The 60,948-nt window shown below is 42.9% G+C and overlaps 1 protein-coding gene across 5 annotated transcripts; it reads left to right on the forward strand.

Moving 5' to 3' along the window:
• Window positions 1–8,433: 8,433 nt before the first annotated feature.
• On the forward strand, window positions 8,434–60,615 carry HERC3 (HECT and RLD domain containing E3 ubiquitin protein ligase 3). 5 transcript variants are annotated; one of them, XM_087962850.1, is made up of 26 exons: window positions 8,434–8,588; window positions 9,143–9,280; window positions 15,588–15,852; window positions 21,077–21,236; window positions 22,193–22,269; window positions 23,705–23,926; window positions 26,581–26,672; window positions 28,476–28,606; window positions 30,224–30,384; window positions 32,547–32,623; window positions 33,447–33,571; window positions 34,953–35,015; window positions 39,124–39,235; window positions 40,057–40,243; window positions 41,997–42,160; window positions 43,325–43,438; window positions 44,932–44,955; window positions 45,042–45,131; window positions 47,454–47,624; window positions 48,563–48,706; window positions 50,161–50,327; window positions 52,559–52,625; window positions 54,223–54,305; window positions 55,875–56,058; window positions 56,168–56,270; window positions 57,894–60,615. In XM_087962850.1, exons 3-26 carry the CDS (start codon window positions 15,627–15,629, stop codon window positions 58,100–58,102), a joined length of 3,153 nt encoding a protein of 1,050 aa, XP_087818976.1. In that variant the 5' UTR covers window positions 8,434–8,588; window positions 9,143–9,280; window positions 15,588–15,626; the 3' UTR covers window positions 58,103–60,615. The 5 variants fall into 5 exon arrangements, with proteins under 5 accessions (XP_087818976.1, XP_087818979.1, XP_087818978.1 ...); XM_087962853.1 differs by having other exon boundaries at window positions 34,956–35,015; XM_087962852.1 differs by lacking the exon at window positions 9,143–9,280 and having other exon boundaries at window positions 8,440–8,588; window positions 34,956–35,015.
• Window positions 60,616–60,948: the final 333 nt, after the last annotated feature.

A 60,948-nucleotide genomic window follows, 5' to 3' on the forward strand; every position in this document is an offset into this window, starting at 1 on the left:
TATAGAATAAACTGTTTAAAGTATTGTTATCTCATAAAGCATGAATGATTAAAAGTATAGTCAAATGATTTATTAATAGCGATATTAGGATATATAAGTTTGGATTGACAATATGAGTTGTTATATAACATAACTGTAATTGAGACTACGAAATGAATGCACAAAACTGATGAACCAACCGACACACTGTACGTACATAAGAGAGTTGATGTTTTAATGTTTTGTTTGTCTTGTTTGTTTGTAGAAAATCAATAAAATTGTTTTCAAAAAAAAAAGTTCTGGATATGGTCATGTGGGCATCTTCAGGTGGTGATGAGGGCTCTGTCCGTTGACCTTGACATATTTTGATAAAGATTTGCAGTTGCGCAGAGAAAAGAAAGCTAAGCAAGGAATAGAAACTTAAGAGCAGGAATTTATACTCCCCCCCCCTCCTCATTTTTACAGGACAAGAATGTAACACCTCCAGCTCTCTTCCCAGACATTACCCCCCCCCCGTTACTTATGGCAGCCAAAAGATGCAAACCAGTAGAAAAGATCTTGAAGGCTGACACCAGGCAAGATAAGGGCTGGAAGACATCCACAGATAACAAAACTACTGGGAAGGACGCCAAACTCAGAGAGGAACCATAAACTAAAGATATTTCCATGCTTTGTTTCCAGTGTTTGCCTGTACGCATGTCCGTCCTCTTATTCAGTTGTCACACGTGCAGCCCATGAAGAAGATCAAAGCCCTCTCCTCCCGAGTAGACCACGTCTTTCCCTTATCCTCTCCTCCCTACATGCCCTAGGATGGGCCTGGGTCCTCTGACTGCCCAGGCGGTCTCTGCCCTTCCCCAGCCTCCTCCACAACCTCCGGAGCCACACTTCCACTCCTGGTTGTTCTTCCTCTGAGTCAGTCTCCACCAGGGGCATGACACTAACTAAACAGCAGGGCGTCATTGTCTTCAAGATGTCAGACCATCCACACACTGTGAAAACAGACTGTATATATCTGCAGTAAAGTACCATGTCCATTTGTCCAAAATAGTATAGGGCAGGGGTGTCAAACTCAAGGCCTGTGGGCCAGATCTGGTTTGTGGGGCCACCCTGGAAACAGCAAAGGCCCGGCCCACGGTACCTCTGCCAGCACAAAGGGACCTCGGAAGGGCTGCATGCGGCCCTCCCAAGCTCCGTTTTTGGCCTCAACAGCCTCCTGCAGCCCTCTGCCAGCGAAAAGGGGCCCTCCCTGAGCTCTGTTTTCGCTGGTGGAGGGCTAGCAATCCAAACCAAAAGTAAAACAAGACAAAAGGAGGGATGTTTCCCCTTTTGCATTTGAGCATCCAAGAAGGGACAGGAAAGGAGAAAAGGGAAAAGGAAAGGACAAAGAAAAAGGAGGAAAGATGGGAAGACAGCAAGGAAGGAAAAATAAGGAAAGGGGAAGGAAGAAGAAAGAAGGAAAGAAAAGGAAGATTTTGGAGGAAGGGTCTGAGGGAAGTCCTGCCTTAGTACTTGGCTACCACAGGTGTCTCCCCCGACATGAGTGAAGTCAAGCTGGCCACAACCCTGATGCGGCCCTCAATGAAATAGTGTTTGCCACCCCTGGTATACGGTCTGCTTGAGAAGAGAGTTGGACTAAAAAGGGCCCTTCCATCTCTTCTATATCAGGGGTGTCAAACACACGTCATCACACTGCTGTCACATGATGAATCTTCGTGACTTTTCCCCCCTTCACTAAACTGGGGGTAGGCCTGGCCAGCGCGTGATGCATCCAGCCTGCAAGCCATGAGTTTGATAGCCCTGTTCTATATACTGCATTTCTAATGTTCTTGTATGAGAGTTCTATCAAAATCAAGCACTTCCGGCATTTGTGCCATTTCTCACCCAAGCAATCATGACCTGCTCCACCATTATGGTTTTGTTGTGCTCCTTTTCATTTCTAAACAAGAAACATTTGCTTCATTTGCTCAATGGGTTTGCCCTTTTAAAAAAAGAACAACAAATGTTAGAGTTACGTTGCTTTGTGTTAAGCCACAGCTGAGATCTGATGCTGCAGCAAGCAGGAATTCAGTTCCTGCTCGCCACAATTTAATATTTCCTTTGCCCGAGGTAGTAGATAATCGAACTGAAAACAAACTGCAAGCCAATGAATGAAAGGTATTGATGCTGGGGAGAAGAAAGGCTTGGCAGAAAGTTACATTCAGTTGTATTTTGTGTTGCTGATAAATGCAACCATCAGCTTTTCCATAATTCCCAGGAAGTTGGCCAAAATCCATACAGAAGTAGACCCAGTTTATTAAAAATCAATGCGCTTCTGCAGTCTGGTGAACTTTTTAAAAGATGAAAGAACATTTGTTTTAATATGTGCGTGTCTGTTTCTCCTCCTCCAGGATCAGCAAGAACATTTTAAAAAGTCAAAACCTACATTGAAGTAATATTTTTATCTCTGCTAATTCAAGTTATCCAATTTCTACTTCTGTAGGTCTAAGTATAGAACTGAATCATCTGGAATATGCTTTAGGTCAACTAGATATACAAAATATAACACTGGTGAGGAAAATCACCAGTGTTTTTTTGCCCTGCTCCTTAACTACCAATTGATAGACAATATCTTTGTATTGTTGAATCAAAGCAAAGATCTATGAAGTCATTAGATGAGCAGCAGCTACTAAAGTGATCTCTTTGTGACCTAACTGACTTCACCCTTTTCCACTTGATGGGATCAGAGTGAACTACAGACCCCTCTGAGGGTGGTAGCTGGCCTGAATGTAGGAGACCATTTGGCTTTGAAGACCCATGTCACCTGGAGAGTTGCCAATATGTGGTAATACAGTAATGCATCCTTCGTGTTCAGGTATGCGATGAACAGATTTTTAAATAGAAGAAAGGTAAAGTAACTTCAATAAGTGGTTTGTAATGTATTTGCTCTTATTTTGGCTCCCTGCTTCCCAGGTCAGGGAACAAGCCTATAATGAAAATGAAATAATAACTAGAGCTGTGCAGTGTTTCAAGTCCATGGATGCTTTAGAGTAGGAGTCCCCAAACTTGGCAACTTTAAGATTTGTGGACTTCAACTCCCAGAATTCTCCAGCTAGCATTACATAGCTGCCTGGAGAATTCTGGGAGTTGAAGTCCACAAGTCTTAAAGTTGCCAAGTTTGGAGACCTCTGCTTTAGAATGTGTCTTTTGTCATAGTCCATGGCTGCTACAAACTTAGAAGCAATTTTCTGAAATAGAATGCCTAGGTAATTTAACTGGCTTCTATCTGAATAGCAGGCAAAGGCAACTATCATGGAACATGTGCATGACCATGGAAACGGGAGAAGAGATGCCGCTTTGGAAACACATAAGAGAGACAGGAGCTCCCAATGGCTTACTGGTCAGAGAAAGAAACTTAGGAAGGACTCCTTCTAATGCAGGCGTGTCAAACTCAAGGCCCATGGGCCAAATCCGGCCTGCAGGATCAGGCCCACGGGGCCGGCCTGGAAACAGCAAAGGACCGGCCCACAGTGCCTCTGCCAGCGAAAACGGAGCTCCGTTTTTGCTGCCAGAGGGTTAGCAAAAGAAACTAAAAACAAAACAAAAGGAGAAATGTTTCCCATTTTGCATTTGAGCAAAAGGACAGGGAGAATGGGAAAGGAAAGAAAAAGAAGTGAAGAGGGAAGGAAAAAGAAAAGGAAGGAAGGAAGATTATAATGAGAGTGAGGGAGGGTCTGAGGGAAGTCCTGCCTTAGCACTTGGCCACCACAGATGCCCCCGACACGAATGATGTTGAGCTAGCCACGCCCGCCACGGCCCACACCCCTTCCCTCCCCGAGGTCAAACACAACCCTGATGCGGCCTTCAATGAAATCGAGTTTGACATCCCTGTTCTAATAGAAGAGTGTTTAAAAGCAGCAGTGACCACTTTGTACTTTCACACTTGCAAGATTCTATTAATGTAGCTTTACACTAAAGTAGAATTAGCTCTCATCTAGTCATGTTTCCTGCCTGGTTTACCTCAGGGGGTTTACACAGTAGTGGCCAATTTTTGAAGTAATTGTAGCGGACAAGGTTTAATTCTGCACTCAGAGGTCCCCCATTACCGGGCCTTGAGCCATTTGGAACCAGGCCACAGAAGTGGTAGATTGAGCAGGCGTGTGAGCAGTGTGCATGCCCGCTGCTTGTGCAAATGGAGCTGTGCGCACGTGTATGCTTGCCTGTTACTTCTGCAGAACCATCCCCTCTCTCTCCCCCCCGCCCCCACTGGTCCACAAAGCCAGAAAGGTTGGGGAACTCTGTTCTACACAACTACAAACATGTACATTTAAACAGGAAATGGTTCTTTCTATCCTCCTTCAGTCATTCATTATACATATTACAGCTTCATTTGCTTACCTCAAAATCACTTTACAATCAGTGCACTGATAACGTTATCTAGTTGGATAATGAAACGTCTGCAAGAAAACAAGCTCAAAGAGCACCAAAGACCCCTCATTCCAAACATGAGGTACACATATTCTTTATTGGTACTTTATTGTCCAGGGGCTGAAAGTGACCACTGGACTGATAGTTGCATTACTTCAATTTTTGGTGAGGCTACTTTAAGTGATACAGGTCATGTCAGTCAAAAGAAATAAAGAGTTACAAACTTCAAGAACAGCTGGGAAGGAAGTGATCATCTGCTCCTCCAATAATTCTTTCATTCTCCATAAAATCATAGGGTTGTCTATGTTGGCATTCTGCTGCATACCTTCATGTAATTTTACACACCACCAAATATATTGTTGTAACAGCTGCCAGTGATAGGTTCTTTGCCTTGGGGCACCGTTACAAACCCTGGAATTCTGACCTTCCCTTGGAACATTTATGCCTGAACATCATCAATAGACTTTGTGATGCACTTGTCTTCTCCCAGTCAGAATCTTTTCAGATTGGTTTGATGCTCAATGTTAAAATAGCTTCTCAGTGTTCCCAAATAATAATCACATATTCCAAATGCATTTCCTGAATTACAATCATTATCACCGTCATCTGATTACATGATTCTCAATGCCGCACAGAGCAGTGTGTGGCAGCAGCCAAAAAAGCTATGAACAATCCTTGGCTGTATAAACGGAGGCATAGAATCAAAATCTCATGAATTATTAGTACCACTTTATAAATCCTTAGTAAAACCACACTTGGAATACTGCATCCAGTTTTGGTTGCCCCATTACAACAAAAAGATGTTGAGACTTTGGAAAAAAATGCGAAGAAGAGCAACTAGGATGATTAAGGACCTGCAGGCTAAAACATATGAAGAATGGTTGCAGGAATTGGTTATGGCCAGTTTAGAGAAAAGGACTAAGGGTGACATGATAGCCATATTCCAGTATTTATGGGGCTGCCATAAAGAAGAGGGGCTCAACTTATTTTCCAAAGCAAAAAGCAAAATGGATGGAAATTAATCAAAGAGAGAAGCAACCTGGAATTAAGGAGAAACTTCCTAATAGTGAGGATGATTAACCAGTGGAACAGCTTGCCACTAGAAGTTGTGGGTGCTTCATCACTGGAGGATTTTAAGAAGAGACTGGACAGCCACTTGTCTGAAGTGGTATAGGGTCTCCTGCTTGAGCAGGGTGCTCGACTAGAAGACCTCCAAGGTCCCTTCCAGCTCTATTCTGATTGATTGATTGATTGGTGACATATCCAGTGCTTCGGACAGAGGTACCGAACTCTCAACTTTAAGACTTGTGGACTTCAATTCCCTGAATTCAACATGGCTGCATGGGGATTTCTGGAATTTGAGATCCACAAGCCTTAAAGTTGCCAAATTTGGACACCCCTGCTCTAGGAGTTTTAGGCAACAGAACATAAAATTAATCTGTGTTCAAATACTAACCCACTTGTGATGTCGGAAGCTTTCACAAGCTGGTCTTTTCTCCTTCTTTTCTTGGTGCCCTGCAGAATGGCCTCTGTTTCTAATCTAGCTAAAGTCTACCAGAGTTTATAATTTATAATTTGCCCAGTTCTGACCGTCAGAACTGAAGAAGCTTCTTGGCTGAGAAGCGAAATGTCTTCAAGAGAAAACAAAGTCTAGTTGCCTTTTAAAAAAGCACCTCTGGGACAAGCAAATACTGGGGGAGTTTCTGCAGCAAAGGTCTCCAGCTCCCTATTCAGAATTGGGCTGCATGAATGGCTGGCCTGAGTGTGCATGCAGAGTGTGGGTGCAGCTCAACTTGCACGAGCGATGGGGCTGGCGTGCGTGCGGGGCTTCTCCATTAACTTACTTTGCCCCCATTAACTTTGCTTGTTCGGAGTTCACCAAAGGTGATCACATAATAACCCCAGGACACCGCAGCTGTCATAAATATGAGTCAGTTGCCAAACACCTGGATTTTGATCCCATGACGGTTGCAACGGTTGTGTGAAAAACGGTCATGTCATTTTTTTTTTGTGCCATTGTAACTTCAAAAGGTCACTAAAAGAACTGTTGTAAATCAAGGACTACATGTAATGGAAATTGTTATGCTTCTGGGTGCTAATGCATGCAAATATTCCAGGTAATTCCAGTATGTAAATATTTTCATCTGTTTTTATTTATAGGGGACAATCCAACTTTTTGAACATTATCCCAGATCACTAAAGATAGAGTCTCTTTGGACTTCAGCTTTCCTTCATATATTCTCCTAGAAGATTTCTAAAGGCTATGCTCTTCAGTCCCCTCTCATGGAATAAGGTGAGTCTTGTACTTTTCTAGGCCGTGGCTTTGAATTCAGCTTCAACTGCAATAATACACGGGCAAACAATAGATACAAACTCAAAGCAAACCGCTCCAAACCCAATTGCAGAAAATACGACTTCAGCAACAGAGTGGTCAATGCCTGGAACTCCCTTCCTGACTCTGTTGTTACATCTTCAAAACTTCATTTATTATGTATATACTTACACCTGTTTATATTTATATGTTTATATGTTATGTTCATACTTATACTTGTTTTCTCATACATGCTTGACAAACAAAATAAATAAATAAAATAATCATTACAGGCAATTCATCTGAATGTCAACTTTGAACCAGCTGCCTTTAACTGAATGTAGATCCAAGATTTATGCACGGCTGAATTTAAATCAGACATTTCTTCCAGGTAGCTGGAAGAATCTAACAAAGTAAACTCAAAACGGCAGTGATTTTTTTAAAAACTGATCTTTTTAAACTTTTCTCAATAACAAAATATAAAAAGAACAGCAATAACATTAACTTCCATTGCAATGTACCAAGTTAAAAATCTGAAGAGAATAAAGCTATTTTTCCCTCCTGTCAACAATACAATGAGGGAGGCATTACATCCAACAGTACTGATCACTTATACAGCTAGTCCTTGGTTTACAACCACAATTCAGCCCAGAATTTATGTTGCTAAGTGAGACATTTGTTAAGTGAGTTTTGCCCCATTTTATGGCTTTTCTTGCCACATTTGTTCAGTGAATCACTGCAGGGGTTAAATTATTAACACGTCTGTTAAAGTGAATCTGGCTTCCCACACCGACTGTGCTTGTCCGGTGGCAAAAGACAATCACGTGACCAGGGGACACTGCGACCATCATAAATGTGAATCAGTTGTAAATCAAGTCACCATGGGGATGCTGCAACGGTCATAAGTGTGACCAACGATCATAACTCACTTTTTTCAGTGCCGTTGTTAACTTCGAACAGTCACAATATGAACTGCTGTAAGTCGAGGACTTTAAAATAGAATGAACGAGCTGAAAGGGACCTTGGAGGTCTTCTAGTCCAGCCCCCTTCTCAAGCAGGAGAACCAATACTATTTCAGATAAGGATATACCAGGCGGGCGTCCAGTCTCTTCTTAAAAACCTCCAGTGATGAATCACCCACAACTTCTGGAGGCAAGTTGTTCTGCTGATTAATTGTTCTCACTGTCAGGAAATTTCTCCTTAGTTCTAAGTTGCTTCTCCCCTTGATTAGTCTCCATCCATGGTTTCTTGTCCTGCCCTCAGGTGCTTTGGAGAACAATTCGACCCCCTCTTCTTTGTGGCAGCCCCTCAAAGACTGGAATACAGCCATCACGTCACCCCAGGACAGCCTGTATTTAGATTTTTGTCCTGAGTGGATGTGACTCAGGGTTTCTCCCAAGGGGGATGATCCCCACCTGAGCGATCCTAACGACAGCTTGCACGCCTCTCGCCTTGCTAGGCTTCATTGGACAGCAGAGCCGGCGCTGCCCTTCCTAGATAGATAGATAGATAGATAGATAGATAGATAGATAGATAGATAGATAGATAGATAGATAGATAGATAGATAGATAGATAGATAGATAGTGTGTGTGTGTGTGTGTGTGTGTGTGTGTGTGTGTGTGTGTACACGTCCCTCCTCCGTTCGCCCTCCCCCAAAATTTGGCTCGTAGCCACGCCTCTCCTCTACGTCATCCCCTAGCCAGGTTTCCCATTGGCCCAGGAGGAAGGTCTACCCATTGGGACACTCCGGTCGTCTGTCTGGCGTTCGCGGGAGGCGGGAGGAGCAAGGAAAGCTTCCTTGTTTGGGGCGGCGTGGGGGGAGGGCGACGCTCCCGGCCGGATCTCCCAGGCGGGGTGGGGGTGGGGGCTGCGGCGACTGGAGCCGGTGACCAGGTGCTTTCCTTCTTTCCACCTTGGCTGGGGCTTGGGGCGCCAACGGGGAGGGGGCTGGACTGGACTCCTGACTGGTCCAGCTTTTGGGTGGTCGCGGGTCCGGCGGGCTTCCTTCAGGTAATCGATCCTAAAGGAGCGCTAGCTGGGATCGATTACCCCTCCCCTCCTCCCTCTTCATCCGGACTCCACCTGCATGCATGCAAGAATGCATGCGTGTGTCTCTTGATCCGGGCCTCGCTGGGTCGCCACCCCCAACTTTAGCATGGGGCGGATGGGAGGGAGTAAAAAGCAGATCCCGTTCATCTCAGAAGCAAAACCGTGGATTTACCCGGTTCTTTCCTTTCTAAGCCTGCCCGTCCCCCAGGTCCCACGGTTCCTGCCCATCCTAGGTGAGACCTGGCATGCGTCTTGGAGATCCAGTCCTGGGGTTCTGTAGTAGATCCAGCTCTCCGGAGCACAGCAAGGCAAGAAACTTTCTATGGAGATTCGCAGCCCTCCAGGTCACGGTTGTTCCCAGAGGTGCTTTGTCGAAAGGATCTTTGTTTTTTTCCTAGAAGAAGGTTTGGCTTCTCATCCGGGAAGCTTCTTCAGCAATTGCTTTCCCAGAATATATTCTCCCTACAAGTTTCCAAGAAACTGAGAACTGAAACTGAAGAAGCTTCTTTGGGTGAAAAGCGAAAAGGTCTTCAAAGGTAAAACAAAGTCCTGTTCCCTTTTTGAAAAAAAAAAAAAAACACCTTTGGGAGAGATAAGAAAGGCTGCTCTATTTTAAGTTTGAAGGTGGCTTTCATGGGGATTTGCCTCCAGAAATTGTGGGTGCTTCATCTCCGGAGGTTTTTAAAGAAGAGACTGGACAGCCATTTGTCTGAAATGACACACGGCCTGTTATTCTGTTAAAGTTATGTCTGTATGATCTCCATTTATACACGTATAAACATTGTGCTTATTATTGGGTTTGAATAGGGGTGTCCCCATTTTTATTCCTTGCTATAGGATGGGGAGAATGGAGCCCAACCAAGGTAGATTTTTTATAAAAAAAATATCTAACATTTCTGAGTGACTTGATGGCCAAATAGCTCCTCTCTGTTTTATAATTTGAAAATTTCTGCACACAATCCAGTGCAGGGCGTCCATTCCCTTCGGTGGTCCTTGTGCAGGAACATCTCAATTCTGAGGGATCCCCTACAGAGGAACTTGTAGAAGATATTTTGGAAAAAGCAATTGCTTTGTTTGGATGGTTTATTTACTTCTTAAATACATTGCAGTTATTAGCTGACTGTCTAAGAGCTGGGGTAATGGAGGAGCATTGAGTGAGAAGAGTGGGTGTTGTATTGATGTATGGAATTTTTCTATGGCTTCCAGACCTGCCAAATAGCTAGGCATGTGCCACATGGTCTAGGTAGGAAAGTAGAAACACACAAAGGGTTTCTAAAGAAATCCTAAAGAGCTGTGCAACAGAATTGGACTCTGCCCTGTTCCTGGGTTTCTTTTCTTGGGTTTGCACCTAGCAGAAATGGTAGTGCTGGAGAAGCTGTTGAAAGTTATTCCCCTGTTCACCTAGCCTCCCATCTTTTCTTTTTCCCAGTCATCCAGGCTGACTGGGAGAACCTGGGAAGGGTTTTCTTGTCTGCTTCTCAACAGCCAATTTCCAGGAGTTGGTAATGATGACCTCTGTGACGCATACTTTTCAGCGTGCAGATCATATCTCCGATGCAAAGCTAGGATGGGCAGGATGGTATTGTGTCCAGCTTCTTTCAGGAATGGACAACAGAAAGTTTAAATCCACCTTAGAGCTTTCTGTGAAAGCAAAAAAAGAGCAGAGAGGTGAACACACACACACGCACACGCACAAACAGAGGCATGCCTCTTTCATGCATGGGAGCTTGCTTTTGTGAGTTTGAGTATATAGTATATATTTTTACATATTGGTAATGGTGGCATATACAGACCTGGCCACTGATTTCTCTCTTGGTGAATGGGAGGCAGCCAAGGAGTTAGTAGCAGAATGCAGTACAATAAAGAACCCTTGGCTTTATGTTATGCAAACCTTATTGCTTTTAGTGCCCTGTTCTCCCACACTCTTTATTGCCATGACAGTAATGTTTGCCGTAATAATTATCCTTGGGGTGCTTCCTGGTGGAGAGCTGCTAATTTTATCAGTTGTGCAGCTGTTTCTTTTCCCTTTTGTAAGGGAATTTCTGGTGATAAGGGGGAAAAAATGTTGAAACAGTTGGCCGAAAAATATGTTCCACTGGAAGATAATATAATCTGGAGTTTTTGTAAAATTCCCCCAGGTGTGGCGATCGTAAATATAAAAAATTACCTGAAAAAAAATCACTTGGCTGGTAAATGTATATGCTCCATAAACGTACCTGATCTGTCCATGCTCCAAATGTATGGATTTTAATCCCCACAATTCACAATCCATGCTTTCAGGGGTTTACAACATGCATGTCTGGCTCAGGAAGGCTGCCATAAATCACAATGCTGAGTGAGGCTCATGCAATCACCAAACTTTGTCCAGTACAAATGAAAATAACAGATTCTAAGCCTTTCTCTGTCAGCCTGCCAATCGGTTGTTTTGCCTGAATCTGAGAAGGAAGTGTGCTAGAGATACATATCTTGCAATGGCCTGTGATGAAACCTCACTTGTTAATTGTAGACCTGTAATTGTATATGTCTGTGTGCAAATAGCCTTTTTCCCGGATGGCGTCAGCACAATAGGATCCGTGATAGGGTTAGGGATAGGCTGATGGAAGGACCTTCCTTTTCACATTATTTTCATTTATAGACAATGATGTGGATTTCCATTGTGGTCTGTTCAAACAATGTTGCAGGATCCAATCTGGGCTAGTCACCAAGACCAGATATTTAGTTCTTCCGAGCAGTGGCAGGATTCAATTTTTTTTACTACTGGTTCTCTGGGCGTGGCTTGGTGGGCATTGCAGGGGAAGGTTACTACAGAATCCCCATTCCCTCCCCCACCCCACTAACCTGCTTTCCAGCTCCGTTCTCCTGTACAGGGCAACAAAAGAAGACCCAGCCAATCAGCTGGGACTCAATGGGAGGCAGAGATGTGGGCGGGGCCAGTCAGAGGTGGGGTTTTCCAGTTCTCCGAACTATTCAAAATTTCTCCAGTTCTCCAGAACTGGTCAGAACCTGCTGAATACCACCTCTGTTCCGAGCTTTCAGACTTGTGGTGGAGTCCATACTCAGGGAAATTTTCACCGGCAGAGTGTTCGGGCCACCACAGGTACCCCTGACAGGAGTGAAGTTGAGCTGGTCATGCCTCCCCCGCCCCCCCGAGGTCAAACACAATTTTGCTGCGGCCCTCAATGAAACTGAGTTTGACACTCCTCCTATAAGAGTAATAGAAGCTTTTTTAGTCAACTGTTTAAGGCAAACTTTCCATGGGACAAAGGTTTTTCCTGCAGCCTGGAGGGGGCGTGGTTTCACATGCTGCTTGGATCCCAGAGATGGAGGTTTGCTTGTTTACGTGGCCCAGTTTCTGGCATGCTGCGACCCGGTGCCAGTCGATGGGCTAGGGGTTGGGAACCCCTACTTTAAGGTACATACTGCTCTGATTTTTTTCCTCCCTCGTAAAGCAGAGCCTGGCGCAGACTGGTTATTTTATGCTGTCAGAAGACTGCCGGCACTGTTTTTCCCAGCCTCTGTTTGGGAGCATAAAATTCTCAGCCGGCTTCAGTTTGGAATAAACTGTACTCAAGAGATCTCAGAATGGATCTTTTAGCACTGAACACACAATCCCTACCTATACACAAGTGTCTTTTCTTCACTCCCTTACCATTTCATTTCCGCCCCCCTGTAGGAACGGTTTCATGTGAATTGAGCTATTAGTTAAGCTGCTGTTGATACCTAATTCTGTCTGATTCTAATATTACTGGATGCTTTCTATTGAAAGATTCCATTGTCCTAAAATACGAGGATGAGCTGTGCTTTTCCTTGCACAGTTTCTGGTGGCATGAGCAAGCAATAAATTACCAGCAATGTCTAGAGAAACACATTTGTTCTGGCATTAATGTCCAACCAACAACAATGCTGAGACTTAGTTGCTCTGATGGTTGCTTTGCCAGCTGGCAAGAACTGGGGTTAGCAATGTTTTCCCTTTACAACTTTGCAACGCTTCACATTTGGTTAGAAAGAAGTGTTTGGATTCAGTTGGGAAGAGACCAGGTGATAGCATATTTTCCACTAAAAAAAAAAAATGATTAAAAGGCATAAGCTTTCCTGAGCTGCAGCTCACATCCTCAGATGCACGGCTAGACTGGTATAGGATTTAATTTGGGATGAATCAGGAGGGAGGAAGGAGGGTTTTCAGAATGTGAGGGAGAATGAATGTAGCACTCATCTGAAACTCATGAAAACAGCTACATCTAGAAAATACCTACCGATACTTGTAAACAAATGTTTTATCTGCTATCCTGCTTTCCAAGACCTTCATTGAAACTCATGAACACAGCTACATCTTGAAGATGCCTGCTTGTAGTGAAGTGCTCTATTTGCTATTCTGTTTTCCAAAACCCTAATTGAAACTCACGAAAACAGCTACATCTTGAAAATGCCTATTTGTAGACAAGTTCTTGATTTGTTATCTTGCTTTCCAAAACCCTCATTGAAATTCATGAACACAGCTACTGGTATGCCTGGAAAATACATATTTGTAGATAAGTACTTTTTTTGTTACCTGCCTTCCAAAACCCTAATTGAAACTCATGAAAACAACTATATCTTGAAAATGCCTACTTGTAGACAAGTGCTCTATTTGCTCTCCTGTTTTCCAGAGCCCTCACTGAAATTCATGAACACAGCTATGTCTGGAAAATACATATTTATAAATAAGTACTTTATTTGCTACATGTTTTCCAAAATCCTAATTGAAACTGATGAAAACAGCTATATCTTGAAAGCGATACTTGTAAGACAAGTGTTCTATTTGCTCTCCTGTTTTCCAGAGCCTTCATTAAAACTCTGAAAACAGCTACACCTGGAAAATAATACTTGCTCTGTTTGCTACCCTGTGTTTTCCTGGTTGAATTTGATGCATTGTGCTTTGTTTTGACCTGTAGGTTTTAATTTTCTGAAGAGAGAAGGGGAGGAGTACTCTAGCAATATGATTGTACTGTGTGCTCTTGCATCATCTTACATGATTTATTCTTTCCTGCATGGGGTAATTAAGCATGGCTTGAGGATAAACAGCAGCAAATCTGTTTTCCTTGAGGGTAGGGATGAAGGAGCAGAAGAATTCCACTCTTCTTTGCTTTAGTTAATATAGTTTATAATTCAGCAGATTTGGCTGTTTCCACTGATAATGTGGGGAAGGGAATAAGAGAAAAATTGTAGTTAGGCAGTAATGACCAACAGAGTAGAAGCTGCCCTTTCAAAAGGGACGACCTGAGATTTCAACACAACTTTTGTTGCTGCTCTTTCTCAAGAATCGGAACAAGAAATAAAATCTCTACTTTTCATTTGTGTCCCACAATGGGCAAGTAATCTGCCAAAGAGACTTCTGGATAAAGAACTTAATAGGAGCCATGGTGGTGCAGAGGTTAGAATGCAGTATTGCAGGCTAATTCAGTCGACTGCCAGCAGTTTGATACTTACTGGCTCAAGGTTGACTTACTCAGCCTTCCGAGGTTGGTAAAATGAGGACCTAGATTGTTGGGGGCAATATCCTGATTCTGTAAACCGCCTAGAAAGGTCTATAAAGCACTGTGAAGTGGTATATAAGTCTAAGTGCTCTTGCTTGCTCTTGCTATTTGTGCCACTTTATTGAAGGAGATTGAACAGCAACTAGTAGTAGCATGAAAAATGTGATCTGGGAAATTCATTTTTATCTGCTACACATAATAGGACTATTGTATCTGGGTTGAAAAAATCTGGACAACCACTAGGTGACCGCAAACAGTTATTTATACAATTTTGTTACTGCCACCTAGTGGCTTCCTAAGATTTTCCAACTCATATTTTAACCATAAAATCAATGCCACTCCAGCTGGGAAGAAGAGTGGACAGAGAGAAGCAGTTTGAGCCATGGGAAGAGGTAGGCTATAACAGTAGGAGTGACAACTATAAGAAAAGGGGAGGAAGGTTCAAAAGAGATGAGGGGTGGGGTGGTTTGAGTGGCACGTGGCAGCGGTGGACTTTGCTGAGCCAAATATATCTGCCACTGCAGAAAATGTTTGGCTGCATGGTTGAACATTGGTAGCAAATGGAGAAGTGCTGCAGAGGCTGCAAAGAATCTTTTTCTGGAGGCACATTGGTTTTGCAAGCTGTCCACTCATGTAAAAAGTTGAAAAAGTTACTCTTGGATTCTTGAAACCTGAATCAAAATCCCATGCTGGCAGGAATCATTGGAAATTGAATCCTGGAGGTCACTGAGCTTGAGAAAACTGCCTACAATGCATCACTCCCCATGTCAAAATGCTTATTTCGATCAATTAATAGGCCAGCTTATTTTGTGAGAAAAAGGCATGCAGTTTTAAGCTTTTGGATATCTGATTAATGAAACTGAGGCTACCAAACGGAACTGTGATTCCTGCCAGGTTGTCTGCGACTTATGACTGCAGTTGAGTTCACAATTTATGTTGCAGTTTTGCCCCATCCTATGACCTTCCTTGCCACAGTTCTTAGGTGAATCACTGTAGTTGTTGAGTTAGTCACATGGTTGTTAAGTGAATCTGGCTTGCCTATTGTTGCAAGGTCACAAAAGGTGATCACTGGAACACCGCGATCTTCATAAATATAAATTTCGATCATAGTGATGCTGCAGTGGTAACAAGTGTAAAAAATGGTCAGTTGCTTTTTCAGTGCCGTTGTAAGTTTGAACGGTCTCTAAATGAACTGTTGTTAAGTCAACAATTACCTGTAAAATAGTGGTTTTTTTTTAATGATACCTATTTCTGTTGCTCTTCGTTTGGTCTTCAGATGACCCCTATTATTTCTGTTTTTGAGATAGATTTCTTCTTCTTTCACCTGCAGGAAAATTTCAAGATCCATGCCTTGCTAAAAGCAGAGAAGATGTTATGTTGGGGATATTGGTCATTTGGATTTCCTGGCTCAGATAGTACTCTACAGGCGGTCATCCCTGAACCTCAGACCACTGAATTTGTTCACAAGAGGAATGTCAAGGAAGTGGCTTGTGGGAAAAACCACTCTGTGTTCTTGCTGGAAGATGGGAAAGTATACACCTGTGGCTTGAACACTAAAGGACAACTCGGTCATGAGAGACAAGGAGGCAAGCCAGGTAGGTTGATTTTGAGGACTTGATCCGAAATCCTTTCATTTTCGCGATTTGTCTCTGTTGGCATCTATTGTTTCTGACAGTTTTGAATTATCATTCTTATCATTATGGTTTTTCTGTGACTGTATTGTTAATCAAGGGATCCAAATGGGTTTTTTTTTGCTGATGGACACATCTAAACTTTTGAAAGCAACTTTTACAACGGGTTGCTGTGATACGTGCTCCAAACGGTGGAAACGAAACATCAGGGAGTGATATTATGAATACTGTTTTTGATAGTAGATTATTTGAATTATTTGGAGGTGTGACTGATGTAAGAAAAGTAAAGGCGCTGGGGCTTTTTAATGGCGAACTAAGAGCCTCTATAATTCACACTGGCAATTTTCTTCTCATCTAGAAGATCTAGCTTAAGTTGCTTTTTCTGTCAGACCTCAAAATAACCTTTGTTATGAACCATGAATTGTAAAGCGCAGAGTGTGTCTTGTTCAAATTATATCCTTCTCCCCACACTTCCAGCAACAAGAGCAAACAAACAGAATTTTCAGTTTGTCCATGATAACAGAGAACTAAAAGAATGCTAGTCTCTTACTCTTTCAGATTTTGGCAGCTTTGCAAGCAGTTGCTTTTCCAAAATCACTAAAGCAGCTTTTGCCCTCCTGCGATCTGATGGGTAGAAAGTCTCAGATGATACAAATGTTATGGATTCTATTTCAAATTCTAAAAGGCAAGGATGGGAAAGTCTCCATATAGCCACAGATTGCTCTTTGCTTTTTAAAAATATTGTTAAGGTCTCAGGAATGTGAGTGGGGCATAGTGGTATCACATTCCCACCTTAGGCATGAAAGCTAGCTGGGTAACTTTGGGCTTACCTGTCTCTCTCAGCATCACTCGGCTCACAAGGTGGTGGTTGTTGTGGGGAAAAGAGGAGGAGGAGTAATGGAAGGCATCCTGGAGGTCTCCTAGTTTTAGGTAATTTCAGTAAGTTTCATTATTTTCATCTTAATTTTTTTTTACTGGGCTGATTTCAAATACTTTAAACATTTGTTTTATCAACGTAATTGGATATTTTCCCTGTTCATCCTAAATTACTTTAAGATACCCCCAAACCATGGAAATAAGGAAATTGCCAGCCAGCATTCGAAACACTGATGATTGAACAAATACAAAATAAAACCATTAAGTATTTCTATATGTTTTACTGAAGGTAGAGAAGTGAAAAAGTTTGTAGCTAGACATATTGGGCAAAATTTAGTCTATCTTTTGAATTCACCAATGGTAACAAGCAAGTTTTACAAATAAATTTCTCCTTTTACAACCATTTTCACATGGATTTTCCTCCTCAATCTATTTGCTTGCAGATCCAACAATCCAGTTTAGTACTGTTATCCCCTAGAGATTATTCCCACCCAAACTGAGGTTTTTGGAAAATAATTTTGCCATCTGCAGGGTAGATTTTGGAAACATGCCTGTAACGTGTTGTACTTTTCCAATATGAATACAGTCTGGTTTCTAGCTTGGTTAAGAATTGCAAAACATATGTACTAACTTGAGGATAGTTTGGTCAAACTTCCATAATCCTGCTTGTTTATTCCACTAAATTCATGTGCGTCTCCAAACCAACAATTTTAAAAAGATGGCCTCCTGTATAAGAATTTGAAACAAAAAAAAGCACATATGAATTCTAAAATTCATGTCATTGATAAGAGGGAGCATTTTATTTCTCCTTTTTAAGCAAAAAATAAACTCTAAGCACAGTTTCTTCCACCTTCAAGAAAGTTATGGCCCAAAATGTATTGGCGTGTTAAAGTAATTAAGATTGACTGTGTTTGCAACATTGTGGAAATGAAAGAAATTATATTTCTTTTGTTCTTTGCTCGTTTGTCTAGACCAAAATACTTTCGGACCTGGAATTTTACTTTTTATTTTAACAATGTATGTATGTTTGCCCATCTGAAACAAAAAATTCTGAACGATTGACAATACTGTACAAAACCAATATATAACAAAGTGAACAATGTAATTAAAAATGAAACCAATAAATACTAGAGCCAAGGTATCTCACAAACAATTCACAGTCCCAAAGTCACACACATTGGGCAGTACTAGCTACCTGGCCATCGTGCCTTGAGAGAAAAACCAAAAAAAAAAAAAGGGGGGGGGCCAAAAAAAACACCCCCACCCCAAAAGGGGGCCCCCCCCCCCCCCAAAACAAAACCCCCCCCCCCCCCCCCAACAACCCCCCCCCCCCCCCCCCCCCCCCCCCCCACCCACAAAAAAAAAAACCCAAAAAAACCCCCAAAACCCCCCCCCCCCCAAAAAAAAAAACAACCCAAAACAACAAAAAAAAAAAAAAAAAAACAGCTAGCTTTTCATGAGGTTCCAGCAGGATTGGGATATCTGGATTTTGGAGGCTCTTCGATAGGGTGACAAGGTATGTTTTTCTGAGGTCTGCATGATGGCACTGTTTCACTGAGGGGCTCCGGAGAAGGCCCACCAGTCTGACCTAGGGGGAAACAACTGGAGGCAAGTGGTCCCATAAGTAACTGACCCTGTGCACAGCTTTAAGGATGATAACTAGCATCTTGAATTGCAGTTAGATGTCTACTAGAAGGTAGCACAACTTATCCAACAACAGCGTTGTAGTGTTAGCAATAGCACTTAGACTTATATACCTCTTCACAGTGTTCTACAGCAAGGTTCGCCAACCTTTTGGACCTCAGGGACCACCAAACTCATAATTTTAAATCCCGAGGACCACTAATATGAATTTTGAATGACGGTGGCTTGCTGACATTGGTGGGAAAGTCGGTCCCATATTCCAGAGCTGCTGTAGTAACAAGACTGGCCTTTTGGTTATCCTGGAGCAGCTCCTCCAATCCATGACAGCCCGGTGCACCCAGGTGGAGGAACAGCTGCTCCGGGATGACCAAAGGGCCAGTCTTGTGACCACTGCAGCTCTGGAATATGGGACCGACTTTCCCACCAACGTCAGCAAGCCACCCCAGGGCAGATTTCTCTCCCCCGCCATTGGTCTTACCTTCCAGTTCCAGCTCGCATGGCTCTACTCAAGGAAAGGTTTGCGCTCAGTCGAAGGGTGGGGGCCAGCAGGTGGATGGGCCATGTGAGCCTTGTGTTCCCACGCAGCCTGGATTAATTGCTTTGTGGGGGGGGGGGAACGACATTTCTCTGCAGACCACCAAAATTTTCTCGCAGACCACCAGTGGTCCCCGGCCCACCTATTGGCGACTCTCTAAGTGGTTTACAGCGTCGGCATATTGTTCCCAACATTCTGGGTCCTCATTTTACTGGCCTCAGAAGGATGGAAGGCTGAGTCGCCTTGAGTCCATCTGAATCAAACTCCTGGCTGTGAACAAAATTAGCCTGCAATAGTGCAATACTGCATTCTTTCTTTTCTCCCCCGCCCCCCCCAATTTTATTGATATTTTTTTTATTGGTTACATTTCTTAGTCTTAATAAACATCATGTTGCCTGGCTATTTAATTTGCTTAACAATTCTGATTATATTCTTAACCTCCACTCCTTTTTTCCAACCACTGGTAAAAGAGATTCCCTGTTTGATAGTATTCTGTGTAAGGACCCTGAAGCCATCAGTCTAAGATGGCCCAACTAAGGGAATTTTGCATATCTTTTCTACTTCCTCTGGGACTCAAGTAGCATTAAAAGGAACAAGCTGCACTGCCCAAAATTACACTCCATCTGGAAGGCTGCTGATCCATCTGCTTTGAAATTCTGTACAGCCTCTTAAAGGAAGGAGGCTGTTCTCCTGAATTGCTATTTTCAGTCTAACGCGTTCTTGATAATAATGTTAGGGTGTTAACCGGAGATCATCTCAGAGACGTTTTTTCACTGCTTCATTGCACCTTCCTAGAAAGCTCTGGGAAATTGAAAAGTAAATGTGTGTGCCTTGTTATGCTTGGCATGCTAAATGAATGTCCTTATCTCTTGTTAAATTGTTTCTAGCTCAACACTTGAGAGTTTTTTTAGGAGCAATGCCCCCCTTAATACTGTTAAAGCATTACTGCCCATTTTATCCCAGTATAACGGAAAAATGAAACCTCCTTGCCGCTCAGAGAAAAAGATTCTTTGCGGAGGGTAGAATTTTTAATAACACCAATACCATACTCTTCAAAACCCCCTTCAACAAAAACCCACCCCCCCCCCCCCTTCATAAAACCCTTTAACCTTTACTAAACATTTCAACAAACTTTCTCCTTATTAACTTTCACCATTCCTTTGCAGTTCCCCCCCCCCCCCCCCCCCCCCCCCCCCCCCCCCCCCCCCCCCCCCCCCCCCCCCCCCTCCCCCCCCCCCCCCCACTATACTCCCCTCCCCCCCCCCCCCCCCCCCCCCCCCCTCCCCCCCCCCCCCCCCCCCCCCCCCCCCCCCCCCCCCCCCCCCCCCCCCCCCCCCCCCCCCCACCCCCCCCCCCCCCCCCCCCCCCCCTCCCCCCCGTCCCCCCCCCCCCCCCCCCCCCCCCCCCCCCCCCCCCCCCCCCCCCCCCCCCCCCCCCCCCCCCCCCCCCCCCCCCCCCCCCCCCCCCCCCCCCCCCCCCCCCCCCCCCCCCCCCCCCCCCCCCCCCCCCCCCCCCCCCCCCCCCCCCCCCCCCCCCCCCCCCCCCCCCCCCATGTTGTGTTTGTGGAAACCGGCAACACTACAGTTTTTTTTTGTAACAGAACCAGTTATCTTTTTTTTCACTTCTGACTTCTTGACAAGATTTCAAAAAAAAAAAAAAAAAACACACCCCCAAATCAAAAACACCCCCCAATTCTCCTTTTTCTTCCTTTCCCCCCCCCCCCCCCCCCCCCCCCCCCCCCCCCCCCCCCCTGCATGCCTGGCATGGATTAGATCAGGGGTATCAAACTCAAGGCAAACCTTTGCTGGCTGAGGAATTCTGGGAATTGAAGTCCACAAGTCTTAAAGTTGCCAAGGTTAGAGACCTCTGTTCTAATCCACTTATTTGATAGAAAATTCTAAAACCTCAAAAGTTTTCAGCAGTTTTGTACAACTTCAGGTGACCTACAAGATACTACTTCTATGTTTTTAGGAGTTGAGGCTCATGGTCAATTCAGCTATGATAGCTTTAACAAATCTTGGGTTTTGAACTCTCTCTCTTCTTCCCCTTCCATTCTTTCTGCTTTGAAGGGTTGCATGAGGTAAAAGGTTTTGGATTCTTGGAAGGGTCAACCTGTCTCTTGTTTTTCCTCAGAACAAATTAATGCTCTAGCTGACCAGCACATTGTCCATGTGGCCTGCGGTGAGTCTCATAATGTGGCACTCAGTGACCAAGGCCAGCTTTTTTCCTGGGGCGCAGGAAGTGATGGCCAGTTGGGCCTTACAATGACGGAAGATGCTGTAACAATTCCAAGGTAAATATGAAAGATTATTCTTGTGACTTTTCCCATTCTTGTGGAAGATTGAAGATGCAGGCAAGTGATTTCAGAGAAATCTGTTTTTTCATAAAAAAATGTGGCAGGCAGTGGAAGATTGCAGATATTCTAATAGAGGGATAGAATCGAGATCATGTGAGGTGTTAATACCACTTCATAATGACCTGGTAAGGCCACACTTGGACTACTGCATCCAGTTTTGGTCACAATGAGGTAAAAAAGATGTTGAGACTCTAGAAAGAGTGCAGAGAAGAGCAACAAAGATGATTAGGGGACTGGAGGCTAAAACATATAAAGAACGGTTGCTGAAGGTGGGTATGTCTAGTCTAGTGAAAAAAAGGACTGCAGTGACATGTTCCAATATTTTAGGGGTTGCCACAAAAAAGAGAGGGTCAACCTATTCTCCATAGCACTTGAAGGCAGGAGAAGAAGCAATGGATGGAACCTAATCAAGGAGAGAAGCTCTTAGAACTAAGGAGAAGTTTCCTGACAGTTAAAACAATTAATCAGTGGAACAGGCTGTCTTCAGAAGTTGTGTGTGCTCCAACACTGGAAGTTTTTAAGAACAGATTGACAGTCATTTGTCTGAAATGGCATAGGATTTCCTGCTTGAGCAGGGCTTGGACTAGAAGACCTCCAAGGGCCCTTCCAACTTTTATTATTATGTTACATGCAAGGAATTTCATAGACATCTCTTGATTCGTTTTTGTTTTCACTGTGGCACTTGGGGCTTCTAGTACATGATCAGATTTAGCAAAAAGTACTCTAATTTTTCTTGTTTTCTTTTAAAATAATGTTTTAGGACTATGATAATATTGTCTAAACTAGTCTCACTGTCACAGTCTCTGTAATAGAGATGATAATAATGAAAACTAGGTCATTATATTAAACCCCTGCAACTTTGTTAAAGTGTGTAATTTGTTTTGTTTTCTTAGGTTAATAAAAAAGCTGAACCAAGAGATGATCCTGCAGGTCTCGTGCGGGAACTGGCATTGTCTAGCTCTAGCAGCTGGTATTTAACATTTTAACATTTAATAATTCAACTTTTCTGGCTAGGGCTGTAACATTAAATCAACCTTCCAGTTAAACAAGTTTCAACTCAATGATAGCAACGGTTCTGGGAAAAGTTTCAAAAAGAGGATAATCCTCCCTTCTTTTTCTGGTTAACAGAAGATAATGTTTCTAAAAATGATAATTCTCTGCAATATCTGAAATATACTAATTTCAACAGTAGAATTTCTCAAACGTACGTCTATTCAGCACACTATAAGTAGTTCTTAACATACAATCGTAATGGAGCTATAATGACTGGGGAATTCTGGGAGTTGAAGTCCACAATTCTTAAAGTTTCAAGGCCGGACACATTTCACTAGACGAGGGGTGTCAAACACTTGTGGGCCGTATCCTGATGTATCATGACGTATCAGGATGTTTTTTGCCTTTCCGGAGCTGGGGTGGGTGTGGCCTTTGCAGGCTTTATTTGGCCCAGGGGCCGCCAGTTTGACAGGCCTGCACTAGACCAAACTGGCTCTCTTTTAATTATCCTGATATACGTATGTATGCATGTATGTATATGAGATGGGTAGCTGTGTAAATGTTTTAAATCAATAATATGTTAGCTTTTTCTCCCATCTGATTGCAATACAGGTAGTCCGTGACTTATGACCACAATTGAGCCCAACATTTTTGTTGTTCAGCGAAACATTTTTTTTAAGTAAACTTTATTTACAAGAATTAAAAACTTACAAATTTTTAAAAATACAAAAACAATAGTATGTAAATAACACATTCCTCTTTACATTGGTATCGAAATTGATAAATCCTAATAGTCAGTACTAACTAATATTTATCGCATATTCATTTACTATCACATCTTAATCACTAAGTAACTCACAATACTCTACTAATCTTCTTGTTGGTTTATAACTATTATTTAATTAATAATACATTCATATTATTTAAATAATGAATAAAAAGATATAGTAAATATATAATGGTAATAATGTAAAAGAAAAGAGGATTTAAAACCTTTGTTGTTATTATACATTTCATATAGACAGCTGAATATAATTTGTTTCTTGAGTTCATCCGCGTGTTTTCCCCTTGTAATCTACTCAATTATACCATTTATCCCATATCCTGTAGTAATCTGTATCCTCCTTCCCATTGATTTTGAGTGTGAGCCTCTCCAATTGGGCACACTCATATGTTTTTTGAATAGCAACATGTATTGGTGGTACATCTGGTTTCTTCCAATATTGTGCCAATGAAATGCGTGTCGCTGTTAATGAGAGTTGGTTTAACTACCGATTCGGCGAACCAGATGTAAATTTAACATCTGGTTCACCCGAACTGGCTGAATCCCACCCCTGTGTATGCTGGGAGGTGAAGCAGGATTGTTTGTTTTCTGAGCTCTGGGTTTTATTTCTCCCCCCCAAATCCCCCAGATGGACAGTTCTTCGCATGGGGACAGAACAACTACGGACAGCTTGGGCTCGGCAAAGAATTCCCCTCGCAGGACACTCCACAGCGTGTCAGATCGCTTGATGGGGTCCCTCTGTCTCAGGTGGCTGCAGGTGGAGCGCACAGCTTTGCTTTGTCCCTCTCAGGAGCTGTGTTTGGCTGGGGGAAAAACACTTCCGGACAGCTGGGTTTGAGTGACGAGAAAGGTACTTGCGACAAACATCCTTAAAAGATGTCTTTCATCCAGACGTTGCAGAGGTTTCCAACTCAATTCTTCCGGTTTTTTTGTTCCTCAGAGATTTCTTTATGCTTCTTCTCTCAGCCCAGACGTGTCTCTGAACGGCTATAGAAATGGAAAGCCAGAGAGGGAGATTTTAAGGGGATGAAACTCCTTCCTTCTCTTTTCTGTCTTGTTCAGATACTTAAAAGTCCACAACGCCATCTCCGTGTATGTAATCAGCCTGGTGGACTTGATAGGAGGCCCCACACAATTATGGCGGTTGGGCTTGTATTTTACTTCAGTGCAGGGGTGTCAAACTCAATTTTATTGAGTGCTGCATCAGGGTTGTGGTTGACCTCGGGGAGGGAGCAGGGGGGCGTGGCTGACTGGGTGGGCGTGGCCATCTTGACACCACTCCCCAAACTGCTGCCATGTTTCCTCTTTGCATTGGGTAGATTGGGCTGAAGCCACGCTGGGCCAGTGTTTCCTGCTTTCATTGGACAGACTGGGCCGAAGCGACGCAGGTAGACCAGAGCGAAGTGATGCAGGCCGGCCCCTTACATTTTCGAGGATGGCCCTGCGGGCTGGATCTGAACACATTCCGGGCCGCATCTGGCCCACGGACCTTGAGTTTTCCACCCCAGCTTTAGTGGAATGGCCTTAAAACATTGCCACTGTACTTGCCCAAATCCTTTGTAAAAAGCGAACTGTCAACATCTCGACTGATGAACCCAACTAAAGCAAGCACACTCGAAACCTGCCAATGTCTCAACACAAAACTTTATTGAGTGCATCATTTCAGTATTATTGAAGGCAATACCAGCTCTACCTAATTCCCACACAAAACCACATAGTTACAATATAGAATTATCCCTTACTCCTTTTAGTGCAGGTCACACTGTCCAATTGAGTGTCATTGTATTGTTATGAGAAAGAGTCTCTGTCTTTGGCTGACACCTGCAGATGTGTCCTTGGCTCTCACAGCTCTCCTCCTTGAAGTCTGGAAGCCTGCATTCCTTCTCACTTTTCCCTTCCCCTTAGTCATTTGGCAAGTTGAGAAGCGATAATGGTTGCAACAACATAAGTGCACTTTGATCTTGACACAAACTCAGTTCAAATGCTTGCAGGGTATAAGCCATTACTTCTGCTTTTCTCCTGGGGAAGATCCATTATGGAGGATTTTAAGTCTTTCAATTGGGTGCCTGGCTTGTGGGCTTCCTTGTTCATACAATTATGGGTAGCTGCAAAAGAGAGGCTTGGCAATAAGTCCTCCTTACACAGAGAAAAAAAAAAGCCTGTTAAATACTACAGCCATCAGATTCCAGAAGACCTTTTAACCAGAATTTAGTGGAGGCAGACTTAGTAAATTTCCCCAATCTGATTCCCTACACATTAGCCCCTCAAACCTTTCAAGCACCATGGCCATCCTTAAGAATTCTAGCAACTGGTCTGCACATTTGAAGAACAAGCGGTCAAATAGGGTGAACTCCATGCCTTAAATGTTGCCATTTAATGGGACATGGGATCTACAGCGGTTCCTTTCTCTTTGGAATAATCTTTCTTCTGAGATCTGGCAGTCCTGGATCCTCTTTGCCTTCTGGAAAGCTTTGAAGAGTTGGCTTTTCCCCGAGTTGGCTTTTCCCAGGGGTCAGAGTAAGGCTGCATGCTTGTTTTTTTTTTAAAAAAAATGTGGGTGGGTGGATGTTTTGGGGAACGTTGGGAGTTTTTGCTATGGTTTTGTCTTTTTGCTGACTTTATTATTGCTTGTAAGCTGTCCAGGGTTATGGTGCATACACAAGAAGCTATATAAATCTTTGAAAATGAAATGAAATGAAACCAAATGAACTTTGGGGCACATTCTGTTAACCAGTGACCAAAGAAACTTCTTCCCCCCTCCAGAAAATAAGGTAGAGTGATAAAGCATTGTCCTGTTCAAGCACACATAGTGTTCTGACCCAACTCTCCAAACACGACAAACCCTCTGAAGTTAAATCAATGATTCCTTTATTAAGAGCGCCAGCAGCCCCGGCAAAAATTTTCTCTCTCACCGCAGGCTAACAAGTCTATGGGGCAGGGAGATGAATAGCTGTCACATTTATTCATCTCCACCTCCTGCCTTTTATCCCCAAATTTAGGGCGGGGTTTTGCTAGCAGCAGTGCTGGCACTTTGTATATCCTAGATGTGGCAAGAAACAAACAGAAATCTAGTATTTTGTAAGGTGGGAGTAAACTGCTAATCTTCCTGTGGCAGACCTGTAAGCCAGGGTTCATTCCAAATGTGGCTTAGGAGGCTACATTGAGGAGACTGGTTAGAATTCTACAGTTCCATATCAGTATTTTACACTCCTATAGCAGCTTTGGTTTTGATGGAGATTCGCCTTTTCTCTTGTGCCCAAATGGAAGGTGAAAAAAAGAAACTACAATTAGGTAACTAGGTCTCTCAAAGTATCTGATTTGTTTCTTCCATAGCAGAATGGTCCATTTGAACCGCTACATCCTATGCACATCTTTTGGCTGCTTTTTATTGTTTATTTTTGAGAAGAGTATAGCGATGATAATGTATTTTACTTGGTTACTTCTGAAGAAGCCTGCTTCGTTTTTGTAAGTAGTTTGGATAGCTTTTTATACTCTTTAATGCAGATCGGGAATCTCCTTGCCATGTGAAACTTTTAAGGACTCAAAAAGTTGTCTATATCAGCTGTGGAAATGACCATACTGCTGTTCTGACAAAGGTAGGGGAACATCTTTTAAATGCTGGCTACGTGTCTAAGGCAGGGCTATAATTGATCATAAATTGGCTGGTACTTGAGGCCTGGAAGGACATTCTTTCTCCATTCAATAATAGTGGTATTGTTATTTGATAAGGCTATTGCTGCCTTAAGAAAGTTCAAAACATTTTTAAAGATCTGGGATGACCTGGGATGTGGCACAAAAGCAACAAAGGCACAAAACTAGGTAAAGTCCCTTTAATACCTCCAACTTGGCCCACAATGTCCAGTTATCCTCGGATGGAGAAAAAACTCTCCCAAGAACAGTTTTTAAAGGGAAGAAATTCCATCTGAACTCAAAGTACATATAAAGTATAAATAAAAACCAATACAAACCACGCTGCAGCAATTAATGAGACAGGGCAGGATAAGGAATTGAAGACTTCAAAAGATAACAAAACACACAGTTGGGAGGACGCCAGAACTCAGATAAAACTTGACAAACCAAAATAATTCACCTTTTGCTTCCAGCAAGGAGCTGTACGCAAACACTCTCTTTATCCTGTTTTCCCAGCTGCAGCTAATGAAGGGAATCAGGCCTTTTTCCACCCTCCATAACCCATGTTGCTCCCTTATCTGTTCCTCCCTGCGTGCCCTAGGATGAAGAGGGGGTAGGCCTGGGTCTTCCTCTGAATGCCCAGCCGGACTGTGCCCTTTCCCAGTTTCCTCCACAGGCACGGGAGCCACACTCCTACTCCCTGTCAGCTGTTCCACCTCTCCCTCAGAATCAGATTCCAACAGGGGCATGACAAGCTCCATCTCATTTTGGGCATCCTTTTTTTGAACTATTACCATCTGGCAGACGGTACAGGACAATAAAAACAAGGACAAATAGGCTGAAAAACAGCTATCCCAGGGCAATAACTATATTGAATTCTACTGTATAGTGCAATATTAATGCAATATCGGGTTTTCAGTTCAATTGTATAGAATGCGAATGTGTGTTTTTATTTTTATAATTTTCTTATATAGTCTTCAGTGTATGATGTACACTGAAGATGGCATTTAATTTCATTGTATGAGATGCAATGACAATAAAATAAACTAACTAATCCTATTTGGAGACTGTTTAGACATTTGTACTGTTTTATCGATTTATAGTTTTTCCTTTTCTCTGACTTCAAGTATACTGACATAAGTGCAAACAATTTGTATAAAATTGCATGCATATATTTTAGTGCTAGTCCATTATTTAGTATGTCAGAGAGGTGGGGTTTTAGCATACAAGAAATGTAAGTTTAGTTCTTTCTTTAGTACTTAAGAAATGTATATGGTTTTTCCTTCATTTCTTCCTTTTGCATACAATAGCCAATTCTTGATTGCAGGAAGTACGATTTCGGCAACAGAGCGGTCAATGTCTGGAACTCACTACCTGATTCTGTTGTCACCTGCTCAAACCCCCCACTCCTTTACCCTCAAACTAACCTCTGTTGACCTCACCCCATTCCTAAGAGGTCTGTAAGGGGCGTGCATAAGCGTACAATTGTGCCTACCGTCCCTGTCCTATTGTCCCAATTTATTCGTACCTATTTCTTATAGTTAAACTTATGTTTATTCTTATTTTTATTATATTGTAAGCATTTGACTAAATAAATAAATAAACAAACAAACAATAACCAATTAAAAATTACTCCCAAAAATTTGTATACAAAGTTGTTGAGGTTTCTGTTGGAACTGTTAGATTATGGGCTTTGAAAAAGCAACTTGTTTGGTGTCAGAGGATGCTTTATATTCTAAGTGAAAATGTTCCTGTGGTCTTTGTGACAGAGTGGAGGAGTGTTTACGTTTGGTGCAGGATCATGTGGGCAACTTGGTCATGATTCATTGAACGATGAAGTCAACCCTAGAAGAGTTTTGGAGCTGATGGGCAGTGAAGTGTCTCAGATCGCTTGTGGTAGGTGAGTGACCTTTTGGGGAAATCTTTCACCAGGCCAGAGATTGTCAGCCTTGCTTATGCAAATGGAATTTGTAAATAAAATAAAATTTAGAGGAAAGTGAACACTTAGGAAAGTGGGAAATTGGGACACTTAGCGACATCTGGAGAAACTGCAGATTTAGATGTTTGCATTAATCTGCTATTGGGCAGAGATTATAAACCTCATTTTTGCAACCCAAAAAGTCAGACCCATTTGTAATAGGATTTTTGCCAATAATAAATGTTTTTTTAATTTTAAATTACCAATAAATAAATAATGATAAACAATCATTTTAAGTACCGTATGTTGAAGAAATACATTGTTTTCATACCATTTAAATAGCTGAACAGAAAATGGACAAATTGGAATGATATTGCTCTAATGGAATATGACTTCCGCTTTGACCATCATTTTATTTTAAGGTTTTATCAGCATGACTGATTTTCTTTTTAACCAACATGTTTAATCCAAGTTGAAACACTGATACAATAATGAACAAGCAGAGGCCTACCTCTTACCTCTGTTCAGGCCACACCATGAAGCAGGCAGTACAATTTGGAGGCAGCTATAATGGAGTTTTGGATGGAATGAATTTGGTTATGAATTATAATGGCCTTCCAGAATCTGGATCATTGTAGCTGAGCTGGGCAGTAGTTGCTTGGGATTATACCAGAGGTGGTATTCAGCAGGTTCTAACCAGTTCTGAAGAACCAGTAGTGGAAATTTTGATTATTTTGAAATACCACCTCTGACTGCTCCTGCCCCCATCTATTCTCTTGCTCCTGAGTCGGTAGCAGAAGGATGGACTGAAGCAAGGATGGGAGTGGGTATCTGCTTTTTTCTATCTTACAAGTGTAACTAGCAGTGGCAATAGCATTCAGTCTTATATCATCATCATCATTATTTTCATTTAATGACCCCATGATCCCTTGTGGGGTGGAGTCTGGGCAAAATGAATGGAGCTAGCAGAGTGTTTTAATGGCTGGATGCCCTTCCTGTCGCCAATGCGGATTTTTGTTCAGCAGATATATTCTCAGGGTGCCCAGAGAGAGAAATATCTGCCTCTACCTAGGATCGAACTCACAGCCTCCTGATTGTGAGGCGAGAGCTCCACCTGTAGGCCACCGCACCACTCCAGCATTCAGACTTACATGCCCCCCCGCAATGCTTTACACTACAGCACTCTCTGGGTGGTTTATAATGTTTGCATATTGACCCCAACAATTTGGGACCTCATGGAAAGTGGGAAGACTCAAGCCTCATCAGGATCGAACTCTAGACTGTGGGCAGAGTTTGCCTGCAATACTGCAGTTAACCTCTGCACTACCAAATAGATCAGGGATGTCAAACTGGCGGCCCACGGGCCGGATGCATCATGCGCAGGCCACGCCCACTCCAGCTCTGTGAAGGGGAAAAAACATCACAAAATGTCACCGGATTTGCAGTGTGACACGACAAGTTTGACACCCCTGAAATAGACGAATGGTCAGGGAGAAACAAAAAAGAGTTGTCCTCTTTCATGTTCAGTTTTGCACTGAATATAATTGCTTGTTGAAGAAGACTGCTTTACAAACGGTTTGGTTATTTTGATCTTTTCAGACAGCACACTCTAGCCTTCGTGCCTTCTTCAGGAATGATCTATGCATTTGGCTGTGGAACTAAAGGCCAGCTGGGAACTGGGCACATCTGCAGTTTTAAATGTCCTTCCCCAGTCAAAGGCCACTGGGCAGCTTATGATGAGCAGATCTCTGGTAGAGCAGGTAAGAGACTAGAATTGTGTTTGTTTATTTAGCATGTGACGTAGTTACAGTAGCCAGGAGACTACAGGTAGTTGTGATGACCCAGGGTGGGATACAAAACAAACACAGTCACAGAAAACAGGTGAAGCCCCTTTTATTCCTTCACTTTGCTTCCAAGCTCTGAATATTCTTGACGGAAGACAAAAAACTCCCATACAAACAGTTACAAGAAGGAGGGAAAAACAACACAAACCAGGCAAGATAAGGGCTGGAGGATGTCCACAGATAACACACACTGGGAAGGACGCCAAACTCAGAGAGGAACTATAAACTAGAGATATTTCCACGCATTGTTTCCAGCGTTCACCCGTACGCAAGTCCATCCTCTTATTCAGTTGTCACAGCTGCAGCCCATGAAGATGATCAAGGCCCTCCCCCCCCCAGTAGACCATGTCTCTCCTTTATCCTCTCTTCCCTGTGTGCCCTAGGATGGAGAGGGGATGGGCCTAGGTCCTCCCCTGACTGCCCAGCCGGCCTCTGCCCTTCCCCAGCCTCCTCCACAACCTCCGGAGCCACACTTCCACTCCCTGTCGGCTGTTCCTCATCTCCCTCAGAGTCAGTCTCCTCCAGGGGCATGACAGTAGTCCTCAACTTACAATAGTTCATTTAGTGACTGTTTAAAGCTACAACGGCACAGAAAAAAAGTGACTTATGACCATTTTTCACACTTACGACCTTTGCAGCCTCCCCATGGTCACATGATCAACAATTCAGATGCTTGGCAACTGGTTCACATTTATGACGGTTAGAGTGTCCTGATGTCATGTGATCAGCTTTTGTGACCTTCTGACAAGCAAAGTCAACAGGGAAGCCAGATTCATATAACAACCGTGTTACTAATTTAACAAAGGAAATAGTTCACTCAACAGCTGTGGCAAGAAAAGTTTTAAAATGGGGCAAAACTTACTTAACAAATGTTTCACTGAGCAACATAAAATGTTGGGCTCAGTTGTGGTCGTAACTCGAGGGCTACCTGTACAATGCTAATGCAGAGTAGTGGTTTGGCTGCCTGTTTATCAGCTGTAGTAGGCACATGCTTGTGTGCTTCCCGTGGTGCACCACAGGAGGGTGAGCTAGTTTTGCACCAGCAAGAAAGACGAGGGACTTTCTCTGCAGCGTCATCAAAGGCCCTCCCCTCTCCTCACGGAGCCTCCTCGTAAACGGGCTCAAAACCAGGAAGGTTCAGAGTCAGTGGGATTCTGCTGCCTGAAGCTCTAGCTCGTCTCCCCACCAAACCGGTACCTATTTATCTACTCGCATAGAACATGCTTTCAAATTGCTAAGTGGGCAGAAGGTGGGTGAGTGATGGGAGCTCACCCTGTCATGTAGCATTCAGGTCTTGAACCGCCGGAGCAGAGCCCATCTCCAGCATCATTAAGCCACCGCACCACCACACCTCTTGTGGCTAGAAGAGAGCAGGATATACTGTATTTTTCGGATTATAAGATGCTCCAAAGTATAAGGCGCACCTAGCTTTTGGGGAGGAAAACAAGAAAAAAAAAATCTGCCTCTGCCTCCCAGCACAGCCTGATTAGCACCAGCAGTTGATTGTCAGTTGGAACGTCCTCCCGACGATCAGCTGTTTCAGGCTGCAGGGATCACCATCGCTTATTGCTGCCCCCGTGTGCCCCATTGTCAGCCTCCACATGCCCCGTTATCGACCTCTGTGGAGATCCGAATAGGCAGGAAAATGGGGCAGGCAGAGGCCAAAAATGGGGCGTGCAGAGGCTGAAAAGGGGGCAGGCGACAATAGGCATTAGCAGTCCCTGCAGCCTGAAACAGCTGATCGTTGGGAGGCGCTAATCCGGCTGTGCTGAAACTGAAACTGGCTGTTTGCTGCAAGGAGGCAAATGGCTGGGAGGCCGAGGCCAAAGGGTGGGGGTCAGCAGGTGAGCAGGGCTTCAGCAACATTCACTGTATAAGACGTACAGACATTTTCACCCACTTTTGGGGGTGGAAAGGGTGGGTCTTCTACTCCGAAAAATACTGTACAGCATCCCAGCTTATAGATTCCCGACCCCAACCCTTCAGGCTATATGAATGTTACTTTCCAAAAGAAAGACAAATGGGATGTTTGTGATGTCTGATGGTTTTAATTAATTCTTGTCAATCTTCTTCTACAGATGCCTGTGCGTATTATATTGTGAAACATATATTCTCTGGAGGAGACCAATCATTTGTAATTTGCTCAGAAAAAGAGGTAACGTAAAGTTTTATGGATTTCCACTCCATCTTTTATAGTTATGGGAAGGAAAATTCTGAATTGTGCCTAAAGGCCATGTGCCTTTTCCGGTGTGGGCTGAAGCTCATGCAGCCCCTGTCCTGTTTTTTATATGAAGAGACCCCCTCCCCATAAATTATGCTGCTCTAGTTTTGGACAAAATAAATAAACTAAATGGGTCTACCTATAATAGGTTTAAATAATTCCTAATCTTCAAAGAGGCAGCAGAGTATGTTGCAGCCTCCTCCACCTATACCAAATTATATTTTTTCTGCAACTTTCAGCTGCAAAAAAATAATAAAAATGGCAAAGTTTTGTTTCTTGCCATAACACCAAGATCCACAAGAACAGAGAATTAATTACCCGGCTTGAATCTTTAGTCCTAAATGTAATGAAAGAAATAAGGCGGTATTTCTCAACCTCGGCAAATTTTAAGATGTGTGGACTTCAATACTGCTGATTGGGGAATTCTGGAAGTTTGAAGTCTCACAAGTTGCCCAAATTGAGAAGAGTAAAGTCCCAGAGTAAAGAATGGACAGATGCATGAAATGAAATGGGAAGGATCCACGAAAAAGGAAATTTGGGGAAATGGTATGTAATCTTTATGTAGATTGTCCAGGATTATGAACTGCCCATTTGCTTGGAGGAGGGGAAAGCTGCCCACAGAGAGTAATCCAGGCCAAATCTCACCCATCCACCCACCTTGGAAAGTTACTCTCACCGTAACAAAAGCAGCAGTGATGTCTCTGGTGCTCCTCCCGTTCACAGTGAAACCTTCTTTGAAATCTGCACCTTCTTACAGAATTCTCTACCAGCTGATGATTTCCGGACCATAAATCACAGTAACCACACCTGTTTGATTAATGACAACACAATCGACATGTGGAGGCAAAAGCTTTCTGAAAGAAATAACTCTAATTCAGTGAAGTAGGTTCACTTCTGTTCAATTTGTAAAGAATTATTGTGATGGTGTGCAAAGACACGATCTCTGGCTTTCTTGGTGATATCTTCTTTGTTGGCTTGTTGTATCAATCCACGGGCGTCAAATTCGATCGTGTCGCGTGACATATTGTGAAATTTTTTGCCTTTGCGGAGCTGGAGTGGCCGTGGTCTGCGTGTGATGCATCTGGCCCGCGGGCCATCAATTTGAAAGACCTACTCCAACTGATTATCCAAAATGATAATCAGTTTCATAAATTATGGATATCTGGTTTAGCAGCTCTTTTGACCTCATGGAATCCCATGTCTAGCCTGGTATTTTTAACCACTATACCAAACCAGGTCTCTTAGTGGTATAATACTTAACTGCTACGTCATCATCTTCATATAACGACCCCATAATCCCTTGTTGGGTGGAGTCTGGGCAACTGAATGGAGCTAGCAGAAAGAATGTTTGCTGGCTGGATGCCCTTCCAGTCACCAATGCAGAATTTTGTTCAGCAGATATATTCTCAGTGTGCCCAGAGAAAGAAATATCTGTCTCTACCTAGGATTGAACTCACAGCGTCCTGATTGTGAGGTGAGAGCTCCACCTCTGGGCCAGCACACTGCTCCAGCATCAGATTTATATGCCCCCCCACACCCGCCAATGCTTTACAGAACTCTCTGGGTGGTTTTTAATGTTTGCATATTGCCCCCAACAATTTAGAAGAATGGTATCCAGCTGTTCTAGAGAATCTTTAACATGTTTTAATGGTGTGGCATAAATTGTTGTTGTTTTTTTGAGCCAGAGGTTTGTTCATCAGATTTTTAGCCCACATATTTTTAATCACTTATCAAATTCTTCTCTGATGAACTAACAAACCCATTTAGCATTTCTAGATCAGTTGTGCGTGGTATATTTTAAGTCAGTGTGTTAAGAGCAAAGGCAATTGAACAGATTAGATTAAAATGGTACATAACAATTAGGTTTAGTTACTACGTTAATCCATAATCTGACTTGATTAGGTTTGGTTACCGTGTCATGTGAACTCAGTTTGTTAAGAGTTTGTGAATAGCGTTTTATAGCATATTATGTAAACCAGGGGTGTCCAACCTTGGCAACTTTAAGCCTGGAGGACTTCAACTCCCAGAATTCCCCAGCCAGCAAAGCTGGCTGGGGAATTCTGGGAGTTGAAGTCCTCCAGGCTTAAAGTTGCCAAGGTTGGACACCCCTGATGTAAACAGAGCCAATTTCAGCTAAGTCAGATAACCATAGATAAGCAAATCAAGGCAGTAACATGAAAAATTATATGCGATTCCTAAGTGTAGATAAGCTTTAACCAGTTTTCTTGTCTTTTGCCTATTTGCATTTTCCCCCTGTGCTAAGCAGTGAGATTGTACAGATCTTATCTTCACCAGCTTGTTGGAATGGAAGCTTCCTTGAGAAGAAGTAAGTAGCTTAAAATGGAAAAGGGATATTTGGCTAACTTTCCAGTTCAGCTTTTGAAATGCTAAGTCAATATAAGTCACTAAACTTGGATCACTGCTAATTGACCAGATTTCATTCAGGGAAGAGAGATACTGGTTTTATAGCGTCCTCTTTTATAGTACTTTTTTAAAATAAAGATTATACGGGTAGTCCTCGACCACAATGGAGTACAAAATGTCTGCTGTTAAGCGAGACATTTGTTAAGTGAGTTTTGCCTGATTTTACAACTTTTCTTGCCTCAGCTATTAGGACGTTGATAAGTTAGTAACCCGGTTGTTAAGTGAATCTGGCTTCCCTTGTCTTCACTTGTCAGATGGTCACAAAAGATTATTACATGACCCCAGGGCACTGAAACCGTCATAAATATGAGTCAATTGCCAAGCGTCTGAATTTTGATCACAGGGGGATGCTGCAAAAGTCACTAAATGAACTGTTGTAAGTCGAGGACTTTGACAACAGTTCCGTTAGTGACTTTTGCAACATCCCTCTCATCATGTGATCAAAATTAAGAGGCTTGGCAAGTGGTTCATATTTATGATGGTTGCAGTGTCCAGGGGTCACATGATCCCCATTTGCAACCTTTGGACGAGTGGAGTCAATGGGGAAGCCAGATTCACTTAACAACCGGGTTACTAACTTGTCAACATCAGTGATTCACTTAACAACGGTGGCAAGAAAGGTCTCAAAATGGGGCAAAACTCACTTAACTGTCTCAATTAGCAATAGAAATTTTGGACTCAATTGGGGTCTTAAGTCAAGGGCTACTTGTAATTACAACAGTAAAGGTAAGTATAAACTAAAAAATATAGAAAAATGAAAATGAAAGAGTAGAAAGTTCAGAAAAGAAAAAGAAAGAAAAGGAGAAAAGAAAGAAAAACATGAATATAGTAAAGCAAAAAAATATTGAAGTGACTTCTCACCTTCATCACAAATATATATATTTTTAGTAATTTATAATCTTTTCTTAAAATATAGCAAATAATTGCCTATTCCCATATTTCATTTTTTTAATTTGTAAAGAAATCTACAAAAACATTGTCATTTCAGTCCTGGTGTCAGGAGAAACTGATTACTGTATTTTTCGGAGTATAAGACGCTCCAAAGTATAAGACGGACCTAGCTTTTGGGAGGAAAACAAGAGAAAAAAATGTGCCTCTGCCTCTCAGAAATTTGCCTCCTTGCCGCAAACAGCCTGTTTCACTTTCAGCACAGCTGGATTAGCACAAGCAGCTGATTGTTGGTTGGATCACGATCATCTGTTTTAGGCTGGAGGGATTGCCATCACCTATGGCTGCCTCGACGCACCCCATTTTGGCCTCCGCACGCCCATTTTCAGGCACCAGGGATCGGAACAGGTGGAAAATGGGGTGCACAAAGGATGAAAATGGGATGCGTGGAGGCCAAAAACAGGATGCAGAGGCCGAAAATGGGGCGCGTGGAGGTGGCAATAGGCGATGGCAATCCCTGCAGCCTGAAACAGCTGATCGTCGGGAGGCCGATCCAATCGGCAATTAGCTGCTTGTGCTAATCAGGCTGTGCTGAAGCTGACCAGGCTGTTTGGTGTTTGCTGCAAGGAGGGAAAGTGCTGGGAGGCAGAGGCTGAAGGATTGGGGCCAGCGGGTGGGCGGGGCTTCGGCAACATTCTCTGTATAACAGGGGTCCCCAACCACCGGGCCACAGACCGGTACCGGTCCGTGGAACATTTCCTACCGGGCCGCCGGTTTGCTGCGCGCCGCCATCTTGTTTGACGAGAAAGTGCTTCCGGGTGAGCTTTTCCGGTTGGAAAGCGGCGTTTGTCCTGAAGGAATCCTCGCGCCTTAGTTTCATCGAAGGGGGCTTCGAACGAAACTAAGGCACGAGGATTCTTTCAGCACCCAAGGCAAGGCGAGCCGAGCGACCGTCCAAGCCGTCCCGAAGCGAAGCCCATCGACAAAAGTACAAAGGAGGAGTTGAAGGTGGCGGGGAGAAGCGGGGACGGCTGGCTGGCCGGTCGCTGGCTCGCCTTGCCTTGTCATGCGTGCTGATGCCGGTACCGGGCCGCGGATCATTTTGTGATGCCGGTACTGGGCCGTGGCACAAAAAGGTTGGGGGCCACTGCTGTATAAGACACACAGACATTTCTACCCACTTTTGCGGAGAGAAAAAAATGTCTCTTATACTCCAAAAATATGATAAGTGTTACAGAGATCACGTAGCAATATTAACCCTGATTAAATAAAGCTATGTTCCTTTTTTCTTCTAACGATCTTAATTTTTCAAATTTGAATAATCTATTCAAATAATGTTGTGGAACTTGATTTCTTTTCATTTTTTTTCCCATTGTCCCTTCTCTTGAGATTCTTCAAAATGGGCTTCTTTTGTAAATCCAATATAGGAAAATTATCCAGGTCACTCTCCCGATTTATTGTTTGCACATCCCCTTTAATTATTAAGCCAGTTTCTTTTTTTATACCTAGTATAACATCTTTTTCCATGTCATTCTTGTAGGCTTTCATTTGTAAATCCATGTTCAACTCAGTCTTAATTAAGGAGAAGATAATCCCTCTGTCGTAATACATTTTAGGCACAATCTTTCCACAGAGGCCTATGTCTCTGTGGACAGTATTAAAAATAACCTCTGAGTCCATTGTTCAAAAATATTCTTCAGTATATCCAGAGTTAGAATATTCTGGTTCTATAGCTTCCTGGTACAAGGAAGAGGCAGGATTTTTTCAAAAGGAAAAAAAAAAAAGGTTGGATCTCACCGAGTTGCCATTCTTCATATCTTATGGTGAAAAGCAAAAGATTTCTGAGATAACTACCATCTAATGCAGGGGTATCCAACCTTGGCAACTTTAAGACTTGTGGACTTCAACTCCCAGAATTCCTCAGCCAGCTTTGCTGGCTGAGGAATTCTGGGAGTTGAAGTCCACAAGTCTTAAAGTTGCCAAGGTTGGACACCCCTGATCTAATGTATGGGTAGAGAGGATGGGGCAATGAGTACAATTTTGGCTGAATTGCCATGTTGCCAGAGGTCTATGTGTCCAGACTGGTTGACATAGACTTCCAGGAACTGCTTATTTTCTATTGTCTTGTGTTGTTATGGCAATAGTACTTATGTCTCAGAAGCTATGTTTAGCTCTTTGTATCTGCATGCTTTAGCAGGGAATTGGTAAAAATATATGATTAAATGGAGCCTCCGCTTCAAGAGAACATCGGCTGTTGTTGCAGCTCCTAATAACTGACTCAGTGGTTTACTTGCAAGCTCACCAGTAAGAAACATGAGGTTGGTATTTGATACTGACAACTTATGAAAATGCTCTTTCACTACAGAATGTTGTAGACATAAATTTGTGGAGACATCATCTAATACAGCTCATCAGGTATATACAGTTGTTACATTATTTGTAATGTTGTAGATTCTCCTCATATCTGATATGAAGGTGATATTACGATTTGTTCCACTCCGTCATAAAGAGACCTATCAGAACTTCTTAATTGGGTCAATTACTGATCCATTTATTCCTCTTGTGGGCACAGTTTGCTCTGGGCCAAGAGCTACATTTTGCTTTTTGTTGGTATGATAGTGTTTCTGCCTTCAAAATTGGGCAAATCTAAAGGAGGGAATAAAACCTAAATTTGAGAAAATATAAAGTTATAGCTCCTCATTAAGGAAGGGTATTTTTAGTTTTTTTTTTTAAAAGAACTATTTTAAATTCAAGCTGCTTTGAATCCATTGACTGTTCCATGTATGGAAAAGATGCTCTGAATTCAAAATACTTTGAGTTGAACTTTATACAGTACATTTGAAACTGTTGTACTGACTAGATTCTAAGTGGAATTTAGGATATAGAATAATCCTGAGAAAAATGAAAATGCCTTAATATTTCGTTCCTGATCAGAGACTTTTTACTACTTTGGATAAGGTTTCATTCCGGTAAATGGTATCTGTATGAGAAGTTTGAGTTGTATATACTTATAGATTCTAAGCTAAAATAATGGCTTGCTGTTTTTACATTCAGTACATTGCATGCTTGAATTCTCTCCTACAAAGAAAACATGATATAGATGTGCTTATATTCTTTTCTAGAATAGATGAACATTTTAAAACGAGTCCCAAAATTCCAGGGATTGACTTGAATTGCACCAGAGTGATGTTTAATAAGCTAATGACATCTCAGCCTTCTACATTGCGTGACCAGGTACTGAAACTTCTTGTAATAATAATGTTAAGTCAAGTGTCTAGTTCCTTCTGGGACTATTTAAGGAGAAAACTCAAACTCACGACCACTTTCTATATTATTCATGTTGTGTTGTATTTTTGTTATGGATAGCACCAGCAGAAGCAAAATCAATTTCGTTGGATATATGTAAAATGACAATACAGTTTATTATTATTATTATTATTATTAAACTCTTTTCCTCGATCTGCTGCCTGGTGGTAGAGTGTGGGAATGTCTGGGGAAAGCTTGAATGGAAACTTCAAAGAATCAATTCATTAGTGCAAATTAGACTGTTGGGGTTAATTCTGGAACTTTGTCATGCCAGCTGGGACACCTTGACCTCTGATCGTTCAGCTTGGAGGCTAAATATGCAGCATGGCCTTCTCCAATTCGAAGAGACACTCATTTGGCAGGCTGAGACAAAGTGGCAGTCCCAGAACCACTGAAATCTGGGGCCTGGGCAGGGGACAGACTGTATCTGTCCTCAGTGTGGAAGGGATTGCCACTCTCAAATTGGCCTTTTTAGCCGCACTAGATGCTGTTTTAGGACCTCCTTTCAGAGCACAATACCATAGTCTCTTGAGACTGAAGGATGCCATTGTAGAACAATTGAGATGCCTCATGTCTTCACAGAATTCAAAGGGCCAAGTAAATAACTTACCTGTTTCAGTTTCTTGGGTTGAATTCCTGCTACCAGAATTAACCTGTATTAAGTCCTAGAAACTATACAAGCATAATAGAAGAGCTAGTAATAAGAGGTATAATCCATGCCTAATTTTCTTTCTCCTTTTTTCCCCCAGATCTTAAAAAGCTTTGAAAGCTTGATCCCCCAGCTGCCTAGCTCCCCACCAGATGTTGAAGCCATGAGGATCTATCTGATTCTTCCGGAATGCCCTCTCTTTCAAGATTCAAAATATTACGTTACCTTAACGCTTCCTTTGGCAATGGCGATAATGTGCCTGGAGAAAAATCCCAGTAAAGTTTTAGGTAGAAGAATGTGCTCCTCTATTCTGGGAGTGGGCTCTTACGCTGAGTTGAGGACAAAATAAGTCACAAAACAGGTTTTATATCAGCTCTGTGAAATGCCAGGAAATACCACCACTTATTCTTCAGCCCAGTTAAGTCTTCTGACTGCTTTCTCTTAAATTCCTTGGTTAACTTGGGTTGAGAGTGAGAGCTTTAAGTTTTCTATGACTACAGCACTTTCTGGGGGTGTTCTGACCCACACTCTTGTCCAACAAATCAAACACAATCCAAAAAGAACAGAAACCTTGTAATGCTTTTGCAAAATAATTAGCTGTGATAAGCACAAGCCTTGCCAAACTGTGCAAGACTTGCCGAAAGATAACAGACAAGAAATAATTTGCAATACAAGAATCTTCAAATACAGACTCAGGATACTGGAATGTCCACGAGGCTGGAGTTTCAAAACGTCTTTGCCTTCTGCAAAGTACATTTGTTTCACAGCTGGCTTTTATCTTCTTGAAGGAGGGGCTATTACCTTGCAGCCTTACTCCCGAGTCTCCCGTACTGTTGTAGCTGCTCTTTCCTACGAGTAATCCTGCATACACGCACACTTGGCACAGGCTCCTCAGGAACCTCCTCATCGCTGCTGCCAGCCCCCACAATCTCTGAAGGCAGCAGTCCACTCCCTAATGGTCCTGGCCCCTCATCTGAGTCCTCGCTCTCCTCAGCCATTCGCACCTGCTGCAAGCTAACCACAACGGGGAGAGAACTTCCCTGTAGAAATCACATAGTAATATTGTGGTCTTCCTTGGTTGTGGACATCATTAGTGATGCTTTTATGACATCACCTTCCATTTCACCTGTCCTGACCATCACCTCAAACTTACTTGCATGTGCAGCAACCAACACATTTTTCCAAGGGGAGGGGGGACAAAAAGGTCTGTGTTAAGTGGTCAGAGATGAGTAAATAAGACGAAATTGAAAGATCCAGTGGTGGACAATCCACAGTACTCATCTTCTTCAGCTAGAAGTTGGTTTTTGGTTGGCACTTCCAAATTGCTCCATTCCCTTGCATTTTTATCCTCATTTACAACCTTAACTGATGCTTTAACCTCACAATAATAATGCATACAAATTGTCTCATCCAGTGCCCTTCGGATCTCTTCTAAGTTACCATTCCCTCATCTTTCCTTTGTAAAACAAATATAAAACAGTTGAATGTTGAATCAAGAAGCTAAACAGGAGGCACCAAATGAATGATTTCCAAAATAGTGAAGGAAATGGTGCCAAATTCCACTGTCCCTTTTAAGATATGTTAACACCCCCTTTGCAATATGTGTGCATTGCTGTCGCCTGATTAATACCTGGGGGAAGGATGCTTTTTAATGATATAGGACTATTTCCTAGCAAATCGTAAATCACCGAACCAGTAGTTATACCGGTCGGATCCCACCCCTGACCTAGATCAGTGTTTCTCAACCCTGGCAGCTTGAAGATATGTGGGCTTCAATTCGTGGCTGGCTGGGAATTCTGGGAGTTGAAGTCCACACATGAAGTTGCCAAGCTTGGAAAGATTGGTCTAGGATCTGGCTGCTCCCCTCATTTTTTTATCTGCAGGATCTGTGAAAGTGTTTCCCAACCTTGGCAGCTTGAAGATAGGTGGACTTCAATTCCCAGAATCCCCCAGCCAGCCATCATGTTGGCTTTCCATTCAATTTCCACTATTATAATACTGATATCAATAACCCGTTTCGCTTTGTGTAATTTTATTTAGAAAACTGGTGGTCTCAGGTATGCCCAGAGTATTTCTTGAGACTAGTGGATCTCTATAAAGATGCCGTGCTTTATCTCTTGAATGGGAAAAAGACACTCCAGGTCCCAGTCTTGTACAGCAATTACATCACAGCTGCATTAAAACTTCTGGAGAAATTACACAAAGTAAGAAAATAGTTCTGTGAGTCTGTGTACATTGCTCTTTAATGATGGTGATGCCCCTGGTTGTTTTTCCACCAAGCATTTGTACATTGGACGTTTGCATTTTGTGTATATGTGTGTGTGTGTGTGTGTCTACTGCTTTTTAATTCCATCATTAGTAAATGCCCCTTTTAAATTAAACTGGAGTGAAAAATCGATTGGTTGCTTGGTTGATTAAGTGCCATCAAGTCCATGTTAACTCTCAACCAAAACATGGATAGATTTTCTTTAGAATAATTTTGTCTTTAAATTGATTTTGGGACTCTTAGTGGTGTTTTGATTGCTGTTGTTCTTTGCCTGTCCTGAACCTATTTGAAAAATGAAAGAAGGAATGTCAGGGTTTACATATTTCCAAATTGTACAAGATCCTTTGGTAAACAAAAAATAAAGTAAAATAAAAATAAAATTTATTGAGGGCAGATAATGAATAAATGCGCTATTTTATTAGAGAAAAATATGTGCAATGAACAGAGAAATGGTTGAAAACAGGAATTCATTTTTGTGTTGATTCTGAAAAAAAAGTGTTGTGCAAATTGATATGCAAACTATAGATAGTTCTCAACTTACAACCATTCGTTTAGCCATCATCCAAAGCTACAGTGGCAGTGAAAAAAGTAACTTATGACTGCTTCCGACAATGGCAGCATCCCCATGATCCCATAGTCATGGGATCAAAATCCAGGTGTTGGCAACTGTCATGTATTTCTATTAGATTCATTTAACAACTGTGGTAATTTGCTTAACAACCATGGCAAAAAAAGGTCGTAAAATTGGACACGCCTCATTTGACACCACCCTGTTTAGCAATGGATGTTCTGGTCCCAATTGAGGTCATAAGCTGAGGACTTCTTGTAAAGCAGGGGCCTCCAACCTTGGTAACTTTAAGCCTGGCAGACTTCAACTCCCAGAATTCCCCAGAGCTAGGGAATTCTGGGAGTTGAAGTCCGCCAGGCTTAAAGTTGCCAAGGTTGGAGACCGCTACTGTAGAGGATATTAACTTAATGGGAAACCAAATCTGGTGGAGTCTTCCTTTCTTACAATTAGCCTCCTTTTGGGAATTTGCAATAATTCTGTGAAGAAATTTATTGCGTGATTCTGATTTTTTGTTTGTTTGTTTTTCCATATCAGGTAAATCAAAAAGCTAACCACATAGAATATGACAAATTTTATATCCCAGAGATTTCTAATCTGATAGATATTCAAGAAGACTACCTGATGTGGTTTTTGCATGAAGCAAGAGTGGTAAGAAGCTTCATTTTAATTGCCAAGCTGAATAGTGCTCCAGGAACTAGTTAAATTAGAATGTTCTGTGCACCCTGAATCAAAATTAAACATCACCCAACTGTGAATTCTGAAAAAAGTTTTTATGCAAGTTACTTGTGTGCATATAATTTTGTTTCCAGATTTGACTACCTGGACTATGTCAAATAGTTAAGGGGAATGTGCAATAGGTTGAAGAAGCAAAGTAGTAGTTAATAAATTAAAGGAACAGAATGTAACAAAACAACAGAGTTAGAAGAGACCTTGGAGGTCTTCTAGTCCAACCCCCTGCTCAAGCAGGAGACCCTATAATATTTCAGACAAGTGACTGTCCAGTCTCTTCTTAAAAACTTCCGTTGTTGGAGCACCCACAATTTCTGGAGGCAAGTCATTCCACTGAATTGTTATGTTAAGAAATTTCTCCTTAATTCCAGGTAGCTTCTCTCCTTGATTAGTTTCCATCCATTGCTTCTTGTCCTGCCCTCAGATGCTTTGGAGAATAGGTTGACCCCCCCCCCCTTCTTCTTTGTGGCAACCTCTGAGGTATTGAAACACTGCTATCATGTCATCTCTAGTGTGCTGGTTAGACAGTATATAGTTAGTTGGGAATTGGGAGCTGTCCCCTTAAGGGAATGCTTCATGGGAAATGTAGTTGATGCCTCATGGGAGATGTAGTTCATGTCATGTGGTCATAACTGAAATCCTGATTGGTCACTGAATTGACCTCTAGTTGGGTTGGGGGAAGCCTTTGTTCATTTTTGCCTGGACTCAGCATCGTGCTGCAGCCTCCCTCGCTGTATCGTTATGGGATGAAGATAACCATCTTTTCACACTATGAAGACGACTATGCAAAGATTGGGCATTAGATGAATCTCAACATAACTGCGAGTTATACTTTGAGGATGCCTAATATAATCCAATAAACAAACTTTGTATGGAAGCCTTTGTAGAGTTTAACTAACCTGTTTCTATATTCAGCCAGAAAATTAGAGACAGCACAGTGAAAAGATGGTTATCTTCATCCCATAATGATACAGCAAGGAAGACTCCAGCATGTTGCTGGGGTCCCAGTCCTTTTCATTAAACTAGATATACTCACTTCCAGCAACTGTCTTTTATATGTTTTAGCCTCCAGTCCCAAGGAGATGTGAGGTTTGGCATTTTTTTAACCAGTTCTTCTAAAAGGCTGAGAATATCTAAACCAGCGGTGTTCAACTTTGCAACTTTAAAACCTATGGACTTCAACTCCTAGAATTCTTCAGGCAGCCATGCTGGCTGGGGAATTCTGGGGATTGAAGTCCATAAGTTTTAAAGTTGGAAACCCCAATTTAAACACTTTTTGATAGTGCTAAATCTTATTTCCACGAGTATGTGTGATTGTTAGAATGAGATAAATTGAATGGCTACAGCCAGGCTTGTTGGAAACTCATGCTGTTTATATTTCTTTTTTCTTCTCTCCCTTTTCCCTTGCACAGAAAGTAAGACAGTCTATCATGCAGGTAAATATTCCAGCTCCTCTTGCCAAAGCAGTTCTTACCGGAATTTGAAACGGCCACCTTTCATTTGAACTGTTCCTTCTTTCCAGGATTCTGTTACTCTGTGCTCTTATCCTTTTATCTTTGATGCACAAGCCAAAACGAAGATGTTGCAGACAGATGCTAAACTCCAGATGCAGGTACAGTGCCTTCTTTCAGTCTGCCTATCATTTCCTTTTGGAAACATTTGCTCTTCCAGACGTGATGTTTGGCCACCTGGATCAGCCTTAGCCAACATCATGAATGTGTTCGGGGCAATAGGCTGGAAGCATTAGTCCTTCCTTCAATTCAGGCTAAATTAAATGGGTTGGTTTGCTTTTGAAATAGATCAGGGGTTTTCAAACTTGACAGTTTTAAGACTTGTGGACTTCAACTCCCATAATTCCTCCTCCAGTCATGGGTAGCTCAGGAATTCTGGGAGTTGAAGTCCACAAGTCTTAAAGCTGCCAAGTTTGAAGACCCTTGAAATAGATGGACCTTCATTTAAACCGGTTGTGCACAATCTGAGTCACCTACAGTCCTTCTCATCTTGGATGTGAAAAAAAATGGGATGTTCTGTTCTTTAACAATGTATGTCTGCATTTCTAACAAATAGCCAGGAGGCAATGTGGAATCTTATGCCATCCTTTTTGGAAATTATTACACTTTGTGTGTGTATAAAATACTCTGATGCCAGCAGTGACCTTGGAAGGCAGAACAATAATTTTGCGGTATCCGTAGCTGAATTCTGCCTTTTGCTGGGTAGGAATTCTTCCTGAGTTACTGTTTGCACTTTCCAGGAGATGGCGCTAGTGCAACGACTAAGCTACCTTGTTTTCCTCCAAAGAAAAGACTGCTTGGAAAAAAGAAAATTATGTAGTCCCATTTGAAGAGAATTTAGTCAAGTTAACTGTTTTTTACAAGATGGCTTAAAGACTAGTAATCTCAGTTTTTTAAAGTTGAACTTCTTTTAATGACTTTGTGGACATGCAGATTTTCGTGTCAACAATATAGAAGTGGCATCCCAGTACCTTGTTGTTTTTTCCAATTTGTTACTGTAGCCTACAAACTAATTTAGTTTCTGGTGGTCTCCCATCCTAGGAAACAGGTGGGTTAGGTTTTTAGGTCAACACAGTGCATCCCATCCAACTGGAGATTTCCATAGGGAAGTGTACACCACTTCTTCTTCTTCTTCTTCTTCTTCTTCTTCTTCTTCTTCTTCTTCTTCTTCTTCTTCTTCTTCTTCTTCTTCTTCTTCTTCTTCTTCTTCTTCTTCTTCTTCTTCTTCTTCTTCTTCTTCTTCTTCTTCTTCTTCTTCTTCTTCTTCTTCTTCTTCTTCTTCTTCTCCTCCTCCTCCTCCTCCTCCTCCTCCTCCTCCTCCTCCTCCTCCTCCTCCTCCTCCTCCTCCTCCTCCTCCTCCTCCTCCTCCTCCTCCTCCTCCTCCTCCTCCTCCTCCTCCCATATCTACATCAAACTTTTGACAGGCCAGAATGAAGCCACCTTCTTGGCTTTGTTGCTAGCTAACTATTATTGATACATGTTTCTGGTAGTAGCCAACATACCAGCAGATGGGCCAGGCTCTGTGTCTCAACATTCACAGTGTGTTGTTATCCATTAAGAGCTGTACAATTGTTATAATTCAAGAAGGCTGGATTTTATTTGAGAACAATCCTTTTTTAACCTTATTGAATGTATTTTGTAGGTTTTTGCATGTTGGATATCTAGTATGAAAGGATCCCATAATCATTAGTAGAATTTTTTAAAGATAAAGAAATATTCCTTTCCCCTTCTTTCTTCCCATTTGCAAATGAACAACTTGGGTAATAAAATTGTGGGAGAATAATAATAATAATTAGAGCTCAAAGTGTTGATGATTAGAAAAAGTTTTGCTCTCTAGCAAAACAGATGTAATTATTCCTGCTGCTTAGCTCTGAAAAGAATGGAGGAATTCAGTATTGAGTCTGTGTTCCTTTCCGTCCATGGGCAGGATTTCCAGTTTTCCAGAACTTCACAACTAGCATGTTCACGGTTGAGAAGTCCATCCAAATGGAAGTTGCCAAATTTGGGAGTCTGCTTCCTATTTTAGAAGGTTAATATTTAAAGCCCAGGATGCATGCAAACCCAGTAATAACCTCAGCTTTTGATAATGGCAATAGCAGTTAGAGTTATATACCACCCAGAGTGCTTTAGAGCATTCTCTGAGTGGTTTACAGTGTCAGCATATTCTCCCCATCAATCTGTGTCTTCATTTGACCGACCTTGGAAGGATGGAAGGCTGAGTCAACCTCGACATGGTTGAGATCGAACTGCTGGCAGTGGGCAGAGTTAGCCTGCAATACTGTATTCTAAGTACTGCGCCACCCATCTAGCAATTTCTTTCTACTTAAAGAAACATAACTCTTCTCCTTGGATGTCAGGAGGACAAGAGGTGGGGAATTGTTGAGGAACTCCCCCTTGAAAATCCATTTCTCAAATGTTTCTAGGTGGCCATTAGTGGAGCAAATCTACAGAATGTCTTTATGTTTCTCACCCTGGAACCCCTTCTGGCTCGAAGCCCATTCCTGGTCCTTCACGTTCGCAGGAGCAACTTGGTTGGCGATGCTCTCAGAGAACTGAGCATCCATTCAGATGTTGACTTGAAAAAGCCTTTGAAGGTAAGCTCCTGTCAATGGGATCTAATCCTCACAGCAGCATCCAATTCGCATCTGGGCTGCTTCATTAAGTTTTATTTCTGATTACTGGTCAAATTCCATGTGAGGGAATTCTTCACCTGTACAAAATAATTGTCTCCACATGGAATGACGAACGCTGTAACCCTGTTTGTGAGGTAACATTCAATTTTTTTAAAAAAAGTAAATAAAATATGACGACTTTCTCAGGTGAGATCCCCTGCTGTGCCTTGGCACCCCATTTTTCTTTCAATGTAAAATACAATGAATCTATTGTCCCAAAGGTGCTTTTTAAAGAGGCAGCTGGACTTTTTCTGTTTTTCCTTAAAGACATTTTTCCTTCTCATCCAAGTAGCTCCTTCAGTTCAGAACGGAAGCTTCTTGGCTGAGAATTGAAATGTTTTCATGGAAAAACAAAGTTCAGTTGTGTCTTCAAAAAGCACCTTTGGACAACCATGACCTACATGATCGAGAATCTCCCTAGACAATTGTCAGAGTATATTCATGAACTGGAATTGAGCTTGGTAACAAATTCAGCCGATGAATAGGCATGGCAACAGAGCAGCCAATGGGAGCTGAATTGGAAAATGAAATTAGTGGCTCTAGTCTCTGCTCTGAACTCTGAAGCTGCTGCTTGTGTTTTATTTGTGTTACGTTGGAAGAATCTACTATTGGTATTGCACATTTTACTCTTGTTATTATGTATATAAAGAAGTTAATGAATCCTGCTGAATCAGTCATCTTTGTGTGCTTTCTGGATTTGAATTTCTGCTGCAAAATCTTACAACAATGACAATCGGTTATTCTCTTTTGCCCATAAAAACCATCTTAAGGCACCGTTTGTAAGGTGGGTGGCCGTATACATTTGTTTAATAGTTAAATAAAATTGCCCTTGTTGAAATCAATTCAGTATGTTCTGGTAGGTGATCTTTGACGGTGAGGAAGCTGTAGATGCTGGTGGCGTCACAAAGGAATTCTTTCTCCTGCTACTGAAAGAGCTCTTGAATCCCATCTATGGAATGTTCACCTGCTATTCAGACTCAAATCTGCTCTGGTTCTCGGATACTGTAAGTATGGCTACTGCATTCTTCTGGATACAGGCAATCCTTGCTTAGCGTCCGTTCGAAATGACAATGGACCTCCCCAGGGTATTTATGACTTGGTTCTGAAGTTCCAGTGGCCAGTCTCTTCTCTCCTTCCCCCACTCCCCCCTGAAGTCATGTGAACACATGTCGGACACTCAGCTATTTATGGCTGTTTGCAGTGCCTCATGGTCATACGTTAGGATGATTTTGCCAAATCCTGGCATTTTCCTCCAGTTGTCGGCAAAAATGTCCCATAGCAACCATTGCTTTGGTTAATGGTCATGGCATTTGCTTCGTGACCAAGGTAGCTGCTTTATGACCATTGGGTTTGCTTAACATCTGTTGCAGAGAGGATCATAAAATCAGGTCAGGTGGATGTCCTGACTTACAACTGCAGTGACTTAAAGACTGGGATGGGGAGGCTCCGTTACAGTTGCAAGTCGAGGGCTACCTGTAATCGACTCAAGAATTTATTTAGTCTTGTGTAACCTTGGAGTTCTGTATGGCAACTTTGATGGCTTGGTGACCCAGTGAGGGGGAGAGGAGGACGCGCCTGTGCAAGTGGTGGGGCATTCTATGTGCGCCACAGGTGCATGCATCAGCCCACTGTACACGCAAGTCGAGCTGTGCTTGTGCACTGGCCCACTGTTCATGCAAGACAAGCTGCGTGCATGCCAGTCTGTTGCTTGGGCAAGTGAAAATGCGCACACGCATGCTCCGGCCAGCTGTTTGTGCGTCCCGGTTCCGAATGGGCCACGGTCCAGTAGTATTCTGACCCAACCCTGTTACCAGCAAGAAAATCTCAAACAAACGCAGCAACTCAAACCTTCACAGCTTTAATCTACAAATAAACTTCTTTGCAGATAAAAGATGGCTTGCAGCCAATTAGTTCAATCAGAAAAACCTTGACAGAATTCTTCAGATAAGCCGGAGTCTCTACACATGATGCTGGGTCCTCAGAGCGTTTTTGCCTTCTGCAAAGGCAAAAACCTTTTGAAACCAAGCTTATATTCCCTGGAGGGAGGGTCTATTACGTTCCATCCTTACTCCCGAGTCGCCTGTGCTGCTCTAGCTATTCTCTTCTACGAATCCTCCTGTGCTCATGTGCACTTAGCACAGGCTCCTCGGGAACCTCCTCATCACTGCTGCCAGCCCCCACAATCCCTGAAGGCAGCAGCCCACTCCCTGATCTTCCTGGCCCCTCATCCGAGTCCTCGCTCTCCTCCACCGTCCGCACCTGCTGCCGGCCCAGGGGTTGGGGACCTTTGCTCTAGGGATCAGATTGCTCTGTGTAGTAGTACATCTGGAGTATTCCAATGAAGAAAGGCTGGGCAAAACAGATGTTGGTTTGGAAGTGAATTTAGTGTCTTTTTAACCTGAAATCTATGACGTTAGTTCTAGGCTTCCTCCTAATGCTGCTTTCCTTTTTCCTAAAGTGTTTTGTTGAGCACAACTGGTTTCACCTAATTGGCATCATCTGTGGTCTGGCTATCTACAACTTCACCGTGGTGGACCTCCACTTTCCACTGGCTTTATATAAGAAACTCCTGAATGTGACACCCGGCCTGGATGACTTGAAGGAGCTCTCTCCCCTGGAAGGAAGGTAGATGTTGCCCAGGGATGTTCTCCTGGCCACTTTGCGCGATCAGCATAAAATTACAATGTCTTCTCTTGCAGGGGAAAAGAAGAGTAGGAAAACATAGATTTTAGGCTGGAATTCAGTACATTTCGTTAAAAATGAAGCTTTCCATCCCTCAAAGTAACATTAAAAGCAAACCGTGTGATTATATATAAGACCTTTGGAAAAGAGCCATGAATTGTGTATGCCCAACATATGCAAAATTTGACAACCGGTGTGGTGTAGTACAGGCAGTCCTTGACTTACAACCCCAATTGAGCCAAATATTTCTGTTGTTAAGTGAGACAAGCGAGCTCTGCCCCATTTTATGTCCTTTCTTGCCACAGTTGTTAAGCGAATCACCGCAGTTGATAAGTTAGTTACAAGGTTGTTAAGTGAATCCGGCTTCCCCACTGACTTTGCTTGTCAGAAGGTCGCAAAAGGGGATCACATGACCTTGGGACACAGCAATGGTCCTATGTATGAACCAGTTGCCAAGCATCTGAATTTTGATCATGTGACCCTGGGGAGGCTAGAAAGGTGGTAAATGGGAAAAACGGTCATAAGTCACTTTTTCCAGTGCTGTTGTAACATTGAACGGTCATTAAATGATCTGTTGTAAGTCGAGGACTACCTGTAGGAAAGATAGTAGATGAAGAATGAGGAGACCCAGATTCTAGTCTGCCATGCAGGGGTGAGATTCTACCAGTTCGCACCTATTTGCTAGAACCGGTTGTTAACATTCTAAGCAGTTCGGAGAACCGGTTGTTAGAAAAAATTACTGGCCTAATCCTGTAAGGAAGGCAGGAAGGAAACATTCTGGTGTTGCTTACAGAAACTGCCCCTCTATTAACCCTTATTACATTCTTGGTAGGACTAGACTTCCTGTCTCTGGAACTTCTCTGGAGTTTTTTTTCCCCTCGTTTGGTGGTACTTTGCTTATGTGGAGTGACCATTCAAAGTTACAATGGCACTGAAAAAAGTAACTTATGACCATTTTTCACACTTACGACTGTTGCGACATTCCCACAGTCATGAGAGGCCAGGTGAGGAGATACGTGCCTCGATGTGAGTGATATTAAGTTGGCCACACCCAGCCAATAACATGACCACCAAGCCACACCCACCAACTTAGCCACGCCCATAGAACCGGTTGTTAAAAATTTTGAATCCCACCCCTGCTGCCATGGATTGGCTCGCTGGTTGGTTTTGGCCGGGTCTCTCTTTCTTTCATAGCCTAATTTACCTCACAAAATGTGAGGAAAAACAAGAGGGATCCCTTTAAGTGCTTCGAAGAATTCCTCTACAAAAGGCAGGAGATATCGCTGCCTCTCCCACTGCATCTGAAAATTGAGCTTTCTCTTGATTTGTGCCATGTTTCTGCATGTACTTGAGTAGATTATATCAGGTCCACGGCCTGCATCACACGCAGGCCGTGCCCACCCTGGCTCTACAAAGACAAAAAACCCTGCCACGATACGTCATGATACGTCACGTGATGTGATTGAGTTTGACACCCGTGCATTATATGATCGATTGTGAAACACAGATGGTCCTTGACTTAGAAGCGGTTGCTTTTGAAGTTCTGATGGAAATTATTTGGAGGGTACTTATGACACAGATTCAATGTCAAGTGGGCAGCTCCCGATCCTTCAACCTTGTTCAAGTTAATTGCACTTGGTGCAATACTCACTTAGAAATGTCTCCCTTAGGAACAGAAATGTTGGGCTCAGTTATGGTCATAAGGCGAAAACTACCTGTAATGAAGCAAGATGCAGGTAGTCCTCGACTTATAACAACTCGTTCAGTGACTGTTGAAAGTTAGAACAGCACTGGAAAAAAGGGACTTGTGACTGTAACACAGTTATGACCATTGCAGTATCCCTGTGATCACGTGATCAAAATACCGATGCTTGGCAACGGATTCCTATTTATGACCGTTGCAGGGTCCCAAGGTCATCTGACAAGCAAAGTCAATGGGGAAGCAGAGATTCATTGAACAAACAGGTTACTAACTTAACTGCAATGATTCACTTAACAATTGTGGCAAGAAAAATCATAAAATGGGGCAAAACTCACTTAACAAATGTCTCATTTAAAAATTAGAAATTTTGGGCTCAGTTGTGATCAGAAACCAAGGATTACCTGTACATATACTTAAAGCTGCCAATAAATGGTTCCCTTTTTCTTCCTGCTATTTTAATCCTTCTGTTTAGGAGCCTCCAAGAGCTTCTAGATTATCCCGGGGAAGACATTGAAGAAACATTCTGCCTCTCCTTTACAGTAAGGACAATTCATACCTACTTTTGGTGTTTGCGAAAGCTTAACGAATGCCAGCGCTTCAGAACAGTATTAGTTCCCGTTGGTTGGACCATTTCTAGGAGGAATTTACGCCGAGAGGAAGGCTGACCTCTTTTTAATGTTGAGGTTTGGGGGCATTAGGGCAGGGTCACAACCACTACTGGTCAGCGGACCGTGCCGTCCGCGGAACAACTCCTACCGGGCCGCTGGCTTGCTGGGCGCCGCCATCTTTTTGATGAAAAGTGCTTCGGTGAGCTTTCCAGGTAGAAAGCTCACCGGAAGCGCATTTTCATCAAAAAAGATGGCGAGCATATCCTCGATGAAGCTTTCGGGTTGAGAAAGCCATTTCTACCGGAAAAGCTCTGAGCAACTAGCGCCCGCCATCTTTTGATGAAAAAGTGCTTCCGGTGAAGGTCACGGGCTTGCTTTCATCAAAAGATGGCGGCGCCCAGCAATCACGATGCCGGGCAGCGGCGTAAAGGTTGGGGATCCCTGCATTAGGGGATATTTGTGGTGGGCATTTGAGATATAGCAAAAAAGACGTATTACTGAAAAATGGTGTAGTTTTTCTTCTTGGTCCCATATCTCCCAACACTCCCATTTTTGGATCCTTTCAACTGTAAGTTTGAAAATACATGATCTGTTGTCAATCATGTTGGGAGTATAAGAGGCAGATTCTGACTGGAGACAAAAAAATGTCTCAACGGTAGAACATCCCCAAAGTGCTTTTTTTTCAAGAGGCAACTGGACTTTCTTGTTTTTCTTTAAAGATGTTTCACTTCTCATTCCAGAAGCTTCTTCAGCTCTGAAGAGGTAAATTGGACTTCCTTGTTTTTCTTTGAAGACATTTTGCTTCTTATGAGAAGTGAAACGTCTTCAAAGAAAAACAAGGAAGTCCAGTTTGCCTCTTGAAAAAAGCACTTTTGGGACAACCATGACCGGGATGACTGAGAATCTCCAGAGATATTTAGCTACAACTGTAGAACATGTTTCCCTCATTGGAAATTTTCAAGCAGGTAGTGGATAGCCTTCTGTTTAGGACTTTAATTTGGATTCCTGTACTAAGCAGAAGGTTGGACTTCATAGGTTGGATAGTCCCTTCTAGTTCTTTAAGATGGATGCATTTTCTGTAAGTCCTAATTCTGCTTCCTCACACTGGATTATCACAGAGAGGAAAAGAGATAGAGACAGCCTAGAAGCTTTATTAATCTGAAGGTATCTCAGAATCTATCTATCCCCATATTTCCTAGTTGGGCACACTCTAGAAATGTTGACCACAATCCTGAAAATTCGAGATTGAATAAATAGCTGAGAATTCTGGGATTTTTCAGCTTTCAAAAATCTGTCCTATAGATTTTGGAATGAATCGTATACTTAGTTGTTGCAAAGTTGACACTTCCTGGTATGTCAAATTAGCAATTGTCATTTGCAATAAACCAAGACTATCTTAACATTAGTCATGTTGGAAAGACAAAGGTTTTGTTTAAAATGTGTCCCTGCTGGAAAATAATAATACTGTTGCTCAAGAGATAAAGGAATAATTCAGCTTTGCCCTCGTTTGTTTGGGTTGGAAATACAGATATGCAAAGAAAGTTATGGAGTAGTGGAACAGAAAAATCTTGTTCCTGATGGAGACAAAATACCTGTGCAGAACAGTAATAGGTAAGTGTTGGGTTGACGGTAAGGTTGAAGAAGGTTAAACGATTGAACCTGAATGATTTTCTGAAAGATTTGGGATGCTTCACCATGAGGCCAACAGCTTCAGTTTAGAATTCTTTAGAATATCAAATTTGCCTAATCAGGTAGGAGGACATGCATCTAAAAATGAAATTTAGGAAAAAAGAGCAATGAGGAAACCTGTTTCAAACCAATAATTAATCCATGATGGGATGGTGAGAAATAAGACAGACCAGGTTCTATTATTTGCTTCTGGCCTCATTCATTATCTCAGATTTGGCTCAGTCCAATGGGACATAGACGCTAACGGAAGGAAAGGAATTTGTGTATATTTTACTCCGCTATTCGTTGCTGACTACAGGGGGCTCACTCATCTCCAGTTCAAGGGTGTTGAGCCAGCACTGTCTGAAGACGTTTCCGCTGTCATGTGACCAGCATGACATTGCATAGCGTGGTTTCCTCCCCACAGAAGTGGTACCCGTTTATCTACTTGCATTTGCATGCTTTCAAACTGCTAGGTGGGCAGGAGTAAGGAAAGATAGGAGCTCACCCATTGCGCGATGCTCAGGTCTTGAACTTGGGCTGTCTGCTTTCTAGCTGACAAGTCCAGCGTTTTAACCACTGAGCTATTGTGCCGCCCATATTAGATTCTGATACATGGATTCAAGCTTCTGTTCGTTCTAGCGCATATTGCCTTCTGCTGCATTTTCAGTAGATTTCCATAGAACACTCTTGTTCGACTTTGTGCCCTGCAACTGTGCCAAATGGGCACTTATAACAGATAGTGGGTGTGATCAGATTGGAGAAAACTGATCCCATCTAATATCCTGCATTTGTGCTACAGCCAGATTGAAAGATTAGGTCATATATGTACACAGGAGAGGAAAAAAAGGGACTAGAATGCTTTATTTGCAATCTCCAACATTATTTATCAAGACTGTTGATGATCTATGTTGGCCTTACATTCGCAAATTGAGTGAGGACCAAGGATGTATAAAAACTCCATTTCTTTATCAATGAAAGATTCTCCCTTCCTTCCCTATCTGATCTCTAATAAACTATGCCTTTTCTCAACAAATGGAGCCAAGGATCATTTCCATTGTGAGAGAAATAAGTTGTGAGAAATAAGGGACGTGATGGCTCAGTGGCTAAGACGCTGAGCTTGTTGATCAGAAAAGTCAGCAGTTCGGCGGTTCGAATCCTTAGTGCCGCATAACTGAGTGAGTTTCTTGTTCCAGTGAGTTACTTGTTCCAGCTTCTGCCAACCTAGCAGTTTGAAAGCATGTGAAAATGCAAGTAGAAAAGTAGGGACCACTTTGGTGGGAAGGTAACAGAGTTCCGTGCACCTTCAATGTTTAGTCTTGCTGGCTACATAACCACGGAGGCATCTTCGGACAGCACTGGCTCTTCGGCTTTGTAACGGAAATGAGCCGGGAATGACTAGCATGTATGTGTGAGGGGAAACCTTAACCTTTACCTTCACCTAAAGTTGTGGGGAGTCCAACAACCTATAGTATAAATAAAGAAACATGATGTTCCTTCTATTTCCCCCAGAGAGGAATTTGTGGATGCCTACGTGAATTACGTCTTCAACGTTTCAGTGCACGAGTGGTATACGGCTTTCTCCAGTGGCTTTTTGAAGGTGTGTGGTGGGAAGGTGCTTGAACTCTTCCAGCCTACTGAGCTGAGGGCTATGATCATGGGAAGTAGCAAATACAACTGGAAGGATCTGGAAGAGGTTAGTGGGCTCTTTACCCAACATACCCGAATTATTATTTCAAACTATTATTATTTTTACAATCGACCTCTTCTTAAACAACATGTGATCATTTGTATCTATTTTACAGAGTACAAGTTACAAGGGAGATTATTCAGCCACACACCCAACTATACAAATGTTCTGGGAAACGTTTCATGAATTCCCTTTAGAAAAGAAGAAGAGATTTCTTTGTAAGTATTAACGCAGAACTCTAACTGTTCTCTTCATCTGAGACTCAATTCAGACTGGTGATTCTCTCACTGAGGTGTGCTAGTATAACACAGACAGTAGATTTCTACCATGTGACGGGCAAATCTTCTAGCTTAACTGTGAAGAAAATATAAGAAAAATTCTTAGACAACTCCTGCTCTTCCATGTAGAAAACTAGCAATGAGAAACTTTTGAGGCTGCTACTTTATTCTTGCTTGAAGGGTTTTTTTTAGAGCGGATTCTCAGACTTACAGAAATGACATGGTTTTTGAAGAAATTTGTCCTGGATTTTGTTGGTTTGGAAGATCGGTCTATGGAAGAGAAGGGTTTTAATAGATGTGGAAAAAGGATAAAACTGCCCCAAACATTGTAACTGTAAATCAAAGGATTGTTTGGATTTTTTTTTTGCAATGTCTGACATCTTTGGGGAGTTCAGGATGAGATTGCAAGATGCAATGATAGTGAACCTTTTAGAGACCGAGTGCCCAAACTGCAACCCAAAACCCACTTGTTTATTGCAAAGTGCCAACATGACAATTTAACCTGAATAATGAGGTTTTACCACCTAAAATAAAAATAAACAACGCAGAGTTCAGCTAATTGTTCTAAGAAAAACGTGATAAGTGCACTTTTATACCACTTCATTTCCCCCCCTACTTTTGAAATATTATGTTTAGCAACAATAAAAAAGAAAAAACTTTTGTAATATTATTTCTCTTTCCCTACCCCTCTTTCCCCCTCTTTCTCTCTTTTTCCCTCCCTCTTTCTCTTTCCCTTCCCCTCTTTCCCCCCTCTTTCTCTCTTTCTTTCTCTCCCCCTCTTTCCCCCCTCTTTCTCTTTCCCTCTCCCTCTTTCCCCCTCTTTCTCTTTCATTTTCCCTGTCTCTTTCCCTCCCTCCCTCCCTCTCTCTCTCTCTCTGTCTTTCTTTCTTTTTCCCTCCCCCTCTCTTTCCCTCCCCCTCTCTGTTTCTCTCTCTCTTCCTCTGTTTCTATTCCCCCCCCCCCATGGGGGAGGAAGGAACCCCTGAACTGGTATTGGTTGATGGGAATCTGACTTCCGTAGGCAAATGAGCCCAGGAGCGGTATGCCAAAGCTCAGCTGGCAGTGGGGAGGCGGGACATCCTAACATAGGCAGCTCTGCAGGAAAAGAAACTGCTTGTTTTTGCCGAGCCGACACAGGGTCACATTGCAGCTCCATGTCATAATGGGCTTCAGGAGGAGGACGGGACCCCGTCTCCCCCATTGTGAAGTGCAGGGTGAAAAAGTCCACTCAATCAATTCCAACTTCGTGAGATCTTTTTCTTACCGGTGTTCCGGTAGCGGAAATTTTGACTGGTTCAGAGAACCTGGCTGGCCCTGCCTACCCGCACCCACCCTATCATGTCCTATATTCCCTTGTTTTTTAGCTCAGCTGATTTACTCAGCGGAGCAGATTGCCGTCCCTCAGCTGAGCTAAAAAACAGCTCACCTCACCAGCGCTGACAGAGGGCGGTTTCTGATTGCTGTGCGCACGCGCGAAGCGCACTCTCATAGAACCAGTGGGGAAAAAATTGGAATCCCACCGCTGCTTCTGACATGCTTTTTCTTTTCGTGTCCTCCTGACAGTGTTCCTGACTGGCAGCGACCGCATCCCCATCTACGGCATGTCCAGTTTGCGTATGATCATTCAGTCCACCTCCAGTGACGAGCGGTACCTGCCGGTGGCCCACACCTGCTACAACCTCCTGGACCTGCCCAAGTACAGCAGTAAAGAAACCCTGAGCACGCAACTGACTCAAGCCATCGACCATTACGAGGGCTTCAGCTTGGCCTGAGCACTGGCCACTCCCCCTCCAACAGAGACCATTTGAAACTGAAAGAAAACTCTTTTGTCTTGTTCTTCCTTTTGTAGGGAAATGGGACACGCTGCTCAGGGAAGCCAAGGGGAAGGAAGTGGGGGGGGTTGGGGGAAGGGAGGAAAAAGGTCTATCCATGTTTCTTGGGGTTTTGACGTTCACAGTTTTGACCTATCTCTTTAATAAGGAGTGTCAAACTCTATTTCATTGAGGGCCGCATCAGGATTGTGTTTGGTCTCACGGGGCCAGGGTGAGCATGGCCAGTTTGACGTCATTCATGTTGGGGCCGCCTGTGGCGGCCCGAGGGGTCTGCCAGCAAAAATGAGCTTCCAAACTCCGTTTCGGCTGCGACGGCCTCCTGCAACTCTCTGCCAGCGAAAACGGAGCTCGGGAGGACCACACGCTCCATTTTCACTGGCAAAGGCACTGCAGGCAGGTCCTTTGCTGTTTCCAATGTGGCCCCAGGGACCAGATCTAAGCACTCCTTGGGTCGGATCCGGTCCCCGGGCCTTAAGTTTGACATCCCTGTCTTAAATCTTGTGTTTATTGGATAACTTCTTTCAGTTTAAAATGGCCTTTTCTCTCTCTGCTTCTCTGAAGGCTGGGAAATTACCTTTGTATTCCTGAGGTGTATCCCTTCTTTTCCAAAACGTAGATTCTGCCCTACTGTGAATTTCTGTTTCATCTCTGCAACTGTGAATTCCTTTCCGTTTCCTTCTCCGTCACCTCAGAACTTCCTTCTTCGCTCACAGACCAGTTTTTCTTAGCTCCGGGGATAATGTCTTCATCCTTAAAGATGGGAAGAGTGGTGACAGGAAACGAGTTTCTCTCCTTTGCAGAATTTCTCCTTTTCCTACAGTCTGCAGGAAATGATCAGTGAAGTAAATCTTCTTGGCTTTCTGTTGGACCGCAGAGCTTCCTCTTGGAGAGCTGCAGGGCAGCAGAGATTATGCAAAATTGGACTCCAGGAGCTGAATACTTTACCTTTGGGTTAATTGTTCCAAGGAGAATTTGTGTTTCAGTGCAGTGTTTTTTTATTTGCCACTAGGAATGGGAATTTCACAGCATAGTCCAGGGGTGTCAAACTCAATGTCATTGAGGGCTGCATCAGGGTTGTGTTTGATCTTGGGAGGGCCGGGGTGGGTGTAGCCAGTTCAGTGTCACCACAGGGAGCACCTGTGGTGGCCAAGTGCTAAAGCAGGACTTCCCTCACTCTCGTCATAACTTCCTTCCTTCCTTCCTTCCTTCCTTTCTTCCTTCCTTCCTTCCCTCCCTCCCTCCCTCCCTCCCTCCCTCCCTCCCTCCCTCCTTCCTTTTCTTCTTTTTCCTTCCCTCTCCATTCTCCTTCCTTCCTTCCTTCCCCTCTTTCCTTATTTTTCCTTCCTTATTCTCTTCCCATCTTTCCTTTTTCTTTCCTCTTTCCTTTCTCTTTTTATTTTTAGTTTGTTTTGATAATCCACTGCCACTGAAAATGGAGCTCAGTGGGAGGGCGCATGACAACACACACACCCCGGGCCCATTTTTACTGGCAGAGGGCTGCAGGAGGCTGCTGCGGCCGAAAATGGGGCCGGGGGGGGGGCTGCAAGGCCCCCAAGCTCTGTTTTTGCTGGCAGAGGGTTGCAAGAGGCTCTCATAGCCAAAAACGGAGCCTTGGAGGGCTGCACTCTGTTTTCGCTGGCAGAAGTGCAGCAGGCCGGTCCTTTGCTGTTTCCAGGGCAACCCTGCAGGCCAGATCTAAGCAACCTGCAGGCTGGATCCGGCCCACAGGCCTTGAGTTTGACACCCCTGGCATAGTCCACGTTTTCCTCCCATCTCAGTGCACAGATGTGTGCAGATGTGTTTCTTGCAGACTGAATATCTCTTTGCCATTCTACCTTGTCTTATCAATGGATGATGATTATTTTTATTTTAGAAGCAGGCCTTCTGTGCCCCACTGAAATAGATCCAGAGCCAAATGACAGTGGGGTGAATGGAAGAAAAATGACAACCAGCTTCCTTTCCTTCTCCCCCGCAAAATCTCTCCCCCACACAAATTTATTTTAGAACTCACCATGAATATTCCCTCCCCTGCTCCCCGATAATTTTATCAATTGGTGGTCCAAGCCAAGTTAAAGTCGATAATTGAATCCATGGAAACTAATGGAATTAATTCATTTGGGTCTGATGGAGGTAAAAGCTAATTGCAATCCTGATTCAGCGCAGCCATGAAGAGGGATTTTTATTTTTCAGTCAGGCGAGCGAGGTGGACTTTAGTCGTAATTCAATTTTGGTTGGCATGGAGCCGCACTACTTGTGTACCTTTTAATTCAACCATGTTTTGCACTTTCCCTGATGAAAAGCTTTAAAAGCATTAAGGGGTCACTGCTGTTTGGGTAACCAACGGGCCTCTTTTTACTTGCAACTTTGAGAGAACTTTATCAAATGCTTATTTTGTATGTGTGTGTACATAGCTCAATATTATGCAATAAATGGAATGTTTCCTTCAGGCTTTATACTGCTTTCATGATGCTTCAAGAAGAAAATAAGTTCTCGGTGCTACTAAGTAATGTTAAAAAAAACCAGGACTAATACTGATGGGCTCAGCTCTTTTTCTACCAGTACTGATAACTACCGATTTACAGAGTTGGAAGGGACCTTGTAGGTCATCTCGTCCAACCCCCCACCCAAGCAGGAGACGCTACACCATGATAAGTGCCAGGAGAGAGGAAGGTGGGATCTGTGAGGAAAATGTTTTTGTTTTTTTTAAATATCCTTTTCAGATTTTTTTAAAAACTTCTGAGGTAATGGATTAAGGACACAGCCCTTATGGTTTCTACACACAAGTT

Source organism: Notechis scutatus, chromosome 4, assembly GCF_049901735.1.
Source record: "Notechis scutatus isolate UNSWTSFEM ecotype Mainland chromosome 4, rNotScu1.2, whole genome shotgun sequence".
NCBI classification, from domain to species: Eukaryota; Metazoa; Chordata; class Lepidosauria; order Squamata; family Elapidae; genus Notechis; species Notechis scutatus.

What these genes read in the sequence shown, in the direction of transcription:
- HERC3 (XM_087962850.1), top strand. Translation starts at nt 15,627, where the DNA reads ATGTTATGTTGGGGATATTGGTCATTTGGATTTCCTGGCTCAGATAGT. An exon ending in TAATTTGCTCAGAAAAAGAG is followed by an intron (nt 32,624 to 33,446) that starts GTAACGTAAAGT and finishes ACCTTCTTACAG; the next exon opens with AATTCTCTACCAGCTGATGA. An exon ending in ACTTGAAAAAGCCTTTGAAG is followed by an intron (nt 47,625 to 48,562) that starts GTAAGCTCCTGT and finishes ATGTTCTGGTAG; the next exon opens with GTGATCTTTGACGGTGAGGA.